This window comes from Hemitrygon akajei, chromosome 23, assembly GCF_048418815.1.
Source record: "Hemitrygon akajei chromosome 23, sHemAka1.3, whole genome shotgun sequence".
NCBI lineage: Eukaryota > Metazoa > Chordata > Chondrichthyes > Myliobatiformes > Dasyatidae > Hemitrygon > Hemitrygon akajei.
Window position 1 is genome coordinate 26,509,149 of NC_133146.1, and position 72,089 is coordinate 26,581,237.

Here is a 72,089-nt window from a genome sequence, read left to right on the forward strand (position 1 = left end):
TACTACTTTATGTTTAACCTTCCAAATATCATTGAACAGGACCACAACTTTGTGTAACTTGTTTTTCTCCTCATTTAAATCATTGGCGCAAGAAATCATTTGGTATTTCAGCCTTGAATTTCCTCCAAGGTTAATATATAAAATCCTGTATACATCTCCAAGCTATGGTGTCTAGTACTTACAGGTGTGGTCGAATCAGGTTTTGTATAGGAATAGCAAAACCTCTCTGCACTTATTCTCCTGTCCTTCAGACACAGAGGCCAGCACTGCATCAGCCTTTTTCTGCAAGTGTTTCTTTGTTAGGTGATGCCAATAATCATAATTCAAATATTGTTACATTAGCCAGTGTTAACAACAGCTACTGAGCTTTATTTCAATTAAGTTAGACAGAAATGTGTCACCAGATCTCAGGCAGCAAAGATCACAACACTGCTTGCTCGATAACGTCCGTAATGCACGAGATAGAGCATTACAGCACAGTACAGGCTCTGTGGTCCACTTACACAGAGTTGTAATTTCCACCGAACTGCCCCACTCCCATCTGTGCCCTTGGCACTTTCTCAGACTGGCTGATAATTCTCATACATTTCCTTCAGCAGATTTTCCCATTTCATCACTATATCCACATCAGCCACCCCTCTCCACAACCCCTCAAAGTTCATAGACATTTCAAAGTTCAATGTAAGTTTATTATCTGTGTACATGTATGTCACAATATTCTACCCTGAAATTCACTTTCTTGCAATCATTCACTGTAGACAAATAAGTACAACAGAATTGATTAAAAACTATTCACAAAGAGTGACAAGCAACCAGTGTGCGAAAGAAGACAAACTGAGCAAATACAAAAATAATGATAATGATAAGTTATAAATAAATAATAATACTGGAAATGTGAGTTGCACAGTCCTTTAAAGTGAGTCTGTAGGTTGTGGAATTAGTTCAGTGTTAAGGTGAGTGACGTTATTCATGCTGCTTCAGGAGCCTGATGGTTGTGGGGTAATAACTGTTCCTGAACCTGGTGCTGTGAGGCTAGGGCTCCTGTACCTCCTTCCTGATGGCAGCAGTGAGAAGAGGGTACGTCCTGGATGGTGGTGGCTCTTGATGCTAGGTGCAGTTTTCTTCCCTTCATGCACTGCCATTTTACATTTACACGCCACACCTCAGACCCACACTGACACCGTCACTGCCCTACAGTGGTTTCACACGTCCTGCTGCTACCCAGAAGATTCCCTCTTGCCTGGAGTCACTTTGTGACTTTATAATTTCTTGGAGTTACCTTATGTTCATATACACCTGCACCTAATGTTACCTTATGTGCATACAATCAGTCTATGTATAAAAGTTAAACTTATGTATATACTGTGACACTCAGTAGTTACTTGTATATTGTGTTTCACTGGATTTCCTTTATATTTATATTTATTGTGTTCTAATACCTATTGTGTTTTTGGTGCTGCATCAGATCCAGTGTAACAATCATTTCATTCTCCTTTGTACTTAATAAACAGTCTTGAATCTTGAACAGGTTGTTGCTTCAAAGCCCTGGGTTGAATAAACACTTTCTTTTCCAGGAGCCCTTCTTGCTTATAGACAAATTTCTATAGATGCACAGTGGAGAGTATCCTGATTGGTTGCATCACAGCCTGGTATGGAAGTACAATTGTCCGTGCACAGAAAAGCTTACAAAAAAGTAGTGGGCACAACCTAGTCCATCACAGGCAAAACCGTCCCACCATTGAGCACATCTATAAGGGGTGCTGACACATGAAAGCAGCATCCATTATCCAGGTCCCCACCACCCAAGCCATGCCCTCTTCTTATTATAGCTATCAGGAAGGAGATACGTGAGCCTTAGGTCCCAAACCACCAAGTTCAGGAAGTTACTACCCTCTAGCCATCAAGATCCCATACCAGTGTGGATAACTTCACTCACCTCAACACAACAGATTTCACAATCTACAGACTCACTTTCAAGGACTTGACAACTTTTATTCCCGGTAATAGTTTTTTTTTTGTATTTGCACATTGGTTGTTTGTCAGTCTTTCCATGCAGTTTTTCATTGATTCTATTGTATTCCTTCACTTTGCTGTGAATGCCTGCAGGAAAATGTATCAGGGTAGTAGATGGTGATATATATGTAACTGGATAATAAATTTACTTCAAACTTTAAATATAACATAAGGTAGATGCTGTGTTTGGCTCAATTCATGACACAGTTTACAAGTATTACCATTCATTTACAGAGAAAACTGGAAAGCCAGGAGGGGCTCTTGATTTGTTCTTCATGAGAGCCGATTCCCTGAGACCATTCTCTGATACCCTCCTTTCATTCTAGCTTCTACTTATTAAGCAGCAATATTTCACTGTAGCTGGAAGAATACTGCTTGATTTTTGGAGCATCTGACTCCTGAGTCAATTATGAAGATAAATATCAGCAGCTGAGATACCCTACAACGGACTGACACGATAGCATGCATTGAAACCTATGGCATGTCAGTACATTATTCTGAGAACCTTGCAATTGAGGATCATACTGTTTGCTTAGCTATAATAATTAATATTAGGAGGACCAACGATGATTTTTAACAGCATTAAAATGTAGTGACACACACAAAATGCTGGAGGAACTCAGCAGGCCAGGCAGCATCTATGGAAAAGGGTACATTCAACGTTTCGGGCTGAGACCCTTCAGCAGGACCCCTAAACATCGACTGTTTACTCTTGTCCATAGGTGCTGCCTGGCCTAGTGAGTTCCACCAGCATTTTGTGTGTGTTGCTTGGATTTCCAACGTCTGCAGATTTTCTCTTGTTTAAAATGTAGTGAAGCAAGTTCACAGATTACAAGATTGAGGCAATTTGGAGAACAAAAGACAGCAATACTTATAAGTAGTTATCTTGATGTTCTAAAAATGTGGACTCCACTTCTCTTTAGATCACAGCTGGTTCTAGTTTTGGTTCAATAATAGTTTTTTGGTCTAATATAGACAAACCTCTGTTTGTCTGTATTTAAATCCATTTGTACAGGAGTCTGAAGACCTACATTCAATGTTTCAAGACCAGTGTCTTCCTTTCCGCTGTCAGATTTCTGATTAGTCCATGAAGTAATTAACACTACCTTGTTATTTCTTGTCTGCACTATTTATTTACATTTTGTAATTTATAGTAACTTTTATGACATGCAATCTACTGCTGCCACAAATCTACCAATTTCATGACATATGCCAAACATAGATTCTAAACACTTCCAGCAAATGGAAGCTACCACCCTTCCTTCTTTAATGGCTACTGACTGTCTTTTAAGTATCCATGTGCATTTCTCATAGTGAGCATTCCCCTGCATAATCATAGAGCAGAGGTTCCAATCTTTTTTTTATGCCATGGACCAATATCATTAGGCAAGGTATCCTTGGAACTCAGGTTGGGAATCCCTGACATAGAGCTATGAAGGCTGATTCAGCCTAACCCGTCCATGTTGACCACTGTACCCATTCAGCCGGTCCCAATTTCCTGCAATCAATCATATCCCTCTGCGCCCCAACCCTCCATATACAGTATCTATCCAAGTGCTTAAGGAAGCATTTGGATAGGTTTATGGAGGGTTGGGGCATAGATACCATCATACCTGCCTCAGTTATCTTTAATGGGCACTAACAATTAGGAAAGTTGGTAGGTTGACTGAAGCGAGATGCAATCGTTCCAGTAGTTTATTTAGATAAGGAAAAAATAGCTAAGATGGAAATGGTCAATAAACTCCACAGCATATTGAAGCGAGAAGCTAACTAGCTCCAATGAGCGGGCAGAGAACTGAAACGTTGACACTGCCTCGCTCCAGATATCATCTGACCTGCTCTGTAGTATTTTGTGTTTTAATTGATTTATTCCACCACCACTTTTGCGCCGTATATCGGCTTTGCGATTAAGTGACGGAGAGTTCAGCGCCGTCATTCTCCCGGACGTCCAACGTTTAACTGCCTTGGCTCCAAATAGTCAAGGTTTGCAACGACATCGCCTTTGATTCACCCCTCCTGTCTGGCATCAGGGAGCGAGGGGTCGCTAAACGCTCCCCACCCTCGGTTACCCCGGAGACCGTTCCGGCTGAGTGAGCGAGCACCGTCCGCAGGTCGCACGCTCCGCCCTCGGTTACCCCGGAAGCGGGGCGGGGACGCGCGAGATTCGAATGTTGGCTCGCGCCCGCGGACGCTCCACGGCGCGAGGGATCGGCGGCGCCAACGGCAGGATGGCGGCCGAGGCCAGGGTGAGTGGCGCCTCTTGTTTACGGGCTTGGACGACCGACACCGAACCCGGCAACCTGCGGGCGGCCGGGCGACCCAGTCAAGGGCTTTCCCCCCGAGTCGGATCGCTGCAGAATGGCTCTCTCGCCTCCGGTCCTTCTCGCACTTTGGACCGTTCCCGTCCTCAGAACGCGGACAATGGTCGTGTCCGGGCTCTTCGTTAAATCTTTATCTGATTGAGCTTTTTGCCATCACCCTTTGTCTGCGTCGCGGTGTCTGATCGTGTCGCAGTGAACTGGAACTAGGATACACTGAAAAGCCTTTCTTGCATACTGATGATACTTATCAAATCATTCCACAGTGCACTGAGATTGGACAACCCATAACAATGCAGAATTCAGTGTAGCAGCTACAGAGAAAGTGCAGTGCAGGTAAACAATAAGGTGCATCAGGGTCATAAGGAGATCTGTTCCTGAATTGTGGCCCGACCAAAAGGAGTTTTCTAGCTTGTTGCAAACACGGCTAAGAGATAGGGTGGTGAATAGAACCTGTATGGGACTTGATTCTGGAAGGTTTGTACAGAATTTAACATGAAAATAAATCTGGTCTGGGTCAGAGGAGACAGGTTCTCCATATGAGAAATAACTGGGGGACAGGGTGAGGTACTGTGGGATGTGGTTGGGCTGAAGAGTATGAGTAGTGTAGGGAGTGTTCGTTCACTCTGAGATTTCACTCCAGAGCTTGACTTGAGCCCAGCAGAAATTAACAATTTCTTATTTTAGGTTGAGTGTCTTCTGTGCTGGGATTGTTTTCGGGTTTTGCATGCTCAGGGCAAATTCTAATTTTATAACCAAGAAGAATGCTCTTAGAATTGCCCAGTTTCATCACATTATCCAGTTGCTTTTGGTTTATCATTGCAGTGTGTACCAAGATATAGTAAAAAGCTTTTTGTGTGTTATTCAGGCAGTTCTTGCCACACAAGTACATTAAGATAGTAAAAACAAAATAGGATGGAGAATATTAGTGTTGCAGCTGCAGAGAAAGTGCAGTGCAGGTAACAATGCAAGGACCATGACAAGGTAGATTTGGAGATTGAGTCCATCTTTTGTCTGTTCAAGAGTCCGATAACAACAGGATGGAAGCTCTCTTTGAGTTCAGTGGTACATGCTCTAGCAACTTTGCACCTCTTGCCTGAACGGAGAAGGCGGCAGAGAGAGTGTGACCTGTGTGGGAGCCCTTCATTATGTTGGATGCTTCCCGAAGAAGCAGGAAATGTAGACAAAATCATTAGAGATGAGGCTGGTTCTGTAAAATGGGCAGTGTTGCAGTCTTGGGCAAAGCATTTGCTGTGATGCATCCAGGTAACTTTGAACACCACAGCAGAGTACAAGCCCTATGGCTCATGATGTGCTAACCTTCTGACCTACTCTAAGATTAATCTAACTCTTCCCTCCTACGCAGCCCTCCATTTTTCTATCATCAGTGTGCCATCTAAGTGATTCTTAAATGTCCCTAATGGGTGTCACAGTAGCATAGTGGTTTGCACAACGCTTTACAGTTCCAGCAACACGGGTTCAATTCCTGCAGCTGCCTGTAAAGAATTAGTACTTTCTCCCTGTGACTGCATGGCTTTCCTCTGGGTGGTCTGGTTTCCTCTCACAGTTTAAAAAAGAATGTACAGGTTTGTAGGTTAATTGGCCATTGTAAACATTGGTCGTTGTAAATAGTCCCATGATTGGGCTAAGATTAAATCGGGGGGGTTGCTGGGCAGTGCAGCTTGAAAGGCTGGAAGGGCCTATTCCACGGTGCATGAAAATAAGTAAAGTGTCACCCTCTGCCACCAACCCTGACAGGACATTCCATACATCCACTAACCTCTGTGTTTAAAAATAACTTGCCTCTGACATCCCCCCCACCCCCCCATACTTTCCTCCAATCGCCGTAAAGTAGCATAAGATGCTTTCTATGTTGCATTTGTAAAAATGGAGTGAGGATGTGGTTTGGGACCTTTTGGTGATCTCATTTGTCATTGTGAGAAGTTGTCCTAACATCCATGGTGACCCCACTGGCAAAGTCTGAAAGTTGTGTCTGACACATCACCTCACAGTGGTTGTTTTGAGGAACTGCCTGAGTGATATCAGGTGTCTTTTTTTTTGTGTGTGACATGGTTCTGGCAATTGCTTTTTGCTGTTCCCTCTCCTTGGCTTGCCAGAGCTTTCCACGTGTACAGTGAGAATGTACAAACTTTTGATGTTCCCTTATCCCTTAGTTAGCAATGATAGTTCTGTTGTTGTTGTTCAGCAGAATCCTCTCCTTAATGTAAACTGAATCTTCGCATACCTGGAGTAATAAGCACTGAGCTTCTATTTACTACTGGATGTCACCCTACCCACCACACTCTATCCCATTCTCTCTATTGACCACAGGCCTCCAGTCTGAAATCAGCCCTCTGCGACCTCCCTTTACCTTATAGTATCAAGCCAATTTTGTATCCAGCTAGCTAGCTCACCCTAAATTCCATGTGATTTCAGTTTCCAGACTAGTCTAAGGTCCACGTTGGCAGTATCTACCACCCTGCTCTCTTGATCACATCTTCAAAGAAAAAATACTCAGTCAAATTCATGGGGCATAATTTCCCACTCTCAAAGCTGTGCTGACTATCCTCAATCAGTCCTTGCCTTTCCAAGTACAGATAAGTCCTGCCTCTCAGAATTCCTTTCAGTAATTTACTCACCACTGATGTTAAGCCCACCAGCCTGCAGTGTGTTGTTATTGTAGCATTTCTGAAACAAAGGCACAATATTGGCCACCTTCCGGTGTGTTGGTATCTCACCCTTGACGAACATTGATACAGACATGCCTGCCAGGGTCCTAACAATTCTTTTCCTTGGTTCCCACTGCACCCCAGGATGCACTTAGTCATGCTCTGGAGATCAATCCACCTGAGGACTGCCAACATGACCTTTTTTGTTATGGTGATATTTCAGGACCTCACTGTTCTCTTCCCTGAATTCCCTGGTTTCCATCAGCATTTGCAAATGATGGAAATATGCACCAAATGAAACACTTAGCTGAAGCAATGAAGGTAGAACACTACAGCACAGTACAGGCACTTTGGCTGATTTTTTAACCTAAATCTATCTATCTAATCCTCCCCTTCCGCATAGTTCTCCATTCTTCTATCATTCTTGTGCCTATCTAAGAGATTTTAAATACCCCTAATGTACCTGCCTCTACCATCACATGTGGAGGGCACTCCAAACACCCACCACTCTGTGTCTAATCAAAAAAAAACTTCTGACATCCCCTCAATACTTTCTTCCAATTGCCTTAAAGTTATTCCTCCTGGTATTTGCGTAGCAATATATAGTTTTGGAAAGTACAACTAAATTCTGTTTTGGGGTCATAATGATCCCTGTTGGCTTAAAGGAGTAGTTACATGGTGTGGAGCGGTTCTCGGCATGTGAATTAAACATTCCCCCATCGCATTCTTCAAGCACTTCCATTCTCAGGTGTGTCACGTGCTGAGGTGTCTTGCTGCATGATTCGCAAAAGGCTGGAATGCAGATGAGGCAAGTAATTAGGTAAGAGTTTTTTTATTGACTGGGAAATTGAGTATTTAAAAATAAGGAAGAGCGTGAAAGAAGGTACAGGAGCCTCAGGGCCCACAACACCAGATTCAGGAACAGTTATTACCCCTCAACTATCAGGCTCTTCAACCAGAGGAGAAGACGTCACTCGCCCCATCACTGAACTGTTTCCAATACCGATGAACTCGCCTTCAGGGATTCTTCATCTCATTATTTATTGCTTTATTATTATTATTATTTTCTTCTCTTTCTTTTTGTGTTTGCACAGTTTGTTATTTTTTTTGCACATTGGTCATTGTCCATCTGGTTGGGTGCAGTCTTTTATTGATTCTATTGTGTTTCTTGTATTTACTGTGATGGCACGTAAGAAAATGAATCTCAGGTGTTCATATGTATTTTGATAAATTTACTTTGAAGTTGTGCTTCATTTATATTGATCTTTTATGAAACCTCATCTGAAGTACTGTGTGCAGTGTTGATCTCCTTATTTAAAGAAGAACATTAATGCAGAGAATTAGTACTTGGTACGGCTGGATTGTCAAATGCTAACATAATGTTCTGTTGTAGTACTATATTTGTCAACATGTTATTCAATGTATTGGCACCATCTAGTGATGTACTGTTAATACTGCAGATGTTTAATTTTGTTGAAAGTGGATCAAGCTAGTTGAGCATTTTTCATTCCTGTTGTTACTGCCTAAGAGTTGGAAAGTTCCTATCACTTTTGTGAGAGAGACTGTTATAGTTCAGGTTTGTCATTCAACTGTACACATATACCACTGTACAAAACAACATCCCTCTAAACCAAGGTGCACAACATAGTACATATAACTCTCACACATAGCATGTAGGGAAATATTACTACAGTACCAGTAACTTAAATAATAAGATGCATTTGTTTCATAAGTAAAAATGTAAACAGCATAACGCTAGTGGCATTTCATGCGTGATGAGACCTGGGTGGCAGCGAGTTCAGTAGTTTTACAGCCTGAGGGAAGAAGCTGTTTCCCATCCTAACCATTCTTGTCCTAATGCTATGGTACCCTGGATGATAGTTGGGGATCAAAGAGATTGTTGATTGGGTGGGAGGGATCATTGACAATGCTATGGACCCTGAGTGTACAGTGCTCCTGATGAATATCTGGGTGGAAGAGAGACCCTGATGATCCTCTCAGCAGTCCTTGTAATCCTTTGTAGGGACTTGTGGTCAGATGCCTTGCAATTCCTGTACCTGATGCAACTGGCCAGAGCACTCTCAGTGGCGCTCCTGTAAAAATTGGTTAGAATGGAGGGATGAGACTCACCTGAGTCTCTTCAGGAAGTGAAGATGCTGCTGTGCTTTCTTGACCAAAGAGGTAGAGTTAAGGGAATCTATGTGCCCTCCCAGAAACCTGGTTCTCCTAACTGCCTCCACAGATGAGCCATGTACTGTTTGTATAGTGAGGAGTGGTCAGCCTGCATCTTCCTAAAGTCCACAATCATCTCCTTAGCCTTGTCCACATTGAGATTCAAGTTGTCGTTATTCCATCTGCTCTGTTTCCTCTTTGTCACCTCGTCGTTGAAGGTTTGACTTCAGGATGAAAATAAAGTACTGCAGATGCTGGTATCTGCAAATAAGAAAATGCTGAAAACACAATTAAGGTCTGGTGGCATCTGTGGAAAGAGGAAGTGAATTTCTGTGCTCTCTCCACTCCGCTTCAATGATCTCTTGGAGTCCCAGACACCAATGACACGACACACCTGATTCTCGTAACATTTAAGTATCTAAATGAGCACTTTGTGATGAAATGTTGGTAGATGGACACCAGGTGGCTGGAATGGACAGAGTAGGGTGAAGGGGCTGTTTCTGTGCTAAATGATTATAAAGTCTGTCTTCACCAACACACTCCTCAAACAGTTTACGTTCTTCTAACTGAGGTTATTTAGTACTGAGTTGGGGTCAGTTTTTGTGCTGTTGTATCTATTGGGAAACCCTGCGTCAATTTCAAAGTGCAAAAGTGGCAGCCAGTTGCTTTAGACTAGATTTTATGGGAAGTTCCACTTTATTAAAATATTTAATTCATTTCAAGATCTCTTACAGTAACAGTTTACCATCTGAGGATGTCCATATGAACATGTCATCATTTTACTGGTATTGATGGTAAAGGGCAAAACAATTTGAAGGCATTTGATAAGGTCCCACATAGAAGATTGGTGGGTAAAATCAAAGCTCAGGGCATCGGGGGGAAGGCATTGACATGGATAGAAAACTGGTTGGCAGATAGAAAGCAAAGGGTAGCGGTGAATGGGTGTTTCTCAGAATGGCAGGTGGTGACTAGTGGGGTGCCACAGGGCTCGGTATTGGGACCACAGCTGTTTACCATTTACGTTAACGATTTGGATGAAGGCATAGAAAATAACATCAGCAAATTTGCTGATGATACTAAGCTGGGTGGCAGTGTGACATGTGATGAGGATGTTAAGAGAATTCAGGGTGACTTGGATAGGCTGGGTGAGTGGGCAGATACTTGGCAGATGGCGTTTAATGTGAATAAGTGTGAGGTTATCCACTTTGGGAGTAAGAACAGGAAGGCAGATTATTATCTGAACGGTGTAGAGTTGGGTAAGGGAGAAATACAAAGAGATCTCGGAGTCCTTGTTCATCAGTCACTGAAGGTGAATGAACAAGTGCAGCAGGCAGTGAAGAAGGCTAATGGATTGTTGGCCTTTATTACAAAGGGAATTGAGTACAAGAGCAAGGAAATCCTCTTGCATTTGTACAGAGCCCTGGTGAGACCACACCTGGAGTATTGTGTACAGTTTTGGTCTCCAGGGTTAAGGAAGGACATCCTGGCTGTAGAGGAAGTGCAGCGTAGATTCACAAGGTTAATTCCTGGGATGTCTGGACTGTCTTACGCAGAGAGGTTAGAGAGACTGGGCTTGTACACGCTGGAATTAAGGAGATTGAGAGGGGATCTGATTGAAACATATAAGATTATTAAGGGATTGGACAAGATAAAGGCAGGAAATATGTTCCAGATGCTGGGAGAGTCCAGTACCAGAGGGCATGGTTTGAGAATAAGGGGTAGGTCATTTAGGACAGAGTTAAGGAAAAACTTCTTCTCCCAGAGAGTTGTGGGGGTCTGGAATGCACTGCCTCGGAAGGTAGTGGAGGCCAATTCTCTGGATGCTTTCAAGAAGGAGCTAGATAGGTATCTTATGGATAGGGGAATCAAGGGATATGGGGACAAGGCAGGAACCGGGTATTGATAGTAATTGATCAGCCATGATCTCAAAATGGCGGTGCAGGCTCGAAGGGCCGAATGGTCTACTTCTGCACCTATTGTCTAATTACAGGTCTACAATATAGTAGTACTTGTGCTTGGCTAAAAAGGTTTAATTTTACTGTGAATCTGGTGTCTCTTCACTTGTGCATCAGTAATTCTGGCATCAGACTTCTAAAAAATATGAAATAATCTTGCTCAATGTCAAACTATTGTGCTGACAGTTATTCCTGGGTTCTGAGCTACACAAATAACAGTTTGATTGAATTTTTGTGCCAACGCTAAGAAGACTCTTGCATAGATGTTAGCTTATTGTTTCCCAGAATAAATGCTGTTGAAGAATTGATGAGCTATACAAATGGAGTCTACATTTCTGCCATCTGCTGGAATCTATATTTCCGTGGTTATGGTCTGAATATTAGGTAGGAAGATGGATGATAGGAAAATGGAGGGCGATGTAGAAGGATTGACCTCAGAGTAGGTCAGCACAACTCCGTGGGCTAAAGGGCCTGTACTTTGCTGTAGTGTTCCATGTTCAAAATCCTTCTCACATTATAACATGATCCATTCAAGTACTTGGATATTTGGAATTTGTATGTGAATTTAAATCCTAACACATTGTTCAAAAAAGAAAAGAGGTGTTTTCTCTTTATCCCAGCCAATATTTTTCTCTCAAATATAAGAAGGATTGATGATCTGAATAATTGATAGCTATTTTCCTTGCTGCACCTGCCACTGTTGGCTCCCTAATAAGAAGAGGTAACTCAGGCCCTGAAGGCATGATGTGATAGCTACCCATTGAGTAAAGTGTTCCGCACTCTAGCCAGTTTCATGCAGGGGTACAGCTCCTGCGATCTTGTCTCCTTCCTGCCGTGCTTTTACTTTGGCTGGATGGCAACTTTGCCACATTTGTTTCAAGGTTGTGCACTGTATCTCAGTGTTCAGTTAGAGCGATTGCCCAACATTTCCAGGGACCTGAGTTCCATCTTGATCTGAGTGAAGAGTGGTGGTCTGTGTGCAATTTGCATGTTCTCCCTGTGGAACCAGGGTTTTCTTCCACATCCCAGAGACCAGTTGGCCACTGTTAATTGCCCCATGTGTATAGTTGTGTGATGGGAATGTAGCGAGAACAGAACAGGATTAATGAATGATGAATGTAAATGGGAGCTTGCTATAAGTGTGGACCTGTAGACCAAATAACCTTTTTCTGTGATGCATTCCTCTGACTCTTCTTCCTCTATACCTAGTTATAGAGTCATAGAAAAGTACAGGACGGAAAAAGGCTCCTTGGCACATCTCGTCTGTGCCAAATCATTTCAACTGCCTACTCCCATCAACCTGCACCAGAGCCAGAGCCCTCCATACCCCTACCATCCATGTATCGATCCAAGCTCCTCTTAAATGTTGAAATCAAGCTCACATGTACCACTTGCACTGGCAGCTCATTCTACACTCTCACAACCCTCTGAGTGAAGAAATTTACCATCATGATCGCCTTAACCTTTTCACCTTTCACCCTTAACCCATGATCTCTAATTGTAGTCCTACCCAACCTCAGTGGGTAAAGCCTGCTTGCATTTACCCTATCTATAGCCCTCATAATTTTGAATACCTCTATCAAATTTCCACTCAGTTTTATACGTTTCCAAGGAATAAAGTCCTAACCTACAGGCAGTCCCTGGGTTACAAACGAGTTCCGTTCCTGAGTCCGTCTTTAAGTCAGATTTGTACATAAGTCAAAACAAGTACATTCAGTATTATTTGGCGTCAGTTAATCAAACGTTTGTCTTAGTATATAGTATATATTTTACCTTTCAATGCATATAAAACACTTAGGAAACATATGTATTCCAATAATTAAACCACTGCGTTGCTTAGTAATAGTTGTAGCTTTCATCGGGGCAGGGCCTTTCACATGCTCCATTATTCTCACTTCATCCTTTATCCTTTAAAATTGTTATGGTCATTGACCGACTGTAGCCTAATGCTTTTCCAATGACCGATAACATTTCACCTCTTTCCAAACACTATTATTTCCACTTTATTTTCAGTCATGATCGTTTCCCATCAATGGAACAGAAACACTGTGGGCGACGGGTCCCAGACTCTGCCAGCTCCCGAGCTCCACTGGGTCCTAAGGGCCACCGCACTGAGCCAGGTTAAATGGGACAAGTGGGGGCTGTGCTGGGTTTGAGTTTGGGTATTTGATCCTCCACAATATTCCGCATGGGAATTTAAACTGGAGGTGGCTGTGTTTTTTTTTTACATCGAGTTGGGAGCTCGCCATCAACCCGGCACGGATGGAGAGCACGCTCGGGAGCAGTCTGTCACTGGATTGAACTCAGGAACCTCCGTTCTGGAGCCTGGCGCTGATCTCACTGCGCCACCAGCCGACCGGAAAAGTGTGGGGAGGGGGGCGTCAGGGTGAATCTTGTTAAGAAAAATTTAAGCCAAATACAAAGTTATACACTCAACACTGTGTCAACGGCAACGACTTAAAATGCCGGACGGCATTGCGATCCGACTTAAAATGGCAGACAGCGTTCTCCTTCCTCGGTTCGTAAGGACGAGTTGTTTGTAAGTTGGACATTCGTAACTCAGGGACTACCTGTATTCAGTCTTTCATTATAACTCAGGTTCTCTAGCCTGGCAACATCCTTGTAAATTTTCTCTGCACTCTTTCAACTTTATTTAAACCTTTCCTGTAGGTAGGTGTCCAAAACTGCACAAAATACTCTAATTAGGCCTCACCAATGTCTTGTACAACTTCAACATAACACCCCATCTCCTGTATGCAATACTTTGATTTTTGAAGGCCAATGTGCCAAAAGCTTTCTTTTGGACCCTATCGATCTGTGAAGCTACTTTCAATGAATTATTGACCTGTACAGTATTCCCAGATCCCTTTGTTTTACAGCACTCCTCAGTGCCCTGCTGACCACTATAAGACCTTCCCTGGTTGGTCTACCCAAAGTGCAACACCTCACACTTGTCTGCATTAAATTCCATCTGCCATTGTTCAGCTCATTTTTCCAGTTGGTCCAGATCCCACTGCAAGCTTTGATAGTCTTCCTCATTGTCCACTACACCACCAATCTTGGTGTCATCTGCAAATTTGCTGATGCTGTTAACCACATTATCATCCAGATAGTTGAAATAGGTGACAAACAACAATGGACCAGCACACATCCCTGTAGCACACCACTAATCACAGGCACCCAGACGGAGAGTCAACCGTCTACTACCACTCTCTGGCTTCTCCCATAAAGCCAATGTCTAATCCAATTTACTACCTCCTTGTGAATGCTGAGCAAATGAACCACCTTAACCAACCTCCCATACTGGACCTTGTCAAATGTCTTGATAAGGTCCACTACTGATGTCAGGCTCACCAGCATATAATTTCCTGATTTATTTGTAAAGCCTTTCTTAAAAAGTGGAACAACATTGGCTATCCTCTAATCCTCTGGTCCCTCACCTGTAGCTAAGGATGACTTAAATATCTCTGCTAGGGTCCCAGCAATTTCTGGACTTGCCTCCTACAGGGTCCAAGAGAAAACATTGTCAGGCCCTGGGGATCTATCCACCCTAATTTGCCTCAAGTCTGCAATCACATCCTCCTCTGTAATCTGTATCAGGTCCATGAAGTCAATGCTACTTTGCCTCACTTCTGTAGATTCTGTGGCCTTCTCTTGAGTGAATACAGATGCAAAAAATTAATTTAAGATCGCTCCATCTCTTTTGGATCCACACATAGATTACCATTCTGATCTTCCAGAGGACCTATTTTGTCTGTTGCAATCCTTTTGCTTTAAACATATCTGTAGAATCCCTTAGTATTCTCCGTCACCTTGTCTGCTGGGGCAACCACTTGCCTTATTTTAGTCATCCTGGTTTCTTTCTAAAGTGTTCTCTTGCATTTCTTATACTCCATAAGCACCTCATTTGGTCCTAACTCCCTATGCTGCACCTTTTTTTTTCTTAACCAATATCTCTCGAAAACCAAGGATCCCTAAATCTATTACCTTGACCTTTTATTCTGACTGGCACTTGCAAGATTTGTACTCTCAAAATGTCACTTTTGAAAGCCTCGCACTTACCAAGTACGCCTTTGCTGGAAAACAGCCTGTCCCAATCCATATATAACACCTTATATACCGGCTGGGTAGCCTCCAATCTGATGGCATGAACATTGACTTCTCTAACTTCCGTTAATGCCCCTCCTCCCCTTCTTACCCCGTCCCTGACATATTTAGTTGTTTGCCTGTTCTCCATCTCCCTCTGGTGCTTCCCCCCCTTTCTTTCTCCTGAGGCCTCTCGTCCCATGATCCTTTCCCTTCTCCAGCTCGGTATCACTTTCACCAATCACCTTTCCAGCTCTTAGCTTCATCCCACCCCCTCCGGTCTTCTCCTATCATTTCGCATTTCCCCTTCCCCCCCCACTACTTTCAAATCTCTTAGTATCTTTCCTTTCAGTTAGTCCTGACGAAGGGTCTCAGCTGGAAACGTCGACAAAGCTTCTCCCTATAGATGCTGTCTGGCCTGCTGTGCTCCACCAGCATTTTGTGTGTGTTGTTGTCCCAATCCATGCTTGCCAGATCCTTTCTGATACCGTTAAAATTGGCCTTCCTCTAATTTAGAATTTCAGCATGCGGACCAGACCTATCTTTTTGCATATTTACTTTGAAACTAATGACATTATGATCTCTAGGTGTAAAGTGTTCTCCTACACAAACTTCTGTCACCTGCCCTGCCTCATTCCCTAATGGCATACTCTCTCATTGAAACTTTTATGTACTGATTAAGGAAACTTCCCTAAACATATTTGATTAACTCCATCCCATCTCATCCTTTTACAGTATGGGAGTCCCAGTAAATACGTGGAAAGTTAAAATCACCCACCATAACAGCCTTTTTTCTCTTGTGACAGTATGCGATCTCTCTACAAATCTGTTCCTCTATTGCCCATTTAACATGGTCATACCTTTCTTATTCCTCAGTTCCATCCATAACACTTTACTAGTTGAGTTCTCCAGTCTGTCCTGACTGAGCACTGCCATGACATTTTCCCTGATTAGTAACGCCACTCCTCCTCCTCTAATCCCACCAGCTCTGTCACATCTAAAACATCGGAACCATGGAATATTGAACTGCCAGTTCTGTCCTTTGTGTAACCAAGTCTCACTAATAGCTACAATATCATAATTCCATGTGTTGACCCATGCCCTGAGCTCATCAACCTGTGTTACTTCTTGCATTGAAATATACATAGCTCAGTCCATGCTCAACCTTTTTCTTTCTGACTTTGAATTCTTAACAACATTTCTCTCCACTATCTGTTCCAGTACTCTGGTTCCCATTCCCCTGTAACTCTAGTTTAACCTCTCCCCACCCCCATTTCAGCTATTATGTTAAGTTTTCCTTTATCTGGACTAAGACCTTCAATGTGTGGGGAAATGAACAGTTCACTTAGTCCTTGGCATTCCTGAATGTCAACATCTCTGAAGAATTATCCTGAACCCAGCATATTAATTCAGTTATAAAGAAGGCAATCCAGCAGCTGTGTTTCAAGATTAGTAAATAACTACAGATGTGCCATGGGGAGCATTCTAACTGGTTATATCACTATCTGGGATGGAGGGGCCAAAGCATAGTTTTAAAAAAAGCTGCAAAAGGTTGTGTCCATCAATAAGGACCCCCATCAACTGGAACATTCTGTCTTTTCATTAATTGCCATTAGAGAGGAGGTACAAGAGTTCAAAGATGTACGTACTTAATGTTTTAGGAACAACATCTTCCCTTCTGCCATCAGACGTCTGAATGGACTATGAATCAACCCTTGAGCACCATCTCACTAATATTTGCTTTCTTTGCATTACTTGATTTATTTTATATACACTCATTGATCACTTTATTTGGTAACTCCTGTACCTAGTATATCACTGAGTACAAGTTTGTGGTCTTGTGCTGCTATAGTCCGTCCGCCTCAAAGTTCGATGTATTGTGTATTCAGAGGTGCTTTTCTGTATACTACTGTTGTAACATGTGGCTAGTTGAGTTAGTCTCCTTCCTGTCAGCTTGAACCTGTCTGGCTCTTCTCCTCTGATCTCACTCATTAATAAGGCCTTTTCACCCATAGAATTACAGCTCACTGGATTTTTTTTTTTGCATCATTCTCCATAAACTCTGGAGACTGTTGTGCATGACAACCCCAGGAGTTGAGCTTGATGATGTGGACTGAGTATAAAAATTTACAAGTGCCTGCACAGTATACTGTACCTGCTGACACATTTATCGCAAGATGTGTGAAAATCTTTTCTGTGACGAAAGAAATGTGCTATTTGATAAGCGTGGAAAACTCCAACACGAAATACCAATCACAGTTTATTGGTCAGCCTTTGCTCAGTGAGTACTTTAGGGTAGGAAGATTGTTGATAAAATCTTGGCTCCTTCAGATGGATGTAAAAGGTCTGATCACTGTGGGTGGTGGTTGTTCATCTCTGCGCTTGTGGCACATCGGTCGAAAACTTTGCTGTTTCTTTCGCATTTTTCTGGGGGGTTTTTTGAGACTGCGTTGCTAGCTCAACACTCAGCCTAGCAAGGATGGAAAGCATGCAAGGAACTGGCCAGATTTGAACCGGGACCACTCCCCTCAAAGTCTGGTGCGGATGCCACTACACCACTAGTCAGCTGATGATGTGGGTAATGATAGATTAAACGAGCTAGAGCTTTTCTCTTTGGAGCGGAGGATGAGAGGTGACTTGATAGAGGTGTACAAGATGAAGAAGCATAGATTGAGTGCCTAGCCAGGGACTTTTCTCCCCCTAGACAGGAATGGCCAATATAAGGGGGCATAATTTTATGGTGAATAGAGGAAAGTATGGGGGGGGTGGATATCGGAGATAAGTTTTATTTACATAGAGAGGGGTGGGTGCATGGAAAACACTGCCGAAGTGGTGGTACTGGAAGAACACAGAGTATGATTTGTAGAAGGCTTTCAAAAGTGTAGAAACAATTCTGAGCAAGGTTGGAGGTGACATCGGATGCACATCAGCTCCAGCAGGGTGTGCAAGACATGACTTCCTACAAGCGAACTCCAATAGCATGAATTGCAGCAATGCTTCACTACCAGATGAGCTCAACACCTTCTATGCTCACTTTGAAAGGGAGAGTATAACTACAGCTGCGAAGATCCCTGCTGCACCTGGTGACCCTGTGATTTCTGTCTCAGAGGCCGATGTTAGGCTGTCTTTAAGGAGGGTGAACCCTCAGAAGGCAGCAAGCCCCAATGGAGTACCCGATAAGACTCTGAAAAATTGTGCCAACCAACTGGCGGGAGTATTCAAGGACATTTTCAACCTTTCACTGCTCCAGTCGGAAGTTCCCACCTGCTTCAAAAAGGCAAAAATTACACCAGTGCCTAAGGTCATGGCTAGAATGAACTCCTGACTCAGCAAGGACCTGGACCCACTGCAATTTACCTATCACCACAATAGGTCTACAGCAGACACAACCTCAGTGGCTCTTCACATGGCCTTAGATCATCTGAGCAATACAATGCTGTTCGTTGACTTTAGCTCAGTGTTTTGCACCATTGTTCCCACAGTTCTGATTGATAAGCTACAGAATCTGGACCTCTGTATCTCCCCCTGAAACTGCATTGTCAACTTCCTAGCTAGAAAACTGCAATCTGTGCAGATTTTGGTAATATATCCTCCTCACTAATGATCACCGGTGCACCTTGGGTGTGTGCTCAGCCCACTGCTCTTCTCCCTCTATACCCGTGACTGTAAGGCTAGATATTGCTCCAATACCATCTATAAATTTGCTGATGATACAACCATTGTTGGTAGAATCTCAGATGGAGCTGAGAGGGCATACAGGAGTGAGATACACCAGCTAGTTGAGTGGTGTCACAGCAACAACCTTGCACTCAATGTCAGTAAGACGAAGGAGCTGAATGTGGACTTCAGGAAGGGTAAGATGAAGGAACACAAACTAATCCTCATAGAAGGATCAGAAGTGGAGAGTGTGAGCATTTTCAAGTTGTGTCAAGATCTCTGAGGATCTAACTATGTCCTAACATATCAATGCGATTATAAAGAAGGCAAGACAATGGCTATGTTTCATTAGAAGATTGAGGGGATTTGGTTTGTCAACTAAAACACTCAAAAATTTCTATAGATGTACTGTGGAGAGCATTCTGATTGGCTGCATCACTGTCTGATATGGAGCAGGGGTGGGGGGGCTACTGCACAGGACCAAAGGAACCTGCAGAAAGTTGTAAAATTAGCTCCATCTTGGGTACTAGCCTCCTTGGTATCCAAGACCTCTTCAAGGAGTGGTGCTTCAGAAAGGCGACGTCCATTATTAAGGACCTCCTTCACCCAGGGCATGCCCTCTTATTGTTACCATCAGGAAAGAAGTAGAGAAGCCTGCAGGCACACACTCAGCAATTCAGGAACAGCTTCTTCCCCTCCGCAATACGGTTCCTAAATGAACATTGAATCCATGAACATTACCTCACTTTTTTTATATATATTATTTCTGTTTTTGCACTATTTTTAATCTATTCAATATGTACATATATAGTTACTATAATTGATTTACTTATTTTTTCTTTCCATATTATCAAGTATTGCATTGTATTGTTGCTGCTAACAAATTTCTCGACATGCCAGTGATAATAAACCTGAGTCTGAGACATATTAAAGATATTTAATAAACTCTTCAATAGCCACATCATCATCGTGATCAGGTGCCATGCCCAGTTTGAGCTTTGACTGCCATGGCCCACACACTCCTGTTTCAGGTCAAGGAAAGGAATACTGCTAGCCACATAGATGATAGAAAACTGGTGGATTACATAGGAGGGAAGGATTAGATTAAAATTAGAGTATGTTAAAATGCTTGGCACAACCTTGTGAGGCTAGTGGTCTGTATTATGCTGTAATGTTCTATGTTAATATTTATTCCATGCCTAACATTGCAGCTTGGCTATTAACACCTTGCACTTCGTAGGAATTTCCTGCATGTAATTTGGCTGCAATAATACATCTGCCACAGTGTTTCAATGTGTATAGAATTGGTTATAAAATGTTGAGTTCTGAGTTTGGGAAAGGTGCTAAATAAATGCAAATCTTTCTCATTCTGCCCATTTTCTCGTTACCTCCTTGCAGGTTTCCGATATCCAAGAAAAAATTGACTTTGAAAGTCGAATGCGGGAAGGGACTTGTAAGCTTCTTGCTGTGTCCACTCAGCGGGATCAGGTGCTACATGCTGCCAAAAACCTTCTGACCTGTAGCGCTCGCATCATCCGTTACAGAGCCGAGTTGCAGAAGCACTCACAGGGTCAGATCCTGGCCAAGGTGTCAAGGAGGTATGTTGGAACTGAACATCACGTAGATTTATTCTCCATTTGCTGCTTGTTTCTTTATTTGACTTTTCTTCAAGAAAAGATTGGTTTTATTTGCTACATGCGCATTGAAAAATATGGTGAAATACGTCATTTGCATCAATAAACAACATAGTCCGAGGATGTGCTGGGGCAGTCCACGAGTGTCGCTATGCTTCTGTTGCCAACATAACAAGACTACAGCTTACTGACCCTAACCTGTCTGTCTTTGAAATGTGGGAGGAAACCAGAGAACAGGAAAACAAACCCACGTGGTGACTGAGAGAATGTACAAACTCCTTATAGAAAGCCACAAAAATTGAACTGCTATCACTGGCGCTGTAAGGTGTTGCACGAGCCACTAACGTGCTCATGCAACACTAATATGTCACCCTGTGCACTGATGTGCATTTACAGCTTTCACATGATTTCAGAAAAAGCCCAAATAACTGCCTTAAAACATGTTCAAATTGTATTGCCCTAGTGGATATTTTATATAACAAATACTACTTTATTTTTGCTGAACTAGTATCTGTGTGAAAGCTTCAAACCTCGCCTCCATCCTGAATATTATAGATAAAGGGTGCTATTTGAAGCTATGTGTGTTTGAAAATGTATACCATTAAAAGCCAAGTAATATATCTGAAAAGTACAATCTGTTTGATGTTTCAGAAAAGGAATACTGCTTTCAGAAAACTTTTTTTAAAAAATAAAATGTGCCTCACGGGCTAACTTGCTTAATGCCAGTGAAACAAATATCCCTTTATTCTTGACGTATTGAAAAAAGGCCACAATTGTACTATTGTGACTTGTTGGGAATGGCACATCTCATAAAAGTTGTAAAGAAATGCATCTACAGTATAAAATGGTGCACCACTGCAGCTTTGAGCTGTGTTTTAATAGCTCGCCCTTTCTAGTTAATATTCTTGAAGTTGTGCTTAGTATTTAGACCATAAGATATAGGAGCACAATTGGGCCATTCAGACCATCTAGTCTGCTCCACTGTTCAATCATGGATTTCTTTTTCTTTCCACAGGTCTTTGGACGCTGAAACAAAAGAGTGTGTGCCATGTTCTGGAAAAGTTGCAATATCTGGTGCTTTTATTTATTCCACATTTTGATTTATTTTACTTTTCCATTTACAAAGGTCTCTATATAAATGCCAGGCCGTGCTTTATCCCATGCACTGCTTCTACGTATCTTTGATGCTTGATACAGTGCAGAACAGGCCCTTCTAGTCCTTTGAACTGCACCACCCCACAAACCCAATTTAACCCTAACCTAATCACGGGACAATTCACAATGACCAGTTAACCTACCCAGTATGTCTTTGGAGTGTGGGAGGGAACACGGGGTGGACATACAGACTCCTTTTCAGATGATACCGGTATGAACTCTGAACTCTGACACCACAGTACCGCAGTGGTCAGCACAATGCTATTATATTCCTTGAGGCAATGGTTTCAGTATTGTCCTGGCTAACTGTCCAGTCTTATCTCCATAAGCAAGTTAATCTGAAACCCTGTATCCTAACTTGCAGAGCCTTGTTTACTTAGTAGCCCTGCATTCACTGATCTGTTTGCTCTTGGTTACCTCAATGCTTGCCTTTGTGCTCCAGCTTCTGCATAGGCTCATCACTTCCTAATCTCAGGTCTGCAATCCTTGGATTTATTGGCCCTCATTCCATTTGGGCATCTGTGCATTTTCCCATTCACTCCACTAATTCCTGCCCTGCAGTCAGCCATCCAGGCAACAAACACTTGAATTCTCCCTAAGCCTCTTAGCATCTCTCTTTAAGAATATTGTTTAAACCTACCTTTGTCATCAAATCTCTGGTCAACTGACCCATTGTCTTCTCCTACAATGCAATTTGATGCACAACTGCAGTTTGAACTGTCTGTTAATAGCTCACCCTTTCCAGCTAGTGACAATGACTGTCTTCTCTCTCTCCTCTGAACCAATTTGGGATATCTTTCATGTTAAAGATACAATATAAGTACATCTTAATCATTTCGATATTTTCCCACCTGATGTTCTTGGTAGTAATCTTGTTCGTACTTTTGTTTCTAAATATCCCAGTAATATTGTCAGGCACGGACTCCCTGTTCACACAGTGCCACAGGGAAAATGACCATCAGCATCATAATGTGGCTTCCAGTTGCTCTACCCCATGAGGCCACCATTGATTGCTGTTACTGGCATATATAATTGAGGCTTCCAATTCTACATTGAATCCCTCCAACTACTGGTAGTGCACCAGTATCCCAGATTTTGTGAGCAATGGGCAATTTATTCCTCGATCATGTAAAATGTCTAAAGTTGATGTACACATTTCTTCATTTATTCTATTGTGTTTTGTGATTATAAAGAGCCAATATGTTCTTGCTGTTGTAGATATCCGAATTCCATTAATGTGGAGAGACTCGGATCACTTTAACTACCGTGGCAGTAAGTAATTAAAACAATCATTTGTTTTTGACATTTATCTCTTCCTGATCTATTTTCTGACACTAATCTCACCTTCTTTAATTGTAGGGAGCCAGCGCTTTGCTGTGTTCTGCCTCCTGAAGATTGAAGCTCAGATTTTTGACACTGAGATGGTCATCGTAGATAAGGCTGTCACTGACATCTGCTTTGAGGATATGATGATTTTGTGAGTACTTTTAATATGCTTCTACTTCACTTATCTAGAGTATGAGCCATAAATGAATTAAGGGAAATATGTAGCTTAATTTCTATTTGGTACTTTTTCAAGAAGGAAAGATCTGCATTTGTATCTCACCTTTCACAATTACAGGATAACTGAAAATCCAGCCAGGGCGCCATTAAGGGACTGTCACTGTTTTCATGTAGAAAACACAGAGACCAATCTATGCGTAGCAGGATTCCAGAAAAAGAAGTGGCAGAGTTGACCAGATTATTTGTTTTAGGGGCTGTTTGAAGGGTGAGTAAATGCTAGGTCACTGGGAGGATCTCTACTGCTCCTCCATGAGCAGCATGATGGAATCTTCAATGCCACCCTGTAAGATGGAGTTTAGCATGTTAGACAAGGGATTTGAGTGTTCTTATTCCTTAGTCTTTTTGTTTGTAAAAGGAAAGGATCTCTTTAAGAGAAGGGGATAAGAGAAGAGACAAGCATTACTACTGAGCCAAGCATCAATTCTCATGCAGTAAGTGCATAAGAATGTGCTGGAAGTAGCACCAAAAAGACCTAAAAAAAATAAGTTGACTTACACTTACTTAGAGATACAGCAGTTACAGGCCCTTCCTGCCCAATAAGCCCACACTGCCCAATTGGTGAATTGGCGAATTAACCTATCGACCCATACATTTTTGGAATGTGGAAGGACCCAGAAGAAAGCCATCAGTCACGTGGAGACCATACAAGCTCCATACAGACAGCAGCAGGAATTGAACCTGTAGTGACCACTGTAATGGCATCACGCTAACCTCCACTCTACAGTGACACCCGGGCAGCCACAGCATGAAACTCTTGGAAAGCAAAAAACGCATACATTTACAGAAAGAACTTCTTAGCCTCAACACTAAGTGGTACGTGTGGCGTAAATCTAATACTGTGCATCAGCCAGGTAATGCTATCCCTACTGTAAAGTATGGTGGAGGTAGCATTGTGCTATGGGGCTTTTCAGGAACTGGAAATCTGGTCAGGATTGATGGGAAGATGAATGCTGCGAAATACAGAGATCTTAGATAAATTCCTGCTAACCTTTGCGAGAAAGCTTAAACTAAGGAGAAAGTTTGTCTTTCAGCGGGACAACAACCCAAAGCACAGTGCCAACTCAATCATGGAGTGGTTTTAAATGAAGAAAATTGATGTCCTTGAGTGGCCCAGGCAGAGTCCTGACCTTAACCCGATCGAAAATCTCTGGCAAGACTTCAGGATTGCTGTCCACCAGAACTCGCTAACCTAGCAATTTTGCAAGGAGGAAGGGGGAAATCTTGCTCTGTCACATTGTGCAAAGTTAATAGAGGCTTATCCCAAAAAGTGTTCTGGCTTGGATAGCTGCAAGAGGTGGTTCAACTAAGTACTGAGTAAAGGGGACGAATACTTTTGAAATGCTGACCTTTCAGCTGAGTTTTTAGTTTTTCATGCTTTGTAATTTTTCCTATTTTTTGGGCTCTACTGTGGGGGTGGGGAGAAAAAGAACATGAGATTCACAAATAAAAATTCTCAGTTAAATTGATAAATCCCTGGATATAATACTTATTTATGTGAACAAAGGGTTGGGAGCTGAATACTTTTACAGGACACTGTAAACGTAGTTCAGCACAGACTAGATGGGCCAAATGGCCAGTTTCTGTGCTCAATGGCTCTACCTATCAAACCAAAATATGAATTGAAATCTGATCATAAGTTAGAAGTTGAAATGTAAACATTTAAAAAGGTGGCTTTATTTTAAATGTGGAATTTTCATATAATTTTCTGACAACTGACAGTCCATAATTCCTTTTGAGAGTCATGAAGGTTGTTAAGAAGTACTTGTGGTATACTTCCTACAAAATGTACAAAGTGTCAGCTTATTTTTGAGATTTATTTATTAAATATGCAAGGATTTCATAACTTTATTGATTTCAGACTGTGTTAGTGACTATTGTTCCTTTGGAGGTACAGGGAGTCAGTGGCCACATCTAGATTCTGGTTTTAATTGTAATGTTTGTACAAGTTTCTTTCATTTTTGACAAATTATTCCTCATTTCAATTTCCTTACTGTTGTTCACTGGTATCATATGCTGTTAGACTTTCCTTGTAGCCTTGACTCAAAAGAGAAATTTGATTGGCAGCCATTAAGTATAATCATGTCATTAAAAGGTGACACATTATTATGCAATGTGGAATTTAGGTGCAGTTCCAGCAAGTTCTTCAAAGCAATAAGAGATGTTGTTCATGCAGAAGGAATATTGGAACAATTAAAAACAAACTAGCAATCTCTGGAAATCTGTATCTTGAAGTGCATTTTTTTTGGAACCTAGTTTGGCAACAGACCGTGGCGATGTTGCTCGCTAATTTTTGTAAACTTTCTACACAGCAATGATGTGAAGCCAGATTTTGAGTTGAAATTGGAATTGTACAGCTGTTGCATGAATGAAGATCCTTCCATTGCCAACACTCCCAAGAGACTAGCCAGAAAACTAAGCAACTCGCTCACCAGGTCAACTGGAAAGAAGCTAATGACCACCCTGGAGAGTGGTGACCTTGATGCCCTCCTGTTGACCAACCCAGTAGTAGCGTAAGTCCTTTTCAAAGCTCATTATGCTTTAACTACACATTATTGGAGGGAAATGAACAGTTAATGTTTCTGGCGGAGACCTTCTATTTCCCAATGGCCACCCATTTTAATTTTACTTCCCATTCTGACCTGATGGTCCATAGTCTATTTTACTGCCGCAAAGATGACAGTCTCTGGAGCAACACTTCATATTCCATTTGGGTAGCCTCCAACCTGATGACATGACTATCAATTTCTCTAATTCTGGTAACTCCTCATCACCCTCCTGTTGTGATGGAAATGAGACAGATTCTTTGGGTCTCAAAGGCAAGAGCTCTGGACACACAGTTTTAATAATGAGGAGTTTATTTACAAGGGGAGAAAACCTTGGGAACAACACAAGCAGCTACAATATTCGCACAAATGTGTTTGGAATAGACGAGCGTGGGAAAAGTCGGGTCGGCAGTACAATACACGGGAAAATGGTATGGGGACAGAGTTCAGGTACACATACAAGCAAGGGAAAAGTAACTACGATACTCACCACGCCTTGACTATGGGCAATTTTTATGTATTTCTCAAGATTTACAGCATCTGCAGAATCTCTTATGTTTAACATTTAAAACTGAAGTATTTTAAAGCCCTTAAAGAGGGAAAGGGACAGGTCAATAATAATTATTTTTTGGAAATGTTAAGCAGGTCAGGAGTTTCCAGCATTTTCTGTTTTTGATTCATATTTCCAGCATCCTTATCAGAACTATCAAAATATTTTTAAAAAACAAGTTCTGAGGGTGAGATGGGATGATGTTAGTTATGGGTGACTTTAATTTCCCAAATATTGAGTGGGAGTACCCAGTGACTAATGGATTACAGGAAAGTGAATGCATTGAGTCATTGAATGGTTGTTTTTTTTTGATCCAGTATGTTAATGCACCAACAAGAGGGGAGGCCTGTCTAGATTTGATACTCTGTAATAATTGAGTACAGAAGTTGTTGAGCCATTAGGAACAAGTGATCATAGCATTGTTAGTCTCGAAGTTTTTTGGCAGAGTATATCAGTAAAAACCAAGGCCATTAAATTGAATTTCAGAAAGGCAAAGTTTGTGCAGATGCGGCAAAGACCTCAGAAGGCAAACCAGGAGGATCTGCTTGACATTGGGTCAGTTGAGGAACAATGGGGTTGATTTAAAGAGATAATACATGCAGTGCAGGAAAAGTTCATACCCAAGGTCGGGAGAAATGATTAAAAACAATAGATCAACTACATGGATGAATTAAGATATACATTAAAAATGATTAAAGAAAAGCCAGCTATATAAATAATACAGAAAAGATTGTCATGGTGTTAACTGTAGAGCTTTAGTCAAAAGGGAAATTCAGATTGCCAAAAGGCAGGTTGAGAAGGATATTGCTGAGATTGACACCAAGACATCTTTTCAATATTTTAGTAGTAAAAGAAAAGTCAAGGAAGTTAAGTGTATTAGGAGTAATAGTGAGGTGTTTAAATTATGCAGAGAAGGACGTAGCGACATACAAGTTAAGAGTATCCGCTAAAGTATTCACCTGTGAAGATGTTAGCAATGTGCCAGTAAGTATAAAGAAAAATAAGGTTGTTTTAAGGGACTTGAAGATCTTAGAAACTGCTGTCCTGCTTTGGCTGAAAACACAGGAAGTTAATAAATCTCTGGGGCCAGACAACATATATCCAAGGGTACTTGTAGATTATATCTACAAACCCCTAAAGTGTATTTTTCAAAAGTTATTGAAGACTGGTGAAATCCCTAATGACCAGAAATGGGCTAATGTTGTCCTGATATATAAGAAGGGCAAATGCACTGACCCTGGTAAATATAGATCAGTAAGGTTAATGTGTATCGCAGGCAAGGTATTGGAAACAATAATAAAGAATGAGTTGGAAAAGCAACTGATAAGAACAGGCACATTAGCAGAAAGCCAGCATGGGTTCAGAAAGGGGAGATTGTGTTTTACTAATAAGCTGGAGTTCTATGAAGAGGCAACTAAAATTTATGATAACAGTAGAGTAGTTGATTTCACTTACTTGAACTTTCAGAAAGCTTTTGACAAGGTACCCCTCGAGAGGTTAATAATGAAATTACAGGAGGTAGGAATTCAGGGTAAGGTGTGTGAATCAGTGCAGAATTGACTCAAAAACAGAAAACGAGTTATAGTGAGAGACGAGAAAATCTACAGATGCTGGAAATCTAAGCCACACACAACGTGCTGGAGAAACTCAGCAGGCCAGGCAGCATCTATGGAAAAGAGTGAGTCAACATTTCAGGCTGAGACCCTTCAGCATTACTGGAGGGAAAAAAAAGATGCGTAGAGTTAAAAGGTGTGGGAGGGGAGGGAGAAACACAAGTTGACAGATGAAACCAAAAGGGGGAGGTGTGAAGTAAAGAGCTGGGAAGTAGATTGGTCAACGAGATACAGGGCTGGAGAAGGGGGTATCTAATAGGATTCCTGTATGTCTTCTGACAGACAGAAGCTCCCAGTGTGGCCTGCTGTATATCGGTGAGACCTGACATAGATTAGGAGACTGCTTCGCTGAATACCTATACAGGTTTCCCCCACTATCCGAAGGTAGAGAGTTCCTATGAATCGGTTTGTAAGCCGGATAGTCATAAAGTGAATAAGCAATTACCATTTATTTATATGGGAAAAATTTGTGAGAGTTCCCAGACCCAAAAAAAACCTACAAAATCATGCCAAATAACACAAAACCTAAAATAACAGTAACATAGTAAAAGCAGGAATGATATGATAAATATACAGGCTATATAAAGTAGAAATACTTCTCTGCAATCATTGCAGCACTGTCTAGCGTAGCAAAAATCTCACGCAAGCACTCTCGGCAGAAGCACTCACTCCAGTAATCTTTAAGCTATGAAGCTGCCAAATCATACCAAATAACACATAAAAATACACAGCCTATATAAAGTAGAAATAATGTATGTACAGTGTAGTTTCACTTGCTAGAATCGGGAAGACAGCGAGCACACTGATGATGGTGTGTTAGGCTGAGTCGTCGGAGGCTGGGGTGGTGAAAGGTACAGGAGACTGGGGTGTTGGCAATTTTTTTGCAATAAATTGCACTTTTCGTCACAGTTAAACACTTGCTTATATGAATAACCACCTTCTGTAATTATTTTCTTCAGTTCTGCTGGGAACTTCTCAGCAGCTTCAGTATCAGCCGAAGCACTCTCCAGTAAACTTTAAAATATGAAGCTGCCCTCACCTCAGAAACCGATCAAACCACCCATGACTACCTTTAAATTCCACTTTCGCATCACTTTCATCACCATCGTCCAGTGCTTTCTGTTTCGCTTATTAAAAAGACTGACTGATTTCTCCTTAAGTATAAGATAACTTAACGGAACACCACGCTTTGTACACCCATCAATCCACTCAAGCAATAAACTTTCCATTTTATCCATTATTGGATGCCAACTAAAAGAGACCACTTTGCTATGAGCAGAACCAACAGTAACATTGGCAGCTTTCAAGATCCTTTCTCTCTGCGTGTAAATAGTGCGAATGATGGACGCAGGCAAGTTCAACGCATGGACAATGTCCTTACTTCGTTCATCACGATTGAAATGCTTAATTATGTCTAGTTTTACACTAAGCGTAACACCCTTACGAGCTCTCTTAGGCTTTTCCGATACCTTAGAACTCGTCTTGCTAATGGATGCTCAAAATAAATCGACATAAAGCACAGAAGCTCACAGGCACGTGTTTAAGCTATGGCGGCTAGAATGCAATTCCAGGGGAGGAGCTTGGCTGCTTGGGGCGCGCGCTTCCTTTTTTCGTAAAAGTGAAAACACTCTTCAGCTAGCGAAAACATAACTAATGTAGGTCTTTCGCAACAGTGAGCTGTTGTAAAGCCAACGTTTGAAAAATGGGGGCCTCCTGTACTCTGTCTGCCAGAAGAAGTGGGATCTGCCATTGGCACTTTAATTCTACTTCCCATTCTCATTCCAATATGTCAATCCATGGCCTCCTCTACTGTCGTGATGAGAATACACTCGGGTTGGAGGAACAACACCTTATATTCCGTCTGGTTAGCCTCCAACCCGATGGCATGAACATCGATCTCTTGAATTTCCAGTAATGGCGCCTCTCCTTCACCATTCCCCATCCCCTTTTCCCTCCTTCACCTTATCTCCCTGCCTGCCCATCGTCTCCCTCTGATGCTCCTCCCCCCTTTTCTTTCTTACATGGCCTTCTGTTCTATAAGATTCCCCCTTCTCTAGCCGTGTATCTCTTTCACCAATCTATTTCCTAGCTCTTTACTTCACCCCTTCCCCCTCCTGGTTTCACCTGGCATCTCCCTCCCCTCCCCTCACCTTTTAAATCTACTCTTTTTTTTCTCCAATCCTACTGAAGGGTCTCAGCCTAAAATGTTGACTGTACTCTTTTTCCAGAGTTTCACACTAGTCATTGTTAAAAGTGGGGTTCCACAGGGATCGACTTGGGGCCCACTGCTGTTTTTAATTTACATCATGATTTGACTAAGCACATAACAAATAAACTAGTAAAGTTTGCCGATGACACAAAAATAGGGGAATGGGCTGATAATATTCAGGCAGCAGAATCAATACAGAATCAGTCTAAACAAAATCCAGATGTGGGCTGATAGCAGATGAAATTAATGTAAGTAAGTGTGAAGTATTAAATATAGAAAGTGGAAATATTAGATATAAATATACAATTGGAGTTTGGGGGAGGGGTCTTGAGTTAGAAAGTGCACTGTATGAGAAAGATTTGTCCGTCCTGGTAGACTCATCACTATCAACATATAGAAAATACACAGAAGTGATTAGGAAGGCTAATAGAATGTTGGGCTATATAATGCGCTTTGTGGAGTTTAAGTCAAGAAACATTCTCCTAAGCTGTATATTGCACTTGTGAGGCCTCACCTTGAATACAGTTTGTAATTTTGGCCTCCATATTGTGTGAGGAATGTGAAGGCATTGAAGAGAGTCCAGAGAAGGGTGACAAGACTCATTCCAGGTCTGTAGGGTATGAGCTATGAAGAAAGATTGAAAGAATTAAATGTTTTTAGCCTAGGTAGATATAGAAGGAGAGGAGACATGAGAGAAGTGTTCAAAATCATTAAAAGCATAAGGAAAGTGGATGCCAGCTGCTACTTCAAAATTAATTCATCAACAAGGACACAGGACCATTGGTGGAGACTGGTTAAGGGGAGACTTCAGACTAACATCAGCAAGCATTTCTTTACACAGAGAGTTGTGGACACATTGAACAAACTACTTGTGTAGTTGAGGGTAGTACCTTAGGGACTTACAAATCTAAACTCAATAGTTATTTTAACACACTGTGAATAGGAATTTGGCAAGCTTTGTTGGGTTGAATGGTCTGTTGTCAAAAACTTTCTAATATTCTAATCTGCAATTTTTTGAACAGGATAGATAGTTTCTGCCACATATTCCTGATCCTTGCAACCTGTAAAAATCCCAAGCTATGACTTGGAGCTTCAGTGTAAACAATAATGTCATCTCATCTGGCCACTGTTGCTTAGTTCTTTTCCATTGGGTTATTGGAATACAGCAGGAAAATGCACTAGGGGTTTTTGGTGTCTGGTTGGACAAAGGCTGCATCTTTAAACAGGAACAGATTGTAACCATGGTTATAATGCCCCACAAGCAAAGACTTCATCTGCAGCATGAGTGCTTTCAAGCTTGGCATGTGGTAATTAGTTGGGTGTTCAGGATTTTCAACCTCCTACCTCATTTGTGAGTTTGTTGTTTTTTTTAAACTAAGGTCCAGTGCAGATTAAATGGCAGAGAGCTGGAGTAACATCTGGAAACTGGGACTATTATGGTCATCATGGACTGGTTGGGCCAAAGGGCCTGTATCCCTGCTCTATGGTACTAATCAATGATAACATAATTATTTCAGGTGACTAACAAGATGATAGAAAACTATCTTGATACAGTTAAAGTAGCTTGATGAGTTAAAGTAGCTACCTCAATATTACATCTATCGCAAATAGGATTAATATTGGGAAAGATACAGGCTAATTTATCCTTTGACACATGTGCCCGATGTACTACCTTGAACTGTATCAAGGAATGACAGGCACAAATAGATGAAGTATTTACCAAATGAAAAATTTTATCCCATTGTTTATCTGAAAATGACTTGAAATTCCAATTCCCACGCACCTTTAATTTTATCGTTAGATACCTTTAGCAAATTCAGTAACTATTTATAAATTATAGCTATCAGTCCTTTTTGAAATGGTTTAACCTGAAAAAGAGTATCTACCATATTGGGTGAATAAACAGAGGGAAAATATGAAAGTAAACTACGTAAAAAAAATTTCTAATTTGTAAATATCTAAGAAAAAGTGTGCATTAGATAAGTCATATTTGTCCACTAACTGAGTGAAAGACAATAAACAATCTCCATAAACAAGTCTAAAAAAGTTATTATTCCTTTGGTTTTCCAAATTAAAAAGATCTGATCGGAAATTGATGTTTTAAAATAATTAAGATGGATTTTACTGGAAAGAACAAAGTTATTAAACTCAAAAAATCTACGAAACTGAAACCAAACTCTCAATGTGTGTTTATTAATGGGATTGAGGTCTCGACTACCAATCTTAGAAAGCAAAAAAGGAAGAGGAGCTCCCAGTAAAGAGGCCAAAGAATACCCCTTCACTGAGTTTTTCACCAAATCCACACAGTCATGTATGTCTGAATAATGAATCCAAAACAAAATATATCGAATATTAATTGCCCAGTAATACATTCTAAAATTTGGCAAAGCCATACCACCATGCTTGTTTAATTTCTCCAATGGAGGTTTACTCAATCTAGGATTTTTATTATTCCAAATATAAGATAAAATTTAGAGTCTATTCTATCAAAAACCAGTTTAGGAACAAAGGAAGGGATTGTTTGAAATACATATAAGAATTTTTGGAAAGACCTCTTCAAAACTTTATCAAAAGTCTTGAATTTGGGCTTACAACTGAATTTATTTACAGCAATTTTTGGGATCACTCCACCAGAAGCAGGATATATTCCTGTTTCCGCTCAACGGATGATAGCTTTTACAACTTTATTGGCTAGGAGAGCCATTTTTCTTAAATGGAAGGACTCTAATCCACCTACTTTTTTTTATTGGCTTGCCTCCATTATGTCCTGTCTAAGTTTAGAGAAAATAAGTCAGACATTTGATACATCCTTTAAATTTGAAGAAACCTAGCAACCTTTTATTGAATATTTTCATATGGTTTGATTTATTGCTCTTCCAGTTACTGTCTCGAAACTTTGGATTTGATCAGAAAGTTTCTCTTTTTTCTTGCTTTTACTCTCAGTATGGGCTGCCCAGTCCCTTTTATTTTCTCTTTTCCTTTTTTTTGTTTATAGAGAATAGTGTTTTTTTTAATGTATATTAAAATTATAAAAGTTTCATTATCTTTTCATGGAATGATAAAATGAGAGTTGATTATCTTATTTTTTATTATATACTATTAGATTAATACTATGTATGATCTTGATAATGTTTATTTTACCTTTTATATGAATTGTTATATAGATATTTGAGATAATTCTCTTGTTTGTATATATGTACTTTTTTTAAATTAATAAAAAGATTGATAAAGAAAGAAAAGAGATGATAGAAAACTATAAATCTGATGGGGACCAAAAGAAAGACATGAGCTCAGGAGCATACAAGAGTCCACCAAATCCATGGCTTCCAATGCTGGCCTTCAGTGTTTGTCCCTTGTGCTTTGTTTATGTTTCAGCAAAGTAACATTGTGCTCTTCCCCTCTAGCGGAGTCAAGTACCATTTGCTTGCAGAAGCCACATTAAATCTTGATGATACCGAAACTGGCTTCCGAACTCATAGCCTCACTATTGTGGGAAATGGTGAGTGGATCTCTCCTTTTAATTACAAGCCCTTTACTCTCAGTGTCTCCATGTGCCATCACTTAAGCCTAAGGATGCATGCATTTTGGGAGCTTTTGTCACATTTCCTGCCTTTTTGATAGGTTTGAAATATCCTAAGTGGGCAAAAGGCACTGACATCAATGCGAAATGAAAATTCCATCTCCAATGGATTTCTTGACATTCTCCTGACATTTTCATTATATGAATTAATACTGTGGATTGAGTGTTAACCAGTTTACCTTAACGAAGAAGTAAGGTATTAATGGGTGACAGGTCTCTGAGTTCAAGTTCCTGTCCCTACACACAGAATTACTGTGCATTAAAGTTTTTAATTTAACGAAATGGTCCTCATTTCATGTAGAGGAATATTAACCAATGAATATATCATGCAATAACATTATAGTTCTCTCTGTTAGTCTTTCAATGAAAGACAGTTTACCATTTAATACATCAAAGATTTTAGTTTCATAATATTCAAGAATTAAACAGGAGGCTAATAATCTAAAGGAGAACTTTTATCCATTGATATTTAATCACCTGAAGCTGCCTGAAACTACTTAAAGTTGAAATATTAAGTAGTTAAATTGAGGTCAGCTTAACTTGTGAGTTTTGGGGTCATGGGCAGAGTTAAATTCTGTAGTAACTCTGTTTTATGCAACCAGCTTTGCCATTTGGGATTATTTTATGTGATATTTAAGGAATATTGAGAGCAATCGTGGATAACTGGGACTAATATAATGCACAGATTACTGAAGAGTCACTGCTACTGAACTAGAGAAGGTAACTATTGCTGAAAAAATGGCGCTCTTCTAATGATTTAGACCATTGGTTTATCTAGTGGCTGGTAATGCAGTAACCAGTTTTAGTGTGAAAAAGATTTAAAACTCCAATCAGAAGCAACGAGTTCAAATTAAGAGGAAATTACTTGCACAAGCTTCAATATTTTCCTTACTCGCACCCTTTAAATGATTTCTAATCATGAAGTTCAGGCTGGCATATGGAGAGTTGGTGGTAGTGCAAATCACTTTGCTGTAGATACATACAAGGTGTATACAATATTTATATACAATAAAGGTACACAAAATTATGAGGGATATAGATAGAGTAATTGCTAGTGGACCTTTTCCACTGAGGTTGGGTGATTTTAGAACAAGAGGTCATGGGTTAATGGTGAAAGGTGAAATATTTAAGGCGAGCATGAGGGAAAACTTCAAGTAGAGGGTGGGGCAAGTGTGGAACAAGCTGCAAGCAGAAGTAGTCGATGAAGGTTATGATTTAAAAGATGTTTGGATAAGTACATGGATGAAAGGGGTATGGAGGGCTATAGTCTAAGAGTAGGTTGATGGGACTAGACAGAATAATGGTTCGGCATGGACTAGATGGGCCAAAGGGACTGTTTCAGTGCTATAGTACTCTATGACTGTTTTAAATACATCCAATTAAAGAATTACTAGCCTCCTGTCTTTCTTCAGCTGCAACACTGGCAGCTGAAATTTTCCTGAAAGTGTGTGTTTTTATTGCCCTCCAGCTCACTTTCAACTGCAGGAGCTGTTCTAGTTATGCAGGATGAGCTTTGAGGTTATGTTTGTAAAATCATTAAACACACAATTCCAGTCTGCCCTTGAGTAATCAATTCAGCGACTATTTCTTCAATGTATTCAAGTTATCTATTCAATATGTCATCACTGCATAATTAACCTTGCATGTTTTACTGTCTAGAGGAAGCTTCCTTCTGGCTGCCCTTGTATGGGCATGTATGTTGTCACCTAGTCGCTCAGCCTGATTGCATGACAAAGGATATGATGGCCGGATACCTCAGTCTGCAGGTACGGCTAACTCCATTCATTTGTGTATTTAATATTTCAATAATATTTCAGTAATATTGTAAATGTATTTGATTTCAGTATTCTTGTTCATTTAAATAATTCAATGCAGGTTATATGTAAAAATACATTATTGCAAGCATCACAACGCTACAATGTGATATGTTTGTTCCTCACTTAAAGTTAGACTCGCATTCTGGACTCTTGTGTTTTCCTTCCAATTAGTTTTATGTTTTGGAATTACAAAACATAACACATTCACGTGGCTATCTCATGTCTATGATATTTAGCCCATCCAGTCTGTGCCTGCTCACCGACCAATCCCATTCTCCCACTAATTCTTGCAATGTTCTTACAATCCCATCATCTCCTACTCGCATTCTACTCAGTTACACACTAGGAACAATTTACAGAGGACAATTAACTCACCAACACACATCTTTGGAATATGGGAACAAACTGGAACAGCCAGAGGAACTCCACCTGGTCACAGGAAGAACTTGAAACTCCATACACACAGCACGAGCAGTCAGGATTGAACCTGGGCCGCTGGAGCGGTGAGGCTGTAGCCACTGTCTCTCATAATTCAAACCTGGCCATGTGTCACGTAAACTTTCAAATGTACCCCTTCATTCAGCTCCCACCAGATGTATGATGATATTGTTTCTTGCACCTAACCTTCAGTCCAGATAAGACCAGAGGAGCGGAATTAGGCCATTCGGTCTGTTGAGTTTCCTCTGCCATTCCATCATCCATCTTGTTCTATTGCCCACTCTGTCCTCTTACCTCTTATCACCTCCCTCTGATGCCCTTCCTCCTTCCCCTTCTCATGCAGTCTAAAGCTGATTTATTACCCCCCTCAATCCCATTCTCCTGCTTACTCCCTGTTATCTTTGAAGCCCTTACTAATTAAGAACCTATCAACCACAAAATCAGAATCAGAATCTGCTTTAAATATACCCATTGGCAGCCTCCACAGCCATCTGTCACAGTGAATTCCAGAAGTTCACCTCCCTGTGGCCAAAGAAATTCTTCCTCATCTCTGTCCTATTCTGGTTTACATTTTGAAGTTATATTGCATGTAGCTTTGGATCATCCCAAACCACTCAGGAGCAAAGACATAAAGTTAAAATGTAATCACTGTTGTAATGTGGAGAACCATATGTTAGAATAGCATAGTGGTAGGGCCATATTACAGCCCAGTGTTCAATATCGGTGCCATCTGTAAGAAGCTTGTACTTTCTCCCTGTGACTACATGGGTTTCCTCTGGGTGCTCTGGTTTCCTCCCACAGGCATAAGACATGCTGGTTAGAAAGTTAATTGGTCATTGTAAATTGTCCTGTGATTATGTAATCATGTAATTATGTGATTATGATGCTAGTGTAAAGTAAGTGGGTTACTGGGCAGTGCAGCTCATTGAGCCAGAAGGGCTAATTCCATGCTGTCTCTCTGATATTAAAAAAAATTAAAAACCTTGAACATTTATAAACAACAACATTAATATTTTTTTCTCTATTTCAATGATTATTTCATTCTGACAGTTCTCACTTTCACCTGCCTCCACTCCACCCTAGGCTGTGCTGAAGCTGCTTTAATTGTAGTGTAGAATGGTTGCTAGTGCCACATATACTCCAAATCAGTCTCACTTAGTCACGGCACCTCAGTTTAAGACTGTCTAATTTTCTGGCCAGTCGCTGGAAAGTCCTGGGAAAAGAGGCTTTTCTATGTGGACTGCTCTGTGATGTGAAATTCTTAGAAATACAAAGCCAGGTGATAAAGGCGGAGGCTGATTTCTTTTTAAACTATTACTACTTGAGTATTAAATTGGTGCACTTGTGACAAGCTAGTTAATAAGCAGCATGGGGCTGTGCCTGTTTTGACTTGTTGCTCTCACCACGTGTATAATGAAATTTTGATGTGGCAACTTCATCTCTTTAAATAGACTAAAGAGAGATTAGACATTTAAAAGAAAAAGCTATCATCTCAGGTTCACATGAGTGGCTTGAATCTACACATTCAGCAAACCAGCATCAGAAAATAGAGGCTGATTAAGGGGGAAATACTATCTGCTCTGTGTACAGATAGTTGGATATGATTACAATAGACAATAGGTGCAGAAGTAGACCATTCGGCCCTTCGAGCCTGCACTGCCATTTTGAGATCATGGTTGATCAATTACTATCAATACCCGGTTCCTGCCTTATCCCCATATCCCTTGATTCCCCAATCCATAAGATACCTATCTAGCTCCTTCTTGAAAGCATCCAGAGAATTGGCCTCCACTACCTTCCGAGGCAGTGCATTCCAGACCCCCACAACTCTCTGGGAGAAGAAGTTTTTCCTTAACTCTGTCCTAAATGACCTACCCCTTATTCTCAAACCATGCCCTCTGGTACTGGACTCTCCCAGCATCTGGAACATATTTCCTGCCTCTATCTTGTCCAATCCCTTAATAATCTTATATGTTTCAATCAGATCCCCTCTCAATCTCCTTAATTCCAGCATGTACAAGCCCAGTCTCTCTAACCTCTCTGCGTAAGACAGTCCAGACATCCCAGGAATTAACCTCGTGAATCTACGCTGCACTTCCTCTACAGCCAGGATGTCCTTCCTTAACCCTGGAGACCAAAACTGTACACAATACTCCAGGTGTGGTCTCACCAGGGCTCTGTACAAATGCAAGAGGATTTCCTTGCTTTTGTACTCAATTCCCTTTGTAATAAAGGCCAACATTCCATTAGCCTTCTTCACTGCCTGCTGCACTTGCTCATTCACCTTCAGTGACTGATGAACAAGGACTCCGAGATCTCTTTGTATTTCTCCCTTACCCAACTCTACACCGTTCAGATAATAATCTGCCTTCCTGTTCTTACTCCCAAAGTGGATAACCTCACACTTATTCACATTAAACGCCATCTGCCAAGTATCTGCCCACTCACCCAGCCTATCCAAGTCACCCTGAATTCTCTTAACATCCTCATCACATGTCACACTGCCACCCAGCTTAGTATCATCAGCAAACTTGCTGATGTTATTTTCTATGCCTTCATCCAAATCGTTAACGTAAATGGTAAACAGCTGTGGTCCCAATACTGAGCCCTGTGGCACTCCACTAGTCACCACCTGCCATTCCGAGAAACACCCATTCACCGCTACCCTTTGCTTTCTATCTGCCAACCAGTTTTCTATCCATGTCAATGCCTTCCCCCCGATGCCCTGAGCTTTGATTTTACCCACCAATCTTCTATGTGGGACCTTATCAAATGCCTTCTGAAAATCGAGGTACACTACATCCACTGGATCTCCCCCGTCTAACTTCCTGGTTACATCCTCGAAAAACTCCAACAGATTAGTCAAGTATGATTTACCCTTGGTAAATCCATGCTGGCTCGGCCCAATCCTATCACTATCATCTAGATATGCCACTATTTCATCCTTAATAATGGACTCTAGCATCTTTCCCACCACCGATGTCAGGCTGACAGGTCGATAGTTCTCTGTTTTCTCCCTCCCTCCTTTCTTAAAAAGTGGGATAACATTAGCCATTCTCCAATCCTCAGGGACTGATCCTGAAGGGTATTGCATACTGCTTCCATCCTATTACCTGAAAAACTTCTCCAGCCGTCCTAACAAAACAACTTCCATCTTAACTACCAACAGCTGAGCAAGACTTCGAATCTTACAATGTATTTAAAATATCAGCTAATCCTGGATCTGGCAACTGGAGTATTTCAACTACAAATTTTAAATCCTTTTCCAGTGTCTCTTCAGATGAGGTATTCTAATATTTTTCATGTTGCCCTCTGACAAAGGCCATTTGGTCAATAGTGTCTGTCCCAGAGCCATCCCATAGATCTCATTCACCACTTACAGTTGGCCCTCCTTATCTGCGGAATCCGCATGCGCGGATTCAACCAACCATGGATCGGGAAAACCCAGAAGTTCTCTCTCCAGCACTCATTGTTTGATCATGTACAGACTATTTTTTTCTTGTCGTTATTCCCTAAACAATACAGTATAACAATTATTTACATAGAATTTACATTGTATTAGGTATTATAAGTAATCTAGAGATTATTTAAAAGTACCAGCAGTCCCCGGGTTATGAATGAGTTCTGTTCCTGAGTCCGGATTTGAAGTCGGAACAGGTACATCCGGTATTATTTAGCGTCAGTTAGTAAAATGTTTTTCTTAGTATATAGTATATATTTTACTTTTCTCTGCATATAAAACTTAAGAAACATATGTATTTCAATAATTAAACCACTGTGTTGCTTAGTAATAATTATAGCTTTCATCAGGGCAGTGCCTTTCACATGCTTCATTAAAGTTGGTCCAATCGTTGACCGACTGTAGCCTAACGCTTTTCCAATGACCGATGGCATTTCACCTCTTTCTGATCGCTTTATTACTTCCACCTTATTTTCAATCATGGTCGTGATTATTTTCGTGAACAGAAACACTGTGGATTCAGAGCTGCGCCAGGTCCTAATGTCCACCACACTGAGACAGGTTAAAAAAAGGTCCGGGATTCCACTGGGTCCTAAAGACCACAGCACTGAGACAGGTTAAATAAGGGTCTTGAGCATCCACGATTTTTGGTATCTGCGGGGGGTCCCGGAACCAATTCCCCGCGGATAAGGAGGGCCGACTGTATTTCATTGTAACCTGTTCTCTGTCACACATTTTAAAATGAATATTTATCCGATGTTTATTGAGGCAAATACAATAGTATAATTTCTTTCTTTTAAAATCTTTTTATTAATTTTAAGAAAAACATAAGTGAAATATGAATACAAAACGTTTGAGAGTACATAATTAATAGTTTGAATATACAATCAGATATATAATAATCAATATATAAGGCCTCCCAAACTCATAGTATTAATGTAAAAGAATCGAAAAAGAGAAAAAAAAACTAAAAATAAACTTTTAAAAAAACTAACCAACATGGGCAATTGCATAATGTTAAATACATACAGTAGTGCCGATAACTCCGAACCTCCATCCAAATAATTAAGGATAATAACAGTAAGGTTTAGGATCAGACCATTTAACTCATATGAAAATGTTGAATAAATGGTCTCCAAGTTTCCTCAAATTTAACTGAAGAATCAAAAACCACACTTCTAATTTTTTCTAAACTCAAACAAGAAATAGTTTGAGAAAACCACTGAAATACAGTTGGAGGGTTAATTTCTTTCCAATTCAGTAAAATAGATCTTCTAGCCATTAATGTAACAAATGCAATCATTCGTTGAGATGAAGCGGATAGACGATTATTATCTATCATTGGTAAACCGAAAATTGCAGTAAAAGGATGCGGTTGGAAATTGATGTTTAAAACTCTTGAGATAATATTAAAAATATCTTTCCAATAATTTTGTAAACAAGGACAAGACCAGAACATATGAGTCAATGAAGCAACATCAGAATGACATCTGTCACAGGTTGAATTAACATAAGAATAAAATCAAGCAAGTTTATCTTTAGACATGTGAGCTCTATGTACAACCTTAAACTGTATTAGGGCATGTTTAGCACAAATAGAGGACGAATTTACCAATGATAAATTTTTTTCCCATTGCTCAGTAGATATAGGACAATGCAATTCTTCTTGCCATTCCTTCTTAATTTTTTCTGATACATCTGGCTGTACACTCATAATCATATTATAAATGATAGCTACTAAACCCTTTTGACAAGGAAATAGTATAATTTAAGAAGCACTCAGATAGGTACATGGAAGAATGGGTCTTAGATGGATATGAACTGAAAGCAGGAGATTGATACTAGCTAGGTGAACATTGTGGGAACATCATTGGGCTGAAGGTTCTGTATCCATGCTATATTGCACTCTGATTCCATGACATATGCCTATTAGTTTTCTCCTGATTCTCCTCCCTACCTCCCATTTACCATAGGGCTACTTTACAGTAGTCAGTTTAACTTACGATGCAGCATACCTTTGGGATGTTGGGAGTAAACCAGAGTGCCGGAGAAAATCCATGAAGTCCTAAGGAGAATGATAAAACATATAGATAGCATTGGAGTTCAGGGTCAAACCCTGGGGTAGTCTGTGTGCTGTGAGACATAGTACTACTCAATTCAGCACTGTGCTACCTAAGCAATCACTACTGAAATAAATGCTAATTTACCTCCATAGTGTCGGACTTCTGGTTTTGTCATAATGGCATGTAAGTCTGCAGTGAAAGACTGCTGAGAAAGTTTGCATGGATATGGCATGTCATCTAAAACTTCTATAGGTGTACAATGGAGAGTATCCTAACTGGCTTCATCACAGCCTGGTATGGAAACACCAATGCCCAGGAATGGAAAGGTCAACAGAAAATGGTGGATACTTCCCTGTCCAACACAAACAAAGCCCTCCCCACCATTAAGCATATCTATGTGGAACACTGTTACAAGAAAAAGCCTCCATCATCAAGGACCCCTACCATCCAAGCCATGCTCTCTTCTCACTAGCTCCATCAGGTAGGAGATAGAGGAGCTTTAGGTCCCACACTACCAGATTCAGGAACAGTTATTACCCTACAACCATCAGTTCCTGAACCGGCATGGATAACTTCACTCACCACAACACTGAACTGATTCCACTACTCCACAGCTCATGTTCTCAGTATTATTTATTTTTTATATGTTCAATGATTCTCTTTTTGCACATTGGTTGTTGCCAGTCTTTATACATAGTTTTTCATAAATTCCATTGTATTTTTTTATATTCCTGTAAATTCCTGCAAGAAAATTTATCTCTAGATAATATATGGTACATATATGTACTTCAATAAATCATACTTTGACTTCGACTTTTACTTTCGATTTTGCTTCATGTTTTTCACCTCCAGTTCTTTGTGGCTTTTATTACTCTTTGCTCCTCCATCTACGCATGCGCCCTGCCTCCCTTGCTGGTCTGCCTGTGTGCCCCGCCTCCCTCGTTGGTCTGCTCATCGTCTGACAGCTCCTGACACACCCCTTCCTCTCTCTCCTTTATACTGACTAGCTCCTCTCTACTCTTTTAGGCTACGTCCACACTACACTGGATAAATCTGTAACCAAAGCTTTTTCTCTTTGTTTTTACCCTCCATCCACGGTGTTTTTATCCCTCGAAAACGGAGATTTTCAGAAACGCTCTCCAGAATGTAATTTTGAAAACTTTGAAAACAGGGTAACCGGAGAAATCTATAAACACTGTCATAACGTGCCAGAACAGATGGTGATAGCAGCACGCTATTCCATTGTTTTCTTGAATGCAACCTAACAATTTCAGAACAGACGGCAACGAGACTGAAGCCAGAAAAGTTAGAAATGTACTTACCAAATACTTTGACTCATAACTTACTGAATACATAAGTATACTCACTTTGCCCTGTTTTCTGTCCTTGCTCGTATGAGGTGGTTTACCTATTTATGCAAGTATTCTCTGAGAAATCAAGTAGATGTGTAACAGCCTAATGTAACATTGTATGGAAGTACAAGATAATACTAATGCAGACATGTTTTATACATTTAACAAGGGGCTTTATTAACGCAACAGAGTTAGTCAGTTTTTCAATGTTTGTCATCAGCCAGGTCATACTGTCCGTGAACTCCCTGTCGGTTGCCTCCATACGCTCCAGTATTTGTTTCTTTTAGTTTCAGGTCCTCCTGCGTGAGAGCCAATGGCTGTTCGTCTTTTAAGTTTTTCTAGTCTGTAACTGAACACACGTGTAGCAAGTCTTTCACGGCGATATTCAACACCAAACATGTCGCTTGTTTTCGGTAGATGTGTCCTGCGCATGCACAAAAGGAGGAGATTCGCTGAAATATCCGTTTCAATGTGGACAGAAATATTTTCAAAAACGCTTAGTGTGGACGCCTATTGTTTTTACGCGAAACCGGCGTTTTCAAAATTATCTAGTGTGGATGTAGCCTGAGTCAAGATGAAGGTTCTTGACCTGAAACATTAACTGAGTTACACTGGCAGTTCACTTATGATTCCAGCATCAGCAGTCCTTTGTGTCTCCATTGAGATGTCTTTGAGCTAGTAAATTTGTCCAGGTTCAGCGTTTTTGCTCGGTTAAAGGGAATAAAACTGTAATAAATCATTTGCACTGCAAAAAGCAGAGGTTTCTCTCCCAGCATTTTATGTGGAAACTGCTTTTAGAATGGCAGCTCCTCCAATACCTAGTCACTGAACTAATTCATTTTCTGGCTTGATTTTATTGTAGATAAAAACAAATTTTTAAAGAGAAAGTCTCCAACCTTTTCATCGTCTATTTTACTAACCACAATGAAATGGATTTTAAGGACTACTGCTATCCCTCCCCCATTCTTGGTGTAGATAAAGTTCGTGTAAATAATAATTTTGAGCAACCTAGGAGTATAAAATTACCCTACTTTGTGCCAGCCTCCAATATCCACTTCAACGAGCCAGGAATACTAATAATAAGGGACTTGTCAAAGTATTTGCTGATAAGGAGCAATGCATTTTTGTATTGTTAGTTTTTGCTCAATGTTGCTTGATGTATTTCAAGGTAACAGTTGCACATTTTATTAGAACATAAACACTACAGTACAGTACAGGCCCTTCAGCCCACGAGGTTTGCCGACCTATTAACCTACTCTAAGATCTTCCTAACCCTTCCCTCCTGCACAACCCACTATTTTTCTATCATCCATGTGGCTAACTAAGAACTTCTTAAATGGTCTCAAAGTATCAGCCTCTGTCACCACCCTGGCAAGCATTCCATGCAACCCCCACTCTGAGTTTTCTAAAAATAAAAGCACACTACCTCTGACCCTTACTTTCCTCCAGTCACCTTAAAGTTATGCCCCTTTATATAAGCTATTTCTGTCTGAGGAAAAAATCTCTGTCTATCTACGCAATGTATGCCTCTTATCATCTTGTACACCTTTATCAGGTCAACTCTCATCTTCGTTTGCTCCAGAGATAAAAGCCCTAGCTTGCTCAAGCTGTCCTATAAGACTGGTTCTCTAGGTAAATCTCCTCTTCACCCTCTCTAATGCTTGCACATTCTTTCATATCATTCTAAAATCCAGGAAATGCTCGTTCGCACCCTCCTCTAAAGCTTGCATGTCCTTCCAGAACTGGACACAGTGTAGTCTAAACGCACTTAGTTCCATTATAAAACTTAAATTGCTTTAAAGACCGCCCGTACACCACAGGAGTAGGGCCTCCAGTCCAATGTCACTGGACTGGTTGAAAAGTCATCCGAAGGGCATTGTGATTGAGCTCACTCCAGTATGCAGTCTAAGTAGAGTATAGATTGCCATCCCAGAATGCAGTTGTGGTTTTCAGCATTGTATAATAAAGCAATTTGGAACCCCGTATCTAAGGAAAGATGTGCTGTGATTAGAGAGGGTCTAGAGAATGATTCTGGGAATGAAAGGCTTAATATATTAGGAGCATTTGATGTCTCTGGGCCTGTACTTCAGACAGGTGAAGGGGGATGTCATGGAAACCTCCTAAACTAGAGATCATAGGTTAAGGGTGAAAGTAGAAATATTTAAGGGGAACGTGATGGGGAACTTCACTGAGAGAGTGTTGATGTGCTACCAGCGGAGTGGTGGATGCAGATTCAATTTCATCATTGAAGTGACGTTTGGATAAATACAGAGATGGGAGGGGTAAGGAGGGCTCTGTTCCAGGTGAAGGTCGATGGGTCTAGGCAGAATAATAGCTCAGCACAAACCAGATAGGCCAAACAGCCTGTTTCTGTGCAGCAGTGCTCTATGAATCTATTTGGAATAAATAACACTTCTCATTAATTCTTGTGAATCACTTGCCATGGAGGAATGTGAATGGATATGGTTGTTTAAGGGCTGCACTTTATCTTATTTCTTCCAGCAAAATATCGGAGGCCTCCCGAACTGGACAAGGTTGTACTGCATCCTGAAGAGAAGCTACCTGACCGCATATTACTCTCCTGAAGAAATTGAGGCCCAGGTGGATCCTGCCCTAAGTATTGCCATTGATAAGGTGTGGTTTTGTCTAATTGGTTTCAGGAAAGTCTCTTATTATATCTTGTCTCATGTTGTGTGATGCAAAAGAGTTACCACACATGTAATCAACAAATCTGAGCTGTTTGGAAGCATGTAAATGGTGGGCAGAATTGTGCTGGCCTGGGATTTAAGTTGCATGTTTTAGTGGTGCTACGGTGCAGCTGGCCTGCAGCTATAGTCCTGCCCAACATAGAAGCTGTTGACAGACTCTGACAGGAGAGAAAGCTGAAGATGTGGCCTTGATTTCTGTCAAAGCTGTGAGACCATAAGTCATAGGAGCAAATTAGGCCATTTAGCACATCGAGTCTGCTCCGCCATTCCATCATGGTTAATTTATTATCCCTCTCAACCCCATTTTCCTGCTTTCTCCTCATAACTTTTGATAACCTTACTAATCATGAACCTATCAACCTCTGCATTATATATACTCAATGACTTTGACCTCCACAATTGTCCATGGCAATGAATTCCAGAGAGTTTTATCAAGGACTATAATAGTTTGCAAATGTCTCTGCTGTTAGTCTGTATACAGAAAGCTGAGATTTACTGAAATTTCAAGGTCTTAAAGCAAGTGATTGCAATCACAACCCAATAGTTTTCACAGTATTTACTGTCTATATTATTGATTGGGACCAGGGAGCAAAAAACAAAGTTTCCAAGTTTGCTAATAATACATAAATAGGTGAAAGGGCATTGCGATCCTGCAGCTAGATGTAGACTGAGCAATTGGACATAAACCCGACTAATGTGAGGAAATATGAGCTCACATACTTTGATAAGAGGAATCAAAAGGTGGATTATTATCCAAACGAAAAGAGCCTGTACATGAGTGAAGTACAGAGGGGATTTAGGTGTCCTAATAGTACATGAATTACAAAAAGCTAGCGGGCAGTTCCAACAAGCAGTTAAGAAGGCATCTGACATACTGGTCTTTATTGCAAAGGGGTTGGAGTTTAGGGATGGCTTATTGCAATTTACAGAGTACACCTGCCTAAAAAGGAACACAGTAGCATTGGAGGCAACAAAAGGAGATTCACCAGCCTAATTCCTGGGATGAGAGGCTGATCGCATCAACAGAGGGCAGGCCTTTCAGTCTTTATTCTTTGGAGTTTAGAAGAGTAAGAGATAGTCTTATTCAAGCATATAAGATCCTAAAGGGGCTTAGCAAGGTGGGTGTTGAAATGTTTTCACAAGTGGGGAAGTCACAAAGAAGAGGACATAGCTACAAAATATTGGAACAAACATTTTAAACTGAGGTATACATGAATTTCTTCAGTGAGAGACGATGAATCTTAGGAATTCTCTGCCCCAAAGATGGTGGAGGCCAGATTATCATATATTTAAACTGCAGGTGAATAAATATATGAAAGAATGAGGAATTAAGGGTAATGGGTAGAGAAGTGAAGTGTCCTACTCCTGATGCTCTTTTCTTGGGTGGTTCCAGTCAATGGGTGACCAAACTTAGGTTTTAGGAGTATCCCAACAGCGGGAAATAGTTGGGTGTGATTGGGTGCTGGTGGTGAAGAGGCAAGGGGAGAACTGCAGATGTCAGGGAACAGCAAAAAATGAATGTTTCGGTGTGCCAGACAGAAGAGCGGCATGTTCAAGGGTGTGAGAACAGGCCTTCATTCTTGACAGCCTACTCTGCCCATACCAAAATACACATCAGCTGCTTTATGGGAACAATGGCAGGATTACTTTTAAATCAACTTTGTAAAATTACACATGAATTTGTTAACTTACTGGAAAGATTCTAGACGAGTCAATTGAGAAACTTCTTGTTATGTCAACATATGTTGTCCGGCAATGAGTAATAGAAAATGAATTTGCATGCATATTATCTAAAAGATGTTTATCTTCTCCGTGAAGTATTCAAATCAACCAAAGTCCTGTCTTCAAACATATTACCCAGTCTGTATACAGCAAGTTGACAGATACCGAATAAAGAAATGGAGGTCAATTTGATTCTGGAGATACTACAGTTGTGTTCATTGGGGAAGCTGTGTAGGTTTACAAACTCAGACTTGAGTTTAATTATTGCTGAAATTGCCAGGCTCCAGGACCTCTTCATTCTCCCATCAGTGAAAGGTGGGCCCTCGTTTCTGTCATGAAACTGGTGAGCATTTTGGTGTGGGGAAACTATCCTGCACGTGAAACACATTATTATTATCTTGCCCTTGTCTCACTTTATTCCTATGCTGCTATACTGAAAGGATGAGTTCACCACCTGCTGACGTGGGTATTTTCTAAACCTCTTCTCCACACACTGCTCTCCTCACCCCAACTCCCTTTCTGCCCCAATCTGTCTGTCTCACCCCACTCTGCTCAGAACTGCTCCCCCACTCATCTCCTGGCCCGGCTCCTCTGCAATCTCTGTAACATTTTAATGTTGATTGTTAATGCATAGCAAAATAGGAATAAAGGAGACCTAACCTATTGTGATCAAAATCTGCAGGAAACTAGAATTCGGACCCTGGGGAAAGATTCACAGAGAAAGACACACAGCTTTTCCATTATCAACCCTTACAGTGGGGAGACGTCCAGCCGGGTGTTCGCTGTTGACTCCGAAGCTGATCTACAGCAATGGATGGAGGCTTTCTGGCAACACCTCTGTGATATGAGTAAGTTGGCAGTGTGTTGTGCCCAAAGCTGCTGATTGTGGTTCTACTGTGCGTTCTTCATGAGAATCATCCATGTGCTGACCCCTTGATTGTCTGGTGATGCACCTCTCTCATTTAGGCAGTCACCTAATAGTGGCATTTCAATGCCATTCATTATCAGCCATCCTTGATCTTGGTAGTTGTTCATTTAAACAAAAGTCAAGAGTTAATTTTGGGCAGTAGCTCAGGAAGTTTAATCCTGGCTTGCATTAGTACTCCATGGACCTTACTCGCAGACACCTGAGCATGTGAATGTGACTGAAACCCCTTTTTGCTTCTGGTCTCTGTCAATAGTTTATTCTTTTGGGTTGTAAAGTTTGATGAGGATATGTGTAGTGTCCCAGCCTGCGATCATGCAGTCGCTTCTAATGCCATCTTTCCTGGTAGCATGATGGAGTTGTCAAACATATATCTCACTTATAACAATGCAGCAAAAAATTGATGAGCTATGTTATGAAGTTAGTGCTGAAAATGTCCATGCACTCTAGAAGGAATTCCTCTTGACACTGTTTTGAAATACAGTTTGGAACTACTTGAGGGGTGATCCCATGTCATTCTGACTGAGCTAGAGCATTATGCACTGAGCCATGATTCAATCTTGCCTGAATTTGTGAAGTACTCTAATCCATCTAATGTCTTTGTTCTCTGGGTGCTTCTCTTCATCATGAAAGTGGAATCTGTATCTACCAAAAATAATTTGTGCTTGGCTGATAACACAGTTCCAAAGACAAGCTTTCTAGTTATTATAGCTGGAGTTCAGTGATCTGTGATTCAGTGATTAGTGGTGAATTTCTGCCTTTGCATTTCTCCCCATACCAATGAATTGTCGCAGGAACTGCCTTTCTTTCCTTTTTGGTTAGGCAGTCCTGATTAGTAGTTTCTGCAGGTTACATGTAAACTTGCATTCCATCCTCTCTCACTGCTGCCAGTACCACATCTCTGAGCTTCAGAATAGCCATCTTCTGCACCATGTTAGTTGTGAAAAATGACCATCGGTATCCAGGGTAGTGCCATTATTCATCCAGTTATCCAGTTCCATTTTCCTATCTACCAACACCTCTAGACATGAAGAGGGATAAATTCAAGATGCCTCAGAAGTAGTATTCTGGTGAATGGAGCAAGCTTAAAAAGGAGATGGTGCAAGTAGTTAGTATTGATGCATGCAACATAAATAATTAATTTTCAGAAATTAATATTTTGGGGGTATTAATAATTTGGGACTGGTAATAACCAGTGCAGTATAGCATAGGAGCAGACCCTTCGATCCACGATGTCTGTGCTGAACATGATGCGGAATTATACAAAATCTCTTCTGTTTGCTTGTGATCCATATCCCTCCAATCCCTACATTCTCCTACATCTGAAAAGCCTCTATTGTATCTGCTTCCACACACCATGGCAGCCTGAACTTGTTCCATGCACCAGCCCACTCTGTTTTAAAAAAAAAAAACCTGCCTGCATATCTCACTTAAACTTTCTCCCTCTCACCTTAAGTTCATGTCCTCTAGTCTAATGTCTAATTGACCTTTCAACACTCAAAAAAGATTCAGAGCGTTCATGTATCTCATACTTTTATAAACTTGCATCAGCTCACCTCTCTGCTTCCACACCAAAGAACCCAAATTGTCCAACCTGTCCTTGCAGCTCATAACACTTAATATAGGCAGCATTCTCTTCCATATCCTTTCCAAAGTTTCCACATCCTACTTGTAATGTTTCATGTGTGACTTAACCAAAAGCTCTATATAGCTACAACACAGCTTCCTTACTTCTATGCCTAGGGCAGCACTTGGCACAATGCTATTACAGCTTGAGTTGTTGGAGCTTGGAGTTCAATTCTGATTTTCATCAGTAAGGAGTTTGAATGTCCTCCCCATGAACACGTGAGTTTCCTCCAGGTGCTACAGTTTCCTCCCAAGTTCCAAAGACCTAACAATTAGTAGGTTAATTGGTCATTGTAAATTGTCCTGCAATTAGGCCAGGGTTAAATGCTAGGTAGTGTGGCTCACTGGGCCAGAAAGACCTGTTCCGTATTGTATCTCTAATTAACTTTTTTAAATGCTCAGTGCACATTGAAGGTGAGCATGTCATACACCTTCTTTAGGTCATAAGATATAGGTGCAGAATTACATCATTCAGTCCATCAAGTCTGCTCCACCATTCAATCATGACTGATTTATTATCCCTCTCAATCCCACTCTCCTCATTCCTTTTGACACCCTTACTAATCAAGAACCTATCAACCACCACTTTAAATGCACCCAATGACTTGGCCTCCACAGCCACCTGTGGCAATGAATTGCACAGATTCACCACCCTCTGGCTACAGAAATTCTTCCTCATCTCTGTTCTAAAGAATGCCCTTTTACTTTGAAGCTGTGCCCTCTGGTCATAGACTCTCACTATTGGAAACATCCTCTCCACATCCACTCTATCTAGACCGTTCAATATTTCAATCAGATCCTCCTCCATTCTGCTAAACTCCAGCGAATATATAAGCCAAGAGCCATCAAACAGTCCTCATATGTTAACCCTTTCAATCCTGATATCATTTTCATGAACCTCTTTTGGACCCTCTCCAATGCTAGCACATCCTTTCTTAGATAAGGACCTCAGAATTGCTCACAATACTCTGTGCGATCTGACCATTGGCTTTTGAAGCCTTAGCATTACATCCTTGCTTTCATATTCTAGTCCTCTTAAAATGAATGCTGACATTGCATTTGTCTTCCTTGCCACTGACACAACTTGCAAGTTAACCTTTAGGGAATCCTGTATGAGGGTTTCCCAAAACTGTTTGCACCAATAATTTTTGGATTTTCTCCCCGTTTAGAAAATAGTACATGCCTTCTACCAAAGTGCATGATCATACACTTTCTTGCTCTGTATTCCATCTGCCACTTCTTTGTCCATTCCAGTCTTTCTAAGTCCTTCTGCAGAACAGTAGAAGAACTAGAGAAAGCAAGTTTAAAATTTTGGTCCTTCATTAACCTGAAACTGTAACATGATTTTACTCTCTCCAGATCCTGCCTGATCTGCTGAGTATTCCCAGCATTTTCTGTTTTTATTTCAGATTTCCCACAGTTTTTTTTTGCTCTTATAGCCTGCGTTAGTTGCAGCAACATCTTGATTCCCAGCATTACCATAGAAGAGATCTGTTTATAAGAATATACAAAAGGATTTGTAAGTAAATCAGCTTCAAATTCTTATGTACATCGATACATAGTGAAATGTGTCATCTGTGTTAACAACCAACAGGGGGCAGCCTGCAAGTGTTGCCACACATTCCCGTGCTAGCACAGCATGTCCACAAAAACACAGAACACAACAAGCAATTAACTAACAACAACAAAAGAAGTCCCTTTCCTCTCTCCCACTCATCCACATACACGGACAGTCCTCCAACTCCAGGATGGGTCTCCAGGTTTGGCCATTGGGCCACAACTTCTGTACTTGTAATTGGCCTTCAGGCTTTGATCTTCAGTATCGACAGCCCCCTCCCCCACTATACTTGCCAATGAAGGGGCCCAAACTCCAAGTGTGCTGACTAACCAGCCGCTGTACCTCCTGCTTGCATAAGTGAGCAAATGATCTGGATTAGCTTGACAATCACGGATATCCTTCATCCCCATGTCCACATTGCAGGCCTTCAAGCGTGAGGTGAGGTCTGGAGTCTGGATGTCATTTATTTCATATCTACATCACTGGCCTTTCAAATGCAGAGCAAAAAGCCTTGATTTCAGATGTCCTTTGTCACCCATCACTGGTCTTCAAACAAGGAGCAGAGCCCAAACCTCTAATTCCTTCACATCCTTGTCTCTGTCCCAAAAACTTTGCTAGGAACTTTTTAAAAAAAAACTAATTCTGAGGACAATTTCAATGGAGACCACAGCTCTGATAGATAAAGATATCAAGAGGAACGATGAGAAAATACGACTGAGGTCCTGCTTGGTCATAATCTAATAGAGAGAGCGAGCAAGGTCAAAAGACTGAATTGTGTCTTCTTCCAGTATCCCTCTTTGAGGCCAGGCTAACTTTATGAGCAATTCTTTGTTTTCATTATAACAAAAGCTTGGTAATGGCCCAACCAGTGTTATTCAATTTGCAGATTTCTGCAGGAAGCCTGTTCTTAACAATCTTTTTTTAATGCTTGAGAATAATTCATGGTTCCTGCTTGCTGAAAGTAATTCCTTGCTTGATAAGTGCTTTAGTATTGGAAATTTCCCAGATTTTCCAAAAAAAGAGAGTCTGTTTAATTCTCTTTTCTTTTAAGTATGCTGTATGTAATGGCTGTGTTTTAACTTCCAGGCCAGTGGAAGCATTGTTGCAAAGAGCTTATGAAAATTGAGATTATGTCACCACGGAAACCACCTTTATTCCTCACAAAACAAGCAACTTCAGTCTACAATGATATGAGTAAGTGGCCTTTGCCTTTCTAAATGTGGCCTTGTTATAAAAGGATCATTGTTTGAAATTCAAATAGTTCCCGTGTATAAAGCAAAAATGCTACTCCATGCATAATTTGGAACAGCATGACTTAACTAGCAATGATGGAATCCAGTGAAGTGAATTTTAATATGGGTCAGATTACTAAAATCTACAGCTACAAACTGCTGAGAAGTGACAGTGTTTTCAGTACAGTTCTTAGGTTTGAATGTAGTTCTCAGTTTTATTATTTTCTGTGTTTAACTGTTTTGCATTTCACTTTATTGCCTGTCTATCAAAAATAAATCGTGCCAGAATGAAAATCGTAATTCTTTGCAACCTTGTTCTTTACTCCATTGTTTTCGAATTAAGTCTGCTTTTTTTTGTTCCAGCCTAAGCAAACCATGGATTTGATATTTGGCACCGTTGTCCTTTGTTTCAGACCCTGTTTCTCTTAAATGTCAAATCTAACGCACTATATTTGTAAGGGTCAGGTATCATTTGCCACAATTTCAACAAGCTAAAAGTAGACTGGCAGCTTTTTATTGACTTTTATTTTTGTGCTATTTAGGAATTTAATCACTGATTTTTATCTCTGCCAATCCTATCTGCTTCTGATTAGTAGGCAGAGGGTTTTAATTTAAGAACACAATTACAAATTGTCAGTTAACTTACAAATGTAACTTTTTTTGAGCAGGCATTTTGCAACCCCATTTAATGCATAGGTTTTTCTGACTTTGTGCTGCATTGCATTCAAAGGAAAGCTCCCCTTTCCTGCCTTTCTCTGTCCCTGCCCCCCATTGCAGTCTCATAAGCATCCTTTATGCCTATTTGCTTTTTATGAGCTTTCAATCTTCTAATAATACATAGGCTGGATAAAATGTTGGCCTATTTAAACAACTTTCTTCATGTGAATGGAGAAATTCTTCAGTCGATCAATGTAGCATTATGTTGCTGTACATTATGGCATTAGAGTGAATAACCATTGGCTTGGTAGAAGGGTAGATATTAAGCAGCTCTTCAGAGCAGAGAAAGAGTGGCAGTGATTTAGGGAAGATCTTCCAGCGCCTATGGTCTTGGCAACTGTAGTCCTGTTTGCCAAAAATGGAGCAATAAATATTAAGCTGGAATAAAAACATGTATTTGATTATCACATGGTCACCATGCACAATGTTTATGTAGGGGCCCCTGAAGGAACCTACATTCTGTTCTCCACATTAGCTATTGAGTAGATTAACCCTAGTCTTGAACTTGTGTGTCTCCAACTCATTGGACGATATAGTGCTACAAATAGACATGGATTTGCCTGTAAGTTGGTCTTTATGTATATTTTATATGAAAATGTTTTGTCATTTTACAGTATAACCAATACCTGCAAGTAATTCCTGAAGTATTAAGCAAAACCATTCCTATTAATAATGTCTTTTTGAATTAAAGTAAGTTTTGCCCAATGGCAGTATCCAGGGCGGTAATTCATTGTTTCAACACTAGATGGTGCTTTATTCCTTTACTATTTATTGCCACATGCCTTTTAAGAAGTCCAGATGAGCAGTGATGTGTTACTGTTTGCAAACATCTTCAAAACCACAATTGATGTTATTAATAGAACGTTTTGTACTGGTATTTCCCACATATATAATGCCTATATAAAAGCCTATTGAGCACTTTGATGATTTATCCAGTAACTTGGAAGGCTGTGAGGAAAAACTATTCGCATAAATCACAACATAATGAATAATCCACATCTTCCTGCAGCTGTTACCATATATGGTCTGATTCCCACTACGGGAGTTTTATGTTGCGCAGTAGCTAATCATAATTCCCAGCATTGTGAGTGAGTCACAATGTGTCTGCACTCTAAATCAGGTAAACTGCTGCACAGAGAGGAAATGAAACATCAAAAACATTTCTTGCAGCTTATTGTGACCACATACTTGATGAAAGCTGCCTCGCACAGTTAATACAAATTCTCCCATTCTTGGTAATTTCTGAATCATTCTTGAAATCAGAATTTGAAATATTATAAATCTCCCAGGTGCTTAAAAGTCGACATCTGCAAGATGTGAATGGGCTGGGGGAGGATGTGTGAATAGTAAATACATTAACTATTTATCTAAACCTGATGTTGTTTGTAGACAAGAACAGAAAAATCTGGTGGTTATGGTAAAAAACTGGTTAACTTATCAGACTACAGATCCAGTGATTTGAATATCGTCATGCTGTCTGGGAAGTTAAATTTCAAATAATTAAATAAATCTGGAATAAAAAGCCATGAAATACCAGATTGTTGTTAAAAACCCCACATGGTTCACTTGTGTCCTTCAGAGAGAGAGAGAGAGAGAGAGAAAACTGCCATCTTCTGTGTTTTCAGAACCGCCAATGCATTTAACTCTTAAACTGGCCTTTGAAGTGACCAATCCAGCCACACCATTTGGCATAGGCAATACATTTAGCAACATACACATTCACGAGTAAATAGATTTTTAAACTCAAGAACACAAGAAAATAGGAACAGAAGTAAGGTGATTCGGCCCTCAAGCCTGCCCCTCCCCTCTACATTGTGATCCAAGACGACCTGCCCCAGATCCCCATCGCTCTTAAATCCCCAATCCTTCAGTTATCTACCTCCTTTTTAAATACCCCCGATTTTAGTCTTCACAGTAGAGAATTCTGAGATTTACTATCACCTGTGAGCAGAGATTATTTCGTGCCTCAATTTTAAATTGTGGCTGAAGGACAGCTTTGCCCCTTGTTAGAAGACCATTGAACAGTTCCCTAGTGTAATAAAATGGACTCCTGACCTTGTAATCTACTTTGTTCTGGCCTTGTACCTTATTGTTATTCCATTCCACACTTTCTCTGTAACTATAACACTTAAATCTGCATTCAGTTATTGATTTTCCCTCATTGCACTGGTGTGATGAAATGATTTGTATGGTTGATGTGCAGAGCAATGTTTTTCACTGTACCTTGGTATATGTACCAATCATCATCATTATGTGCCGCGTCATATGATGTGGGTGATCATGGTCAATGACCATGATTGTTCTTGGCAAGTTTTTCTACAGGAGTGGTCTGCCATTGACTTCTTCTGGACAGTGTCCAGCCGATGGTGATCCCAGCCATTGTCAATACTCCAGAAAAAGTCTGCTTGGTGTCAGTAGCCGCATAAAATATGCACCAGCTCCTCATACCAACATCCACCACCTACTCCCATAGCTTCATGTGACCCTGATTGGAGGGGCTAAGCAGGTGCTACACCTTACCCAGAGGTGACCTGCAAGCTAGCGGAGGGATGGAGCGCCTCGCACCTCCTTTGGTGCAGATATAGCTCCACCCTACCACCTAGATATGTGACAGTAATAACCTAATTTACCAATTTTTATTGATGACTTCATTTCAGATACATAAAACAATATAGCACAGGAACAGGCCTTTCAGCCCACAATGTGATGCCGCATTGACACATAATCACTTCTGTCTTCACGCGATTCATATCTCTTCTCTTCTTGCTTACTCATGAGCCTATCTAAGAACCTCTTAAACCTCCATCAATATCGCTGGAAGTGTATTCCAGGTATCCACCATTCTCTGTATAAAAAAACGATTTACACACACTTGTCCTTTGAACTTCCTTCCACCTTAAATGCATGACCTTTAGTACTGGATATTTCAACTTCGGAGGAAAAAGCTACTGACTGTCTATCAATGCCTCTCAATTTTATCAGCCACTATCAGGTCTCCATTCTGTGTGTCCTGCTCCAAAGGAATTGACCAACTTCTCCTTGTAGCTCATACTCTCCAATTCAGGCAGCATCCTGATACCCTCTTCTCCACACACTTGTAATGATGCCCCTTTGTTGGGGACTCTTCTATTGGAGACAACTTAGCCACCTACAAACGTCACAGCACCATTTTTATTCCATTGTATTGCTTTGTATCTGCTGTGAATGCCTGAAAGGAAATGAATCTCAGGATAGTATATGGTGACATATATGCACTTTGATAACTTACTTTGAATTTTGAACTAGTCGGTCTGTTGTGCCTCAATCAAATTCCTTCTTGACTTGCACTTTGCCTCTTCCCTTTTCCCTCTATTTCCCCCTGACCTCTGCTCCTCTCCAACTCTTCACCACTCTTGTTGGGAAAATCATAATTGTTGGAAATGAGATGCAAGTGAATCAGCCCTTCATCTCATCATCCAATTCTCATGTTTTACAGACATCGAGTCTCCGGTGAAGGATGAGAGTCTAGTGGATATTATCCGGAATAGAATCCAGGAGACGGACGGAGAGTTCCTACTGGGTCAGCAGGAAGAGTCCAATCCACCACGGTGGGCAGCTCTCTTTGATGGCACTCACGATATGGCCTTCCAGAAGAGCAGCCCAACTCCAGAGGGGGCAGGTTTCCCTACCCCAACGTCTCCAGGAAGAGCCAAGAAGCGGCCGGCCCCCGCTCCACCAGTAGGGAAGCTGCCCTACCGGCCGGGAAAATCTGACCCGGATCAGGAGCAGAAAGAGAACACCCCTTTATCTTCTGGCAGGAGATCCAAGTTACAGCGTGCTCCTCCTTTGCCTGAGCCACGCAGTAAGGTCCCAAGCAAAGACACCACCCAGGCGATGTCCAAGCCTCCTCTGCCGGGCAGGCCAGTACTCTAACGCTGACAGAAAAGCTCCATCAGGTTCCAGTTCAACCATAGAACCTGGACGTTATCTGAAGTGCAGGGTGTTTTTGAGATGGACTCACAACATGCAGAAACTATGAGCAATGTTAATTGTTCTTCAACCTGAACACCATTTATTGTGGATTTCCCAAATGCACCTAAACATTTAGCATTAATATATCAAAGGGACTAGTCATTAGCCTGAATTATTGCTTTATTCTTGATTATTTTTGTCAGAATTCTATGTCCTATATTTTCAAAACCTGTCTGAGCAATCTATTTAGAACCCAGCAGATTTTGCATAACTCACAACTAAAATAATTCTACTTCAGGAAATTTTTCTGCCTTTTTTTCCCCCAATCTCTAAATAATAATTTTTTTAAAAAGTTTTGTTACAGTGAAAATTGGAATAGCAGAAAAAAGAACATTTCAAATACAGGGCTTCCTCAGGTTATGAATGTCAGACTTTTGCACACCCCTACATATGAGCAATATTCAAATGTCTGAGGTACGTACACGCAGTCGTTGCTAAAGGTGAAAGAACTGGTTTCCTCTCTCTGTCCAACTATTAGTAACTGTTCTCTCTTATCAGTCTTAATGTTTTAGATGCCATTCATTATAATACCATCTCAAGTGATCTTTGTGTATTTCCCAACTTGTGGACAAGCTTGACTTATGGGCATCTATAAAACTAGAACCTGTTCGTTGCCTGGACTTGATTGATCTATCAATATGTCTGCGCTGACTGTGAAGCGTGTGTGTGAACAGATTTTCACTCATTTGTACTTTATCCAAATTGAACAATTTTTAACCAGCAGGCAGCTCCTAGAAATCCCCATTTTCCTGGGTGGGTTCTGCATTCCATTGCAGACACTTTTATATAAAAAGAAATGAGTCATTCTATTGCTGGGGGAATGATTTTACAGCTATCATGAATGAGAAAGTTAAATGAGGATTGTACAAAATGAACCACTTCCATGTGAATACTTCTTTTATTTCCAATTAGTCTCAGCTCAACAATCTCCGGAGAAGGACTTGTGTTTATAAGATGTCTTTCTTGTCTCAGATCATAGTATTGGTAGTTCGTGTCCCATTACAGCAGCCATTTTGGACATGTTACCAAACACAGCAGAGATGTTAAGGAATATGTACTGAATATGTTCACTACTAAAAAGAATTCCCCTTGATACTGTTTTGAAGAACAGTTTGGAGCTACTTGAGGGTTGGTCCTATATCATTCTGACTGAGCAAGAGTCAATCAGTCACTGAGCCAGTATTGTATCTGACCTGCATTGGTGAAGTACTCTAATCCATCTAAATTTTTGAAGGTGGAATCTGTAACTAACAAAGCCAATGTATATTTCAAGATTCAAGTTTATTTATCACTTGTACATCGAAATACATTGTTTATGTTAGCGAACAGCACACCCGGAGGGTGCTGAGAGCTGCCCACGTGTCGCCACTCATTCCAGCACCAGCATAGCATGCTCGGCAGAACAACACAGGACACAACAAAACAGAATATAACAAGCAATTAAACAATAACAGCAAAACAAGCCCCGTAACTCCTTCTCACTCACAGACGTTCACCGTTCTGTAACTGCAAGACAGTCTGTCTTCGGCCTCCGGCGTCCGGTGGTCTTGGATTTGTACTCGGACGTAGACGTTGAACTTTTGACTAGGCCATCAGATTTACTGGTTCGCAGACCTGGCTCTTCGGCCAAAGTTCCAAAGACATGTTTTCCAGTTACCTCAAGTTCAATGATTTGTGATGATTTCAAAACACTCCTGTGCGTCGTTCAAGGTATTGGAAGGGTTCCTTTAGTGAGACAAGGTGGGAACAAGCGTTCCAGCTTCCTGGGCAGTTGTCCTCCCAAAATCAGACTACAGTCTGACCGGTACCAATTCTCCTTTGCACAGACATTAATTGGCAGCTGATGCCAAGCATTTGGACATTTTGAAACTAAACTATTTGGAATTTATGCTGGAAGAAGATTGGCTTTGGTCTTATTGAATGACACAGCAGATATGAGTGGTGGAATGGTCTATGTATGCTTTGTTGTATTATTTGACTGATCGTCCTATGCCAGTCAAATTGAGGAAGCGTATCTGGGTTTTCTTTCTTGGCAGTTTGGCAGAAATTCAGCTATCCTTCCAGAGGTACAGAGGGTCTATGATTCCTTAAATGAGCTAAGTTATCTTTTAAACTCCTAGTTTGTTACATGCCATCATGCATGCAGAAGCTGAAAATCCAGAGCAACGTACACAAAATGCTGGAGGAAATCAGCAGGTCAAGCAGCATCTATGGAGGAAAATAAATAGTTAAAATTACAGGTTATGATCCTTCATCAGAACTCCAGCTTTCTGTTTAAGTTGTATTTAAATCTGTAGTTTTTTAATATACCTTTTGAAGATTCTAACAATAGTTGTTATTAACAATAGTTGGTACTTACTATTTTTGGAGTAAATTGTTGAAAGCATTTTTGTATTTTGATGTGATATGGGATCTAGGAAATAGGCTACTATTTTAAATTGGAATGTGAATTCATATTGTAAGCCAGATTTAACTATAAATATGCAGCTACTGGTGTCTGCTCTTTGACTCTACATTTATAAACCCCTAGCCTGCAAAAGTTGTTAAAAGTATGAATTGATAATTGTGCAGTGAAGGAAATGGAGAAGCTGGCAGTGTTTCCTTAACCAGAGGGAAGAGCTGACAAATAAACAGCACAATGAATCACGAAGGGTTAATTAAATGTCATCAGGTGCAGGAAGAAAATAAGAAGAGGGAAAGTTTAGAGAGGAAAAACAAAGCAAATTTGCATTTTAACTTTTAAGTATGGAACATTTTCAAAACCCCCAACACAAAATCAAAACTTAATAGAATGAGGCTAGTAATGGATAATTTGTAATACAGAAGGGTGGCTGACAGTAATTTATAAATATTACGTTGCTAAAAGATCGTTTTAGTTTCACTTGACGTAGATCATTGATGAGACAGGAAGATACTGTTTTGTACAGAGCTAGTGTCAGAGCAGACAGAAACATTGGGGTGTTGGCATTTAACCACACATCACTGCTTGCCTGGAGGTGCTGTGGCATTTACATTTGATTAATGATGAACATCATTAGCTTCGTTGTTATTTTGACAAAGTAGCCAATAGTGTTGAAAAGTATATGAACTGTGAGAGTACATGTTATGGTTAAATGAGTAGCAGAAAATGTAGCTGTCAGGAAATTGAGATTAAATTAAATCTGATTCAACCGTTTTTTTTATCTGTAAGAGTTTCCTACTGTATCTTAGAATTGTTACATGCGATGATTTAACATTAATGTTACTGATGTTCTTTTTTTTCTCCTAAAATTAAATTTCATCCCTAATCAGGATTGTGGTTATTCATCTTTAAACCTTTTTTCATTTAAATTGTTCTTCACGTTGTTCCTGTGTTGAAGAAAATAATTTGTCAGCCTCGTATTTTGTAATAGCCTTCGGGAAAATACCTGTGATTAATTCCTCACCAGCTGGTAAAGTTACCCAGACATTACAGGATCAGAATTGGGGAAAATAGAAACATTTTGCACTAGGCTCTGTTAGGAGTTCCTGTTGCAACGAAAGGTATATTGCTGAGGTGGAATAGAGGGAACTATCTTGAATGCAGTTGATCCAACCACTGTGGGTCAAATAGAAAAGCACTAACTTTCCACACCTTCACGGAAATATTGAAGTGGAGGGAAGCAGATTTCACTTTAAACAAAAGCATTGCTTCCAGGTACAGTACTTGAGTTCTGCTCTGAAATAATTCAAGCGCATGGTGGGGAGAGGCAATGTTTCAATCCAGCACAGAATTAAATGTAATCTGGCAACAAGCAGTTGCATTTGAAATGGCAAAACATTTTACAATGTATATCAAGGTTTTGGTCACAGGTACAGTACATGGGTGGTATATTTCCTTAACCAAAATATTTCTCTTGTTCAAATCAGTTAGTTGGGCAGGGGATTTACTTGGGGAAGGTGGTCTACACTATAGCTTTTGGTTTCACAAAAGAAGTTATTATAAACACGCATTCTTAGTAGTACACCCCGGAGTAATAGTTACAGAGTTATAGAGCAGTACAACACAGAAATGGGCCCATTGGCCCATCTAGTCCATGCCAAACTATTACTCTGCATTAATCCACATCGCCTAATATATACGTATAAAGTTGCTGTGATATAACACAAACTGTTAGTAGCAAGCTCCCATGCACTGTTTCCCTCAAGGCACTGTGGAGGATTATATTAGAAAGTCGACATTTAGTAATATCATTACTGCTATCTTTATTTTTAAATATCTGCTGTTCTGCAAGGATAATATAAATACTTGCCCGAGTCAGCAACCCCATGAACTTGGGTATGATGTGTATTTGAAATCTGCAAAGGATTTCTCAATGTATCATATTTGGAAACAGATGAGAATGATTAGGATACTTCCTCTGCCTTCAGGCACTGGGTATTAATGATAAATGGCTCCAGAACAGTCTTTATTTGCGTTCTAATACGCTTTTCCAAACTTGAGTTGCACAGTTGTGTCAGTCCCACCAATCGATAGTATGGTTTGTGAACTTTCAATGAGATAATATTTTTTAGTTCAATTACATATCCGTCTAAACTTCCAAGAAAAAGAGAGTATTAATCACAGCAATGTAATAACTTTTTAAAGGCATAACTTGTGAAAGGCTCCGCTGTAACATAATGACTGAACCATATGGAACTTTGTAGACTTTTGCAGGATTGATTTAGCTCATAAAACTTTAGTGTTTCCTTCTCTAAGCGGTCTGCCATGTGCTATTATTAAATTTGAGGGTGCATTTTAAACAAGCATCACACTTAAATTATTGGAAATTTCAGAGGAACCAGGATAAACATAAAATAGAAAAGAATAAAAGGTTTTGGGTAAGATTGAGTAGATTAGGAGAAGCTTTGTAGATCATTAATGGTGGCACAAGTCTCCTAAGTGGAATTATCTGTTTCTGTACAGTACATTTTGTGAAATGTGTATAAGATTTAAAAATGCCTTTGCCTCTGAACCTGAAAATTCAAGAGACCTGCTCTTTGTTTTCCCAGATTCCATATTTTCCAAGTTCTACACAACTGCTGCCCATGTCCTATTCACCCATTGCTTTATCCATCCTGACTGATTTTGGCTCTTAGTTAAGTAATGCCTTCATCTCCACATTCTCACCCTTGTACCCACATACCTTCATGGTCTTCTCAATTTACACTCTATAATCTCTCCAATGTCATAACACTCTAGTACTTGAGCTCCGCCAGTTCTGTCCTCTTGTTCTCTCTAAATGTTAATTATTCCACTCTCACTGCCTGCGTAGCCAGGATCACATTGTGCCACTCTGTTGCTTTTATCACTACTCGTTCCACTAGGCATCCTTAGGATTGACTGAACCCTTCTAAAGTGCACAGTGTATTTAAGCCATAGATGTGTTCTCCAGTATTTAACTACTGAAATGCTCAATACCAAGATACAAAAGCCTGAAAGGATGTATCACTAGGCTTGAGAAAACCTACCCTGCTTTCGAATGGATCTCATGATAGTCTACCTCATTATGGCCTTGGACCTCAAGGTTCATGTTTTTTGTCATGTGTACATCAAAACAAAGTGAAATGTGTTAATCGCCAACACATCTGAGGGTGTGCTGGGGATGGCCTGCAAGTGGTACCACACTTTACAGAGCCAACATAGCATGCCCTACAATGATCGGTAGAATAACACAGAACGCAGCAAATTACAACCATATTGCTTGCCTGCTCTGCACTTTCTCTTTAACTGTAACAGGTCCACCATCCCTCCTGGCCTGCTTTCTCCATAGACAGCAGGTTGTCCATGACTGTGAACGACCTTGGCCTAGGAACGTTCAGTTCGGCCACAACCAATCTCGACTACGTCACCCTGTTTGCTCCGAATTACTGCATGTGAGAGGTCACTCACAAAGCAGTCTTTTTTTTATTTTGGTTTCACTGAGGAACAGATTACACCTTGGGCAGAAGTATTTGCCAGTGCTGTTGGAATCTTGCAAGTGGAGAAGTTATTGACTAGCATTGCCATTGGTAACCTGGACCATTCATTAATAGAAAACATTTCCTCCTCCCAAATGTGCAGCTTGTTCTGAATCATAAGACATAGCAACAGAATTAGGCCATTCAATCCATCAAGTCTGCTCTGCCATTCCATTATGGCTGCCTCATGACCAATCTTCTGCCTACTCCCCATAGTATCTGATGACCTGACTAATCAAGAATCTGTGAGCTTCCATTTTAAATATACCCTTTGACTTGGCCTCTACAGATGTCTGTGTTAATGAATACCTCAGATTCGCCACCCATCTGACTAAAAATTCGGCAAGAAGAAATCAGCCTGAGTACGTGCTTTTCATTTATTCTGACTAATCTGGGATCAGGTAATGGGGGAGACAGTTAGAGCAGTGGTGTGCTCCATATGCAGTATGTGGGAGGTCAGGGTCAACACAGTTGTTCCTGATGACCACACCTGCAATAGGTGCATCCAGCTGCAGCTCCTATCAGACTGAGTTAGGGAATTGGAGCAGGAGCTGGATGAACTACGGATCATTCGGGAGGCAGAGGCAGAGATAGATAAGAGTTATCGGGAGGTAGTCACACCGAAAAGACAGGAGGTAGACAAATGGGTGACAGTCAAGAGAGGCAGGGGGAGCAGACAGAGAGAGAGGAGCACCCCTGTGGCCATTCCCATCAAAAATAAGTATACCGTTTTGGATACTGTTGGTGGGAATGACCTACCAGGAACAAGCTGCAGTGGTCCTGTCTCTGGCACTGAGGTTGGACCCGCGACTAGGAAGGGGAGGAGGGAAGAGAAGAGAGCGGTATTAATAGGGGATTCTATAGTCAGGGGGGCGGATAGGAGATTTTGTGGGGAAGATCGGGAGTCTCGGATGGTATGTTGCTTCCTTGGTGCCGGGGTCCGAGACATCTCAGATCGGGTGCTGGTTAATCTCGAGAGGGAGGGCAAGAACCCAGATGTTGTGGTCCATGTAGGGACCAATGACGTGGGTAGGATGAGTGAGGGGGTCCTGCGTAGGGAGTTAGGTGCGAAGCTGAAGAGCAGGACCTCCAGGGTAACAATCTCAGGATTGCTACCTGTGTCACGTGCGAGTGAGGCGAGAAACAGAAAGATAATAAAGATTAATACGTGGTTGAGAGGATGGTGCAGGAGGGAGGGCTTCAGGTTTGTAGATAATTGGGCTTTGTTCCAGGGAAGGTGGGATTTGTTCCGAAGGGACGGTTTACACCTGAACTGGAGCGGTACTAACATTCTTGCAGGGAAGTTTGCTAGTGCTTCTTGGGGGGGGTTTGAACTAAATTTGCAGGGGGCGGGGATCCAGAATGTGAGAGAGGATAGCGAGAGGAAGAATAAAGGACAGGTGGGGACTACACGGTTCCGGAATATTAAGTGTGTAGTAGAGAAAGGTGAGGCAGAACAAGTGATAAGGAGGACACATGTACAGAGGGATGGTCTGACAGAACATGAAGTTAAATATGTTGAAAGAATAAGTAAATTTAGGAAGGACAACAAAATTCTAGGGGCGTATAGCCCGATGGGAGTTTGGGAAGCTGGGTTAAGCACAATAGGCAACGATTCAAACAGAGAGGAGAAATGGGCTAAAAATTCTATATCTGAATGCACCAAGTGTCAGAAATAAGGTGGATGAGCTTGAAGCTCAGGTGCGAATGGGTAACTATGATGTTGTTGGGATAACGGAGACATGGCCGCAGGGAGATCAGACCTGGGAAATGAATGTACAAGGGTATACGTGCTATCGTAGGGACAGAAATGTGGGCAGAGGGGTTGGGGTGGCCCTGTTGGTGAGGAATGAGATTCAGTCCTTTGCAAGGGGGGACATAGGATCAGGAGAAGTAGAGTCTGTGTGGATAGAACTGAGGAACAGTAAGGGCAAAAGGACCCAAATGGGTGTTGTCTACAGGCCACCAAACAGTAGCATGGATATTGGGTGCAAGTTGAATAGGGAGTTAACATTGGCATATGGCAAAGGTAATGTCACAGTAGTTATAGGGGATTTCAACATGCAGGTGAACTGGGAGAATCAGGTTGGTGCTGGACCACAGGATAGGGAGTTTGTAGATTGCCTACGGGATGCATTCTTGGAACAGCTTGTATGAGAGCCGACCAGGGACAAGACTATTCTGGATTTAGTGTTATGTAATGAACAGGATTTGATAAGCGATCTTGCAGTAAAGGAGCCATTAGGAGGTAGTGATCATAATATGATAAGTTTTTATCTGCAATTTGAGAAGGATAAGGGCAGCTCGGAGGTGTCAGTGTTGCAGTTGAACAGGGGAAACTATGGAGCCATGAGGGAGGAGCTGGCCAAAGTTGACTGGACGGATAGCCTAGCAGAAAAGACAGTGGAACAGCAATGGCAGGTATTCTTGGGAATAATGCACAAGGTGCAAAATCAGTTCATCCCCCAGAGAAGGAAGGATTCAAAGGGGGGAAAGGGGCCACAATGGTTGACAAAGGAAGTCAGAGATTGCATAGCATTAAAAAAAAAGGAAGTATGACAGAGCTAAGGTGAGTGGGAGGACAGATGATTGGGAAGTTTTTAAGGAACAACAGAACTTAACTAAAAAGGCAATACGGGGAGAAAAAATGAGGTACAAACGCAAGCTAGCCAGGAATATAGAGGAAGATAGCAAAAGCTTTTTTAGGTATGTGAAGAGAAAGAAGATAGTTAAGAACAATGTTGGGCCCTTGAAGAATGAATTGGGCGAAATTGTTATGGAAAACAGAGAAATGGCAGAAGAATTTAATGAGTACTTTAGATCTGTTTTCACTAAGGAAGACACAAGCAATCTCCCAGATGTATGGATGGGCCAAGGACATAGTGTAACAGAGGAAATGAAACAGATTGACGTTAGGAAGGAAACGGTGATGAGTAGACTGATGGGACTGAAGGCTGACAAATCCCCAGGTCCAGATGGTCTGCATCCTAGGGTACTAAAGGAGGTGACCCTGGAAATTGCGGATGTATTGGTAATCATTTTCCAATGTTCCTTAGATTCAGGATCAGTTCCTGAGGAGTGGAGAATGGCTAATGTTATCCCACTTTTTAAGAAAGGAGGGAGAGGGAAAACAGAACTATCGACCTGTCAGCCTGACATCGGTGGTGGGGAAGATGCTAGAGTCCATTATAAGGATGAAATAGTGGCATATCTAGATAGCAGTGATAGGATTGGGCCGAGCCAGCATGGATTTACCAAGGGTAAATCATGCTTGACTAATCTGTTGGAGTTTTTCGAGGATGTAACCAGGAAGTTAGACGGGGAGATCCAGTGGATGTAGTGTACCTCAATTTTCAGAAGGTATTGGATAAGGTCCCACATAGGAGATTGGTGACCTGCAAGTTGACCTTTAGGGAATCCTGCACTGGGGCTCCCAAGTCACTTTGCACCTCTAACTTTTGTATTTTCTCCCCATTTAGAAAATAGTCTGTGCCTTTATTCCCTCTGCACTTTCCTGCACTATAATCCATCTTCCACTTCTTTGCCCATTCTCCCAATAAGTCCTTCTGCAGACTCCCTGCTTCCTCAACACTACCTGCCCCGCCACCTATCTTTGTATCAATTGAAAACCTAGCCACAAAGCTATCAATTCAATCAAATTGTTGACATATAACATCAAAAGAAACGGTCCCAATAAAAAACCCCTGCAGAACAGCACTAGACACTGGCAGCCAACCAGCAAAGGCTCCCTTTATTCCAATTCTTTGCCTTCTGCCAGTCAGCCAATCCTCTATCCATGCCAGTACCTTTCCTATAATAGCATGGTCTCTCATCTTATTAAGCAGCCTCTTGTTGGCATATTGTCAAAGGCTGTCTGAAAATCCAAGTAAACAACAACCACTGATTCACTTTTATCTAACCTGCCTGTTATTTCCGAAAAGGATTCCAACAGATTTTATGGCAAGATTTCACTTTAAGAAAACCATGCTGGCTTTAACCTACTTTATCATGCACCTCCAATTACCCCAAAACCTCATCCTGAATAGTGGATTTCCCAGTGCTTAGGAACCATTCCAGAATCTAGTGATTTTTGAAACGTTATTACTAACTGTAACGACTGTACTTCCTTAGAAGGTTGGCGTCATTCAATGTTTGTAGTGAGATGCTGAAGATGTTCTATAGGTCAGTTGTGGAGAGCGCCCTCTTCTTTGTGGTGGCGTGTTGGGGAGGCAGCATTAAAAAGAGGGACGCCTCACGTCTTAATAAGCTGGTAAGGAAGGCGGGCTCTGTCGTGGGCAAAGTACTAGAGAGTATAACATCGGTAGCTGAGCGAAGGGCGCTGAGTAGGCTACGGTCAATTATGGAAAACCCTGAACATCCTCTACATAGCACCATCCAGAGACAGAGAAGCAGTTTCAGCGACAGGTTGCTATCGATGCAATGCTCCTCAGACAGGATGAAGAGATCAATACTCCCCAATGCCATTCGGCTTTACAATTCAACCGCCAGGAGTAAGATATGTTAAAGTGCCGGGGTTAGGACTCAATGTATTTAAGTAAACTACTTAAGAACTTTTTAAAAGCTATTATTAATGCTTTTTGAGAGGGTGATTTTAGATGCATATCATATTTTTACTGAGTTAAGTATTGTATGTAATTAGTTTTGCTACAATAAGTGTATGGGACATTGGAAAAAATGTTGAATTTCCCCATGGGGATGAATAAAGTATCTATCTATCTATCTATCTATCTAATGCCTCCACAATCTCTTCAGCCACCTTTTTCAGAACCCTGGGGTGAAGTCCAGCTTGTCCAGATGACGTATCTACCTTTAGATCTTTCAGCTTCCCAAGCACCTTCTCCTTAGTAATAACAACTAAGCTCATTTCTCCCCTCTGACACTCTCAATTTTCTGGCATACTGCTAGTGTTTTCCACAGCGAAGACGGATGCAAAATACTTATTAAGTTCATCCACCATTTCTCTGTCCCCCCATTACTATCTCTCCAGCATCATTTTCCAGAGGTTTGATATCCACTCTCACCTCTCTATATATCTGAAAATGTTTTGGTATCTTCTTTGATATTATTGACTAGATTACCTTCATATTTCATCTTTTCTCACCTTATGGGTTTTTTAAAGCTTCCCAACCCTCTAACTACCCACTAGTTTCGCTATATTATCTGCTATATTTTAGAACCATAGAACATTACAGCACAGAAACAGGCCTTTTGACCCTTCTTGGCTGTGCCGAACCATTTTTCTGCCTTGTCTCACTGATCTGGACCATATCCCTCCATACCCCTCTCATCCATGTACCTGTCCAAGTTTTTCTTAAATGTTAAAAGTGAGCCCACATTTACCACTTCATCTGGCAGCTCATTCCACACTCCCACCACTCTCTGTGTGAAGAAGCCCCCCACCAATGTTGCCTTTAAACTTTACCCCCTTCACCCTTAACTCATGTCTTCTGGTTTTTTTCTCCCCTAGCCTCAGTGGAAAAAGCCTGCTTGCATTCACTCTATCTATACCCATCATAATTTTATATACCTCTATCAAATCTCCCCTCATTATTCTACGCTCCAGAGAATAAAGTCCTAAACTAGTCAAACTTTCTCTGTAACTCAGTTTCTCAAGTCCCGGCAACATCCTTGTAAACCTTCTCTGCACTCTTTCAACCGTATTAATATCCTTCCTGTAATTCAGTGACTAAAACTGCACACAATACTCCAAATTCGGCCTTACCAATGCCTTATACAACCTCACCATAACATTCCAACTCTTATACTGAATACTTTGATTTATAAAGGCCAATGTACCAAAAGCTCTCTTTACTACCCTATCTACCTGTGATGCCACTTTTAGGGAATTTTGTATCTGTATTCCCAGATCCCTCTGTTCTACTGCACTCCTCAGTGCCCTACCATTTACCTTGTATGTTCTACCTTTGTTTTTCCTTCCAAAGTGTAATACCTCACACTTGTCTGCATTAAATTCCATCTGCCATATGTCATATGCCATATGTCAGCCTATTTTTCCAGCTGGTCCAAATCCCTCTGCAATCTTTGAAAACCTTTCTCACTGTCCACTACACCTCCAATCTTTGTATCATCAGCAAATTTGTTGATCCAATTTACCACATTATCATCAGGATCATTGATATAGATGACAAGTAACAATGGACCCAGCACTGATCCCTGAGGCACACCACTAGTCACAGGCCTCCACTCAGGAAAGCAAACTCTCCAACTCTCTTTTTTGCACTCTCTTTTGCTTTTATGCTGTCTTTGACTTTACTTGCCAGCCATGATTGCCTCATCCTCCCTTTAGAATACTTCATCTTTGGAATGCATCTATCCTGCACCTCTGAATTGCCCCCAGAAACTCCAGCTATTGATGTTCTGCCATCGTCCCTGCTAATTTTCCCTTCCAGTCAACTTTGGCTAGCTCCTTTCTCAAGTCGCTGTAATTCCCTTTACTCTACTGTAATAATCTGACTTTTTCTTCTCCTCCTCAAACTGCAGGGTGAATTCTATCATATTATGATCAGTTTCCTAAGAGTTTCTTTACCTTCAGCTCCGTAATCAAATCTGGTCCATTACACAATGCCCTTTCTAGAATTGCCTTCCTCCTAGTGGGTTCAAATGCAAGCTACTCTAAAAAGCCATCTTGTAGACATTCTACAAATTCCTTCTCTTGGGATCTAGCATCAACGTGATTTTCACAACCTACCTGCATATTTTTTTAAAAACCCTGACTATTGTAACATTGCCCTTTTTACATGCATTTTCTATTTCCCATTGAAATTTATATCCCATATCCTGGCTACTGTTTGGGGTCTGTGTATAACTCCCATCAGGGTCCTCTTACTCTTGCAGTTTCTTAACCCTACCCACGAGGATTCTACATTTTCCAATCCTAATAGTATGTCAGCTCTTTCTAAGGATCTGATTTTAATTTTTACCAACACAGGTTTTTTTTTAAAACCCCTGTGCCTAACTGCCTGTCTTTTCGATACATGTTGTATCCTCGGATGTTAAGCTCCCAGCTATGACTCAGTAATACCTACAACGTCAAACCTGCCAATCTCTAACTTGTTCCATATACTGCACTTACTCAAATATAACACACACCCTTTTTAATTTTGCCCCCATGATACACTTCAACTCATTCCACTGACTGCAGTTTTGCCCTATCATCTACTGTCCTTCCTCTGTCTCTCTACACACTGCAGAGACTCCATCTTCAGCCCACTCACTCCGATCCCACCCCCCTGCCAAGTTACTTTAAATCCTCCCCAGAAGCTGTAGTCACATGTTTTTGTTGTCATTGATCTTGTTTGCACCTTTTGACACATTGGGCGCCATTTTTGCCGTTTCCATAGCGTTTAACTGTTTTTTTTACGAGGCTGAGTTACTCGCTTGATGCGCAACCCAGCAAAGATAGAAAGCGTGCAGAGAGCCAGTTGGCTTTGGGGCCATTCTCCTTGCAGTCCTGTACTGATCCCACTACACCACCGGCTAGCTTTGGTTCACATGTTACCTGTCCTATTTAAACAGCTCATACCTTCCCAGAAGAGTATCCACTAATATGAAACCCTGCCCCATGCATCAGTTCTACAGCCATTCAGTTATTTGTATTATCATCTTGTTCCTTCTCCTCTAACTCCCTATACTCACTGTTCAGGACCTCCTCCACTTTCTACCTGTCATTGGTGCTAATGGGCACCGTGATCTCTGGCTGCTCACCCTCTCTCTTGAGAATTTTCTGAAGCTGCTCTGAGATATCCTGGAGCCTAGTGCCTGGGAGGCAAAACCATTTCCTGGCTTCTCCTTAGCAACCACAGACTCTACTGTCCATACCCCCTAACTACTGAGTCCCCAACACTGTCATTTGCCTGACTTTACCCTTCCCTGCTGGGCCTCCAAGCCGGCCACAGTGCCACTGGTCTGGCTGCTGCTGCTGTGCCCTGATGGGTCATCCCACCTCCCAGCAGTATCCAAAGGGATATACTTGTTGCTGAGGAGACTAGCCACATAGGGACCCTGCACCAACTGCTTCCTCCCCATCTACTAACTGAAGCCTGCACTCTGGGTCTGACCACCTCAGTAAAAGTCTCATACATGAAACTTTCTGCCTCCCTCCAGGATGGCGCTGAATACACCAGCTGAGATCCACCTCCAGTTCCTTGACCTTGTCAGTTAGGCACTGAAGTTTGGTGAACTTCCTGCAGATGTAGTCATCGGGGAGTCGGTCAAGTACCCTGAAATCCCACATCATAAGAGGAGCACGCCACTGCCTGAACTATCACCCTGCCTACACTTGTTATACCTCCAACTTCTCAAACTTAAATTCTAGCTTCTGCCCATTCTCGTCAAAGCCTATTGATCCAAAGCCTGACCACTCTAACTTCAACAATGGCTGCTCCACTTAAACCTCATTTCTGTTTTATTGGCCCTTGCTAAGTTATGTTTAACCCAAGCAATCTGACGCTCTGCAGACAAGTCCCAACAGGCCCCGCTCACTTCTTAAAACTGGCATCTGAAGTCCACAAGGAACTATCTCCAACTCACTCCACGATCTCCCACTCCAAGATTATTTATCCATTCAATAAATAGTGCCAACAAGATTATCCATCTCGTGATTCCCGCATTGTGTTTGTGAGCTCACACTGTGCTCAGATCGCCAACCTCGTTTTCCATGTGCAATTTCAATGTTCAATAACCACCGGTTAAAAGTACATTTCCCAAGGAGCAAAGTTAACAATCAGACTCTTCCCCACTCCCA

General features: G+C 41.0%; 1 protein-coding gene across 2 annotated transcripts; it reads left to right on the forward strand.

The window, feature by feature from the left end:
- The first annotated feature begins 4,175 nt into the window (after positions 1 to 4,175).
- LOC140715286 (rhotekin-2-like) lies at positions 4,176 to 60,636 on the forward strand. 2 transcript variants are annotated; one of them, XM_073027238.1, is made up of 12 exons: positions 4,176 to 4,259; positions 20,269 to 20,468; positions 21,520 to 21,578; positions 22,878 to 22,931; positions 23,019 to 23,136; positions 25,532 to 25,732; positions 33,542 to 33,636; positions 35,377 to 35,483; positions 45,350 to 45,481; positions 47,960 to 48,125; positions 52,473 to 52,580; positions 56,811 to 60,636. In XM_073027238.1, exons 1-12 carry the CDS (start codon positions 4,182 to 4,184, stop codon positions 57,245 to 57,247), a joined length of 1,755 nt encoding a protein of 584 aa, XP_072883339.1. In that variant the 5' UTR covers positions 4,176 to 4,181; the 3' UTR covers positions 57,248 to 60,636. The 2 variants fall into 2 exon arrangements, with proteins under 2 accessions (XP_072883339.1, XP_072883340.1); XM_073027239.1 differs by lacking the exons at positions 25,532 to 25,732; positions 33,542 to 33,636; positions 35,377 to 35,483; ... (2 more) ...; positions 52,473 to 52,580; positions 56,811 to 60,636 and having other exon boundaries at positions 23,019 to 23,140.
- Positions 60,637 to 72,089: the final 11,453 nt, after the last annotated feature.

What these genes read in the sequence shown, in the direction of transcription:
- LOC140715286 (XM_073027238.1), top strand. Translation starts at nt 4,182, where the DNA reads ATGTTGGCTCGCGCCCGCGGACGCTCCACGGCGCGAGGGATCGGCGGC. An exon ending in GGATGGCGGCCGAGGCCAGG is followed by an intron (nt 4,260 to 20,268) that starts GTGAGTGGCGCC and finishes ACCTCCTTGCAG; the next exon opens with GTTTCCGATATCCAAGAAAA. An exon ending in CCGGATACCTCAGTCTGCAG is followed by an intron (nt 35,484 to 45,349) that starts GTACGGCTAACT and finishes TATTTCTTCCAG; the next exon opens with CAAAATATCGGAGGCCTCCC.